We start from the raw sequence: 72089 nt of genomic DNA on the forward strand, positions 1-72089 counted from the left end.
CAAAGCAGAACATGTCAACAAGACGGCGATTCCCGATAGCGGAATTGCAGCCACGTGCGCGAAAACAAGACATGCCATCAACCGAACCAATGCCACGGTTTGTTCGAAGTCGGCCCCCAAAGAAACGAAAAGGGAGTAAGAAAGAAATGGAAGGACGCTCGCCTCAAAGGTAAGACTCGAAGGTAGTGAAGCTGTACTCTACATTCGAGACCATCATGATGGTTTAAATCCACAATTTCAGCCGATTCGCTTCTTTTCTTCTTTGTGGACGCATCGACCTTTTCTCATTCCTTGTTGCTATGAGAGTGAGCTTCTAACATTCTTTTGGAAGTAATAATCATTCTACATCACCCTGGTGGGGCGTACGCTCTGACGTGTCTTTCTTGTTCCGAACTAGTGCCGCCACGGTTACGCCGAACGCTGAAGTTTTTTTTTTCGTAAATCTTGGCCGATCTCCTGAAGTATGTATGCTTGACTTGATTAACCTGCGCCGGGGACGCTCTGCTGTCACCGAGACGAACTCACACATGCGCACTCGGCATTTGTGGGCTTTTAGGGGCAAAGCACCTTGCTGCCGAGGCTGTCTGGCGTCTGTCCGGCATCCGCGCTCGCAGCACAGCCCCATGTAAATAGAAACATCTCTGAACACAAGGATCACAAAAGGTTAACAAGAACAAATTAAAGGTTCACGAGAGAGAGAGAGAGAGAGAGAGGGAGGGAGAGAAGGGGAGACGCACAGCACTGTGTAAATCAAAACATCTGCGAACAAAAGATTCACAAATGGTTAAGGACAACAAAATAAAAGGTTCACAAAAGGTTTGAGAAAGAGGGAGAGAGAGGGTAAAAGAGATAGCTCCTGTAGAGCGGTGCTGCGCATGCGTGTGGAGCGTTGGATTGGATTGGATTGGATTGGCTTCGTGAAGCTGCGTGAATTTTTTAAACTGCCTGGCGGTTGCCACATGATTGGCCTATCTCTCTAAGTGGGTATGCTTGGTCTGAAAAACGTGCTCCCGATACGCCGGGCGGTCGTCGAGAGGAACGCACACAAGAACGCTCGCCATTGTCTCGGTTTTGTTAGTGCCCGGCGGTGGCCGCGAGGCACGCGCTCACGTGCGTGCGATAGTCATTTTTTTGTATTTTAATTGCGGCAGGAAAAATGGTAATTTGCTTAACAGCATCGCTGTCCGAAGATTTTTTATGTTCATTGGCTGTCGCATGTCATCAAAGGGGTGTGTTTTGGATAGACCTTTGCACGTGCCCGGGCTGGCCCGGAAACCCGGACCCGGCCCAGCCTGCGGGCCGGGCTGGACAACCCAAAGTGGTTTCGCCGCTCCGAGCCATCCTCGGGCTAGGATTGGTCGGCCCGGGCCGAGTTCGGGCTCGACTGTACGGGCCTGGCCATTAGTATTTCCGGCATGAAGAGTAGAGAAGAGCATTGAAATGAATATTGTGGGTCTTTTTTCCAAGGCTCTGGCTGTTCTTTCTATAAATTGTTTTATTTGAAGCCGTGTTTCGCTAGGTCTGATACTCACTGTATTGTACGTTTAATGGTATTTCATGTACCGCATCAACATTTTTAATTTGGGTAATGACATACCAATGATACGATTACAGGGAATGCCGTAGAAGGGAAGGGATTACTTTTGGCAACCTGGAACTCTGAACCTATGTCTATGTTCACGTGTGCTTTACATGTGGCACCCACCAAAATACAGCTGCCTTGGCCGTAATCGAGCTCGTGTGGTAGGAAACAAAACCACTAAGCAACATTGACGTTAAAAAATTTAAGTACATGTACCGCCCTAAAAAAAGGAAGTAGGAAGAGAAGATTATGCGCCAAAACATGCAACACCAAGGAATATGGATAGTGGAGTTAAAATAACGGCTCGCTAGGGCTATATTTAAAAAAACACAATCGCAATCTTTGTTCCTGTAATAAACTACGCGACAATGTCACTTGGTCGAAAAGAAATCGCAGTTTTTTGTGTTATAGTTGGTATTGTTGCAGATCTGGTAGCGTGACCGGTGGTGGCGTACGTTGATCCGGAGTTGGGGCAAACATTGGGGCTTGTAGGGCGACGAAAGAAACTTTATGTACAGATATCTACATGGCGTTTGACTGAGTGAACAGGGTTCTGCGCTCCTGCGCGCACGAGATTAAATAACCAGGTTGGGTCCGCCCCGTTTCCCCCTTTCCTCGACTGACGTCAGTATGGTCCAATCAGGGGCGCCTCGGCTGACGTCCACACACTCACAAAGAGATGGCACTTTGCACAGGTTAATGTTCAGTTGACTCCTGATGATGCAATGGTTGAAGCGCCGGGAGGACGCCCGGACCCGGTCGATAATCCGGCGTGGAGTACTCGTTGAATAGCAGCGTATCGGACCACAATAAAGCAGTCCCCCGCTGACGATTGCCGCCGGAAAAGCAATCCTGCACGTCTTTGTAAATCCCTCCCTGCCTCACTGGCGGGAAGCAGCGGAAAGCGCCTTGTGTCCAGCAGAAGCGTCCCTCTCCGCCGCGTCATCGCATACAAAGCCGGGTCGCTCCCCATCGATGAGGGTAGGGGAGAGGAAAACTTGCGATAATTGGCCGACGGAAGCGTTGGGTGACTGAACCCGATAGCATTGCAGACGGGCGTCGTAATGTCAATACGCCGATCGTAACAGCGTCTCCGGCCGGCGGGAAGCTCCCGACGACATTGGTTTCCAGCCCGTGTAGGAGGGAGTCTTGTCCCAGGTAGAGACTTCGGGACGGCACACAAACACCTCAATCCGTCCTCCCAGAGGGTAACCCATTGTCTTAACACGACGAAACGGTCAGAATCACGGCACAGACACTTGCGGGAAGACTCCTGGCTTTCACTGTCGCGAAGGCTTCATGGCTCTCTCACGTGCCCTCGCAGGTTCCGAGAAACACAAAAAACACAGCTACAAAGCAAGCGGGTGCAAGGACAATTCCCTGAAAGACCACCAGGCTGCTTCTAAATTCAAACAAAAATACTGACTAAAACCCATCTAATGTGGCAACACTCAACACGAGAATATGAACTGAATAAAAATAAATCTGGTATGACAAACGCATCAACAAAGGAACTCACAATGACACTAACCGCAGAATTCAATATTGGTAATAAAAACATAGTTCAGGAAAAAAATATGAAACCATATTCCTCGAGGCCATCTCTACACTAAGGGCAGCGGCTTAGGCCGTCAGCGTTGCCATTGAGCTGCCCCTTTTTGTAACTGACCTCAAATGAGTACTGCTGCAAAGCGAGGCTCCAGCGCAGGAGGCGGCTGTTCTTAGCGGACATTGTCTGCAACCATATGAGGGGACAGTGGTCAGTTTCAATACCAAAATGCAAGCCGGCGATGTAGCAAGCTAGCTTTTGAACTGCCCACACGAGGCACGCGCATTCCTTTTCAGAGGCGCTGTATGCCTCCTCGCGTACTGTCAGCTTACGGCTGGCGTAAAGCACGGGGTGCTCGTCACCCGTCTCCCCTTTATGACACAATACCACCCCCATGCCTCGATCACTAGCGTCGCACTGAATGACGAAAGGTTTGTCGTAGTCAGGGGCTGTAAGCACCGGCTGGCTCGTCAGCGCTTTTTTCAAATGATTGAAAGCCTGCTCCATCTTCTCATCCCATTTTATCGTAAGGGGCTCAGTTTTCCGAAGGGCGTCAGTGAAGGGGCTGGCTAACTCCGAGTACCTGCGTATGTATCACTGGTAGTAGCCTGCTACGCCCAAGAAGGAGCGGATATCGGTCTTAGTACGGGGCTGCGGAATATCGCGAATCGCGGCTACCTTGACCTCGGAAGGCCGTCGGTGCCCCTGACCAATCACGTGGCCTAGGTAGGTCACCTCTGCCTGGACTAATTGGCACTTCGAAGCCTTGACCGTGAGGCCTGCTTCCCTCAGCCTATTAAGGACGGCGCGAAGATGTTCTACGTGTTCAGCCCACGAACGAGGGAATATCGCTACGTCGTCGAGATAGGGTAGCGCAAAGCTCTCCATTCCCTTAAGCACCTTGTCCATGAGGCCAGAAAAACAATACGGTGCATTCTTCAACCCGAAGCTCAAGACTTTCGGTCGGAACGTTCCGAGAGGAGATATGAATGCGGCATACCTGCTAGCCTGCTCCGTCAAAGCCACCTGCCAATAGCCCCTAAGTCTAAGGTTGAAATGAACCGGGCCCCGCTCACCCTCCCTATCCGTTCCTCAATGTTAGGTATCGGGTACGTTTGATCCCTGGTGATTAGGTTAAGTTTCGGGTAGTCTATACAAGGTCGGGGGTCCTTGCCGGGAACTTACACCAAGATCAATGGTGAAGCGTAATCGCTCTCGCATGCCTCGATTACGTCAAGCTCAATCATGCGCTTTATTTCTGCTTCCATGATGCTCTGCTGACGCGGTGACACACGGTAAGGCTTAGAGCGAACGGGTTGGGCCGAGGTCAGCTCTATATCGTGAACCACGAAGGAGGTTCTACCTGGTTTATTGGAAAACCGGTCCTCAAATTCCCGAAAAAGTTGTCTCAAGTCACACTTCTGGTTAGGCTCTAGGTCTGCCTTCTCGACCATTTCCTCGATGACCCGGGAGGGGTCCTCTTCGCTCGACACGGGCCCTAGTTCGGGAAAATCGAGTGGCATTTCCTCCGGGAAGTTAAGAGCCATGCTTACGGTTGCTTCCCGCTGCCTGTATGGCTTCAGCAAATTGCTGTGGTACACATGCTGCTGTTTCCGCTTGCCTGGAATTCTCACGACATAATTTGTGTCCGACAGCTTTTGAATGACTTGTGCGGGGCCTTCGCATTGGAGTTCGAGTTTGTTCTTCTGGCATGGCTTTAGCAGCATCACTTCATCCCCAACTTCAAACTTGCGAGCCCTGGCATTGCGATCGTAATACCGTTTAGCCTTTTGCTGGGCTTCAGCCATTGCGCCCTCGGCCAACTCCTGAGAATGGTGTAACCGATCAAGCAAGGCAAGAACGTACTCGACGCCCGTGGGGTCCTCGCCGCGGCCTTCCCACGACTCGCGTAGAATGCGTAGCGGTGATCTCAACGACCGGCCGTAAACTAGCTCGGCGGGCGCAAATCCCGTCGCCTCGTGAGGCACTGTCCTCAGTGCGAACATTGTTGCAGGCAAGCACCTATCCCAGTCGGTCTTTCTCTCCCAACACAACGCCCGTAGGAGGCGCTTCATCACGGAATAAAGTTTCTCCACAGAATTAGATTGTGGTTGGTAGACCGAACTTTGAAGCCACTTGATCCCGCATTTCTCTAGAAAGGTGGTGGTTAGTGCGCTGGTAAACACTGTACCTTGGTCACACTGTATTTCGGCGGGGAACCCCACTCGCGTGAAGGTGGCCAGCAACGCGTTTACAATTTCCGCCGAGCTCAGCTCTTTGAGCGGAACTGCCTCAGGGAACTTCGTAGCGGGGCAAAGGACGGTCAGGATGTGACGACGGCCGGAATCCGTTGCTAGAAGAGGGCCTACCGTGTAAATAACGAGGCGTCTAAATGGCTCGGAGATTATGGGCACCAGTTTCATAGGAGCCCGCGCCTTATCGCCCGGCTTACCCAGCCGTTGGCACATGTCACACGTTCGAACAAACTCCTCAGCGTCGCGGAAGCACCCTGGCCAGTAGTATTCCTGTAGTAGCCGGTACTTAGTTTTTTTTACACCTAAGTGCCCGGACCACGCGCTGCCATGAGCCAGGTGCAAGAGGTTCTTGCGATAAGCCTCTGGCACAACCAACTGATCAAACTGCACTCCCTTCCTATCCTTGTACCTGCGGCACAGTATACTACCCCTTTCCTGATAAAGAACATTTTTCTTTGCAACTCCTTCCCTTCCGCCCAACTTAATGTTCTGAAGTGTTGCGTCACGTTTTTGTTCAGCTATCAGGGCAGATCTGTTTACTCCTAGCAGCTCTTGCAAACTCTCGGAAGTGGGTGGGACAAACACCTTACCTAAGAAGTCGGAAAATTCATCCTCGTCTCTAGGTTGTTCCTCGAGTTTAGAGCCTTGCGATGTCACCTCAACTACCGTGGCCGGCAGGGGCGCCTTTACGCTTAGAGTGCTGGTCTCACCCATGCACTGACTGCTGGGTGCCACCCCGTTTGAACTGGGCGCTATCGCCGCCAACTCCCGAGCTTTTGAGCGGGTCAGCACTTGGACAACTACCCCGAAGTTCAAACCCTTTTGCCGCAACAATTCCTAAGACTGGTTGGAAAACAGGTACGGATATTCGGGCGGCAAACTAGGCGACACCGCGGCCTCGGTGTCAAGTATCCCGAAGGGGCCCTCGATACAAATTCGCGCGATTGGAAGACACACGCTGTTTGCCTCAACCGCCTGCTTGATCCAGGCGCACTCGCCTGAGAACTGCTTTGGGGTCACTTAAGATAGATGTACTACATCCATCGTCGCCGCGGAATCTCGGAGTACCCGGCAGCATTTGCAGTTCACCGTCATCTCCCGAATGTACTGTTCCAGCAGCTTCATATTCACATCGCCTTCACCTGCCGACAGAAAAGCTACCCTGGGATTCCTACACCCGGCGGCCACGTGGCCCGGCTGGCGACAGTTGAAGCAAAGCAGTGGTTGTCGCTTTTCGAAAACCTTTTTCTGATGCTTCGCCTGGTCGTCTTTTGTCTCCGCTTTCTCATCGTCACGGTCCTTCACATCTTTCTCTCTAGCGCCCTCGGCATCTCGGAAACGCTGCCTTTTTGCCATTTGGGTTTGAACTCCCGCTTCGGACCCTCCCTTATTTCTCCAGCATGACGCGACAAGAACTCGTCAGCGAGCTCGGCGGCTCGTGTCACCGTTGTGACATCTGATTTGTCCATTACCCAGCTACGCATGCTTGCGGGGATCTGGCGGTAGAGCTGCTCCAAACCTAGGCGTTGTACAACTTTATCGTGGTCGCCAAACGCGCCCTCCTCCTTTAGCCACTCCTCGAAATTCGCCATCAATTTATACGCGAACTCCGAGTATGACTCATTTCTCCCTCTTTCACCTTCCCGAAACGGCTGTCTGTAGGCCTCCGCTAACAACGCGTGCTTCTTTAGAAGACCCGCTTTTACTTTGCTGTAATCTTCTGCCTCTTGTCTAGTCAAGCGGGCTACCACATCGGCGGCTTCACACGGCAACAAAGTCAGTAGGCGTTGCGGCCAAGTGTCTCTAGGGAAATCCACTTTCTCGCATGTGCGTTCAAAATTAACCAAAAATAAACCCATGTCCTCTCTCACCTTAAACGGTTGCATGAGGTCCTTCATTTTGAACAACAGCTTTACTAATCCCCCCTATGGCCTCGCTAACACCATTACCGCTTCTGGCTGTCAGTATTTCAAGTTCGAGCCGCTTCATCTCTAGCTCATCTGCACGACGCTGTGCTTCCGCTTCTGCTTTCTTTCTCTCATCTTGCTCCCGTTCTTTCATAAGCTCCAGGCCCTCTGAGAGCTCATCGTCGTCTGCCCCCCCCTGCTTCGATAGCCTCGATGAATTCTGGCTTTCTTTTCTCGTAGCCTAAGCTTAACCCCAACATTTTTGCCAACTCTAGGAGTTGCGGCTTTCGTAGCGACTTCAGGTTCATGTCTGTATCGAGTGCTGCCAACTGTTACTGCAAAAAATCCTTTACCCCGACGCACCAAAGAAACCTCGCGCCAAAAGAGTAATACACTTTACCTCCCTCGCTACACTTTGTAAGCAGAGCCTGGTAATCCCTCAAACAGAATGGCCTCGCACTCACCAAACTTTGCAGTCATGCCTCCGTGAAGTCGGTTCCAATGTTTGGAGTCGACCCCTGCCTCATGGAGACGATCCCGTCCGCAGTGGAGATGATCTCGCCGTGGTGGAGACGATCCCACTTGCTGCCAACCAGTGTTGCGGATCTGGTAGCGTGACCGGTGGTGGCGTACGTTGATCCGGAGTTGGGGCAAACATTGGGGCTTGTAGGTCGACGAAAGAAACTTTATGTACAGATATCTACATGGCGTTTGACTGAGTGAACAGGGTTCTGCGCTCCTGCGCGCACGAGATTAAATAACCAGGTTGGGTCCGCCCCGTTTCCCCCTTTCCTCGACTGACTTCAGTATGGTCCAATCAGGGGCGCCTCGGCTGACGTCCACACACTCACAAAGAGATGGCACTTTGCACAGGTTAATGTTCAGTTGACTCCTGATGATGCAATGGTTGAAGCGCCGGGAGGACGCCCGGACCCGGTCGATAATCCGGCGTGGAGTACTCGTTGAATAGCAGCGTCTGGGACCACAACAAAGCAATCCCCCGCTGACGATTGCCGCCGGAAAAGCAACGCTGCACGTCTTTGTAAATCCCTCCCTGCCTCCCTGCCTCGCCGGCGGGAAGCCGGGGAAAGCGCCTTCCCTCTCCGCCGCGTCATCGCATACAAAGCCGGGTCGCTCCCCATCGATGAGGGTACGGGAGTACAAAACTTGCGATAATTGGCCGACGGAAGCGTTGGGTGACTGAACCCGATAGCATTGCAGACGGGCGTCGTAATGTCAATACGCCGATCGTAACAATATTTATGAATTCGCGCTTCATTTGTCCATGACTGTACATACTCGTGGATTGGAATGCCGCACCATACTCTTAGCATACCATCTTGTGGCCGATACAACCAGGTGATGTTGGCAAGAATCTCGTCATCAAACGTAATGACGTCTTAAACCTTGATGCAATAAACCTACATGTAACGACTCCTGGACATACCGAAGTTTTTCAATTCCTCATTCCCACCACAATTGATGCCCGTGTGTTCACGACCACTATGTAACGAAACATCACGGCGGGTAACCTTGATGTAATAAAGTCGGCGAGCTGATCAGTCATTGTTTGAAGTGCGAATGCACTTCTTAAGCGAGCCTGAATCGTCCGCCGCCGTCGTCCGCATAGCAACAGCTGCGGGTGCGCGAGCTCCTCGTCTTCCCTAGCAACGGGGGGAGATGGGCGCGCGCTACTCTCCTCCTCCTCTCTCCGCTCAGTGACTGCGGGTGTTGGGCGCCTCCTCTCCACTTCGGGCGGGAGAGCTCTCGCTCGCGTAGCGGGCGCTCCGCATTCCGAAGCGTGAGGGCGCTCGTGTAGCGGCCGCGTGGCGCGGGAGGGTATTAGTCGAGCGCGCGCCGTCGTCGAGAGCGGTCGCTGGTACTGCATCTCGATAACGATGATGGCGTACCGGGCAACGGTACCAGCAATAACGAGTGAAATATCTTTCTTTGTAGTTCTGTGCGTGTGTGTAATCTCTCGACTACTCATTAAGATCACGATATCCACCGGAATCGCGCAATCAACAACCGTGCATTCGCACTTACACACTCTCCCCCTCGGAGAAGTGTGAGGGAATTTTTTTTTCCTGAAACATCGACCGGAGAAATCAACAAATTTCGCGAATAGTCGCCGTACGGTAAGCAGCCAGCAGCAGAGACAACGTCTGGAATAGTCTAAACACAAAAATCTTCATGATTATGATGATGATAGGAACGGAGGGGCTAGCACCATCCCGTGGCTAACGTAGCAGTCACTTCTGGTTTTGCTTCCGTAGCGTGACACTACTCGAGCTGGCAAGAGTAACTACCCTTCACTTTTTTTTTTCGCACTCGCCGTAAGCTACCGTGCGTTTCCAAGTCTGAAAAAGGTTTCGGTTCGAGACAAAAGTTTTTAGGTGCTAGGACATCCTGCCGGCGTCTAGTCGCGCGTGTCCACGTCTATCTGTGGTATCGGTTCGTCGGTGATGAGTGCTGCTGCTGGAAAACGAAAAGTTGTGTCTTTTCAATAAAAGCGCATAATTTTGAATGTCGCCTTCCTTGGCCAGAAAGGAGAGTGTTGCCGCCCGGTATAGTATCCCGGCTAGCACCCTCTCAACAATTTTGATTGTGGTAAAGAGCACCAAGTTCCCAAAAAAGGGCCCTTTCAGCATAACTTTGGTCATTGTAACGCCTTAAGGGAGACGCGGGTCTTGGAATCCCGAAATTTGGCCAAAAAAATCAATTTTTAGAAATCGCCATTTTCGAAAGTAGAGCTGTTTTTCTACCGGTTAGCAAAATATCTAGAACCAGGAGAACGTATTTGAGCCATAATATCAATGTATAGCACCGACAACCGCAAAAATCGGCCAAGATTCGACGCGAAAATAGCATTTTTTCGACGACTCGCCCTCCGGGTTTTACATGTGCCACGGCGTCCATCTTGGTCTCATTCGAACGCGCGTCTTTTCGTTTTCAATTCCCCGCCAGAACCACTCCGTTTCGTCTGTTGGTTGCGAGTAAAACTGGGGTAGAAAAGAGACGGAACGCGCCGCCTAATTGGCTACTGACTGCAACCTCATTGGCTGGGCGCCGTGGATCGTCTGCTCGGCACTTCCATCGCAGTGCAACCGCTCATGTATTCGTCTATGCCAGGACCCGCAAAAGCCATGTCTATCGATAAGCGAAAGGAAGAACAAGCATTGATAAAAGCGCCTGAAATACGATTTTCTGCTTGTGTGACGACGACTATCGCGAAAACGGCGCCGAGACGGAAGTAGTCTTAGCGCCCGCGCGGGCTGCCGAGACGATAGCGTAGCGATATGATTACGCCTGCGGGGGCACTAAGGTGCGTCTATCTTTCGATCAGCAGCAAATAGAAAGAAAACAAAGGATAATGCCGCATGCCGACGTCGCAAGGGAAGTGTGTTCATTCTGTTATCAACGATGCCGCGGCGGGTCGGCCCGCACTCCGGCGCGCGCTTCCTCGTCGGCAGGTTTCCATATAGATTAGCAATTTGAGAATTATAAATGTTCGCACTGTGCACAATGTGCGTTGGTGACGTGATATACGAGTAGACTAAACCGAAAACGTGGTTAACCCACCTAGCCAAGCGCATGCACGTCACAGAACAGTGGCAGGCATTCCGTTACCAGCCCTTTCGCTGCAACTCGTTTCGCGCGATGCAAATCCGATTTGATAGCTACAAATGAAGCAGTAACATAACAAAATAAACGTTTACAACTGTGGTGCACGATCGGGACCTCAGCCCTAGTCGCCAAAGAGTGACGGCGCGCTGACAACAGCATAAAAATTGAAGCAACGTTCTGGCTTTGCTTTGTTCAGTTTTTCTGCCAAGCGCCATCTGTAGCCACAGGATTTCATAATTTTCCCATTAACTGATTTCAGCAAACTTGGTATGCTCGTGTTGAGCGAAAAGCGAGCTACATTCTAGAACCTTTCTTTTTTTCATATGCTCAATAGATAAATCTGTCACTTGTAGGAAAACTTCAACTGCGATTTTCTCAGCTTCCCTTTTTTTGCATATATGCCTAGCCTTACAGGGGTTTTGAGGTAGTTTTTATCAAAGGATTTCTACAAGTGTTATACCGTTGAATTTGAGATAAAATGAACTGCATCCTCATGCTATTTTAATTGGCTCATGTTGCCCCAAATAAATGTTATGAGTAATAATATGAGTTCATTAAGTTTTCTGAAAACTGTACTTGGCATAATTAGACTAATTCTATCCAATCAACTCTCTTTACAGGAATATAAATAGCTTCAGCATGCATGGAAGGTCTTAAGCTACACATACATACCATTTATTTAAAACAAATTGAATAAAAAGTTCTTTAAAGGCCAGTAAGAAATTACTTATTTAGGCGCCAGTGTTTTCTTTATAACTCAAAAAATAATTTTACCACTTGAAACCTAATTACATATTTGAAATTAGGAAGTCAAAACACATATGCACAGTGATTTTCATTATCACAGACCAATTAATAAAAAAGTTCATTTCAAGACCCACGTCTCCCCTTAAGGTGCCGAGAAGTGTCAAAAGGCAAAATTGACACCTTAGTTACGCTTGTTAATACGGGGGTAAGTGACCTTGCTTCTTCGGATCGCCGTGTAGTGCGTAAGCTCTTGCCAAAGCAGGAAGCGCAACTCACAAAGTTTTTCACTCTGAAATAAATGAAGGGTGAGTTCGCCTTCACTGAGTTCTAGCATTTTGGCTTCATTTCTGCTCAATCACCGCGATCCTTAACTCGAAACCTGCATGTAATAAAAGCCTGGATGCTGCGAAAAATTGCCACCTTTTGCCAACTTCCTTACATCCAGGTTTAACTGTATTATTACACAGACATGATGTCAACTGAAGATGGTGGAAGCTAAACTACGTTAACCCTGAAGTTTTGTATTTTCATGCCTGACATGCTGTACAGACTAGATGCTCCGCCTGAGTGCCCGCTACGAAGTCACTCAACCAATTATAATAAGCAATATTCCTTCAGCCTCCAAGCCCGGGCCTGGTCATGCATACTCGGGCTCTCCTTAGTCCTAAAAATAAATGGCCGGGCAGGGAACGGGCCTTGGCTTCACACGACGGCTCTCGCCCGCGCCCGGGTCAGGCTCTGTTATGAACGCCCTTGCCCGGGCATGGCCCGGGCTGAGCGCTACGGGCTTGGTCGGGCGTGGGCTTCATAAAGCTGGCTCGGGCTTTGCTCAGGCCTAAAAAGGAACCCGTACATGACTCTACTTTTGAATATGGCATACAAGCAGTGTTTTGCGCTGAGAGGAAGGTAGGCCAAATTCGGTTGGCAACCGAATAGATACGCTGGTGCGGCGAGATAAATGCGGCAAAGCAAATCACGAAGAGCAGTTCGTGCCTTGCTGTTAAGCAGTTGTGTGTCGCCTGCCGCTCTCATGCGACAAAATCTAAATTGTGCAAACCGAAAGATGCCTGAACATATGGTTGCGGAACATCATAGTTCGTTATTGGGCAGGTCATATATGCACGTGCCCTCAGACTACAAGGAGTGTAGGGTGCAAGGTTGCACACCAGTTTTGAAAAACAAAAACAAAAAAACAACCGTGGTGTTTAGGCACAGGGCACAACGCAAAAAGAAGATTGTAGAATCTTGGGAAATGAGCCGGAAGTGGTCGAAATGCATTAGAAACGCTTCGCTCAGTCTACGGGACTCTGTGTTGGCGTTTCTGGGGCAACACCTGCTCACATTGAAACCTGTGCACCTGATACTTAATTGTTTTGTATATCTGTGTACATTTTTTAACATTTCTTTGTGTGGGTAAATCAGGTTGTTTTATCGAGGTCTGTCGCACATAAGATTTCTGCTACTTAACAAAATTTTCAGTTGCTAGTAGCGCGTCGTCCGGTGGAACTTCTATTCGGCGTCACTGTCTTTCTTTGCGTCTTCTTTCCAATGTATCAAAACCAACTCGCCCAATTTCCATCTTGCTGAACTTAGTCTGGGAACTAGATAGTCCGTATGCGGTTATTTTTAAGCAAATTCTTTTCCGTGCGTGAGAGCTGTTTCACTGTTGTTCGGAGCTAATTGTACTTCTATTGTGCCGTAGTGGTATGTAGATCCCCTGTCTAGGTCCTGCTGTGCAAGTAGCGCTCCCCGGGTTTCATGTCTAGTTGCCTTTATGTGTGGTTTTCTAGCGTCTCAGCGTAAAAGAAAAAGCGTTTAAGCGCCTCAGCGTCTAAATATTTCAGAGAAAAATAAAGCACCAAGTTTAAACAAACATTTATTAAAGATACTCGCTTGTAGGTACTTTCTTGCAGGCCCACCAAAGACATGTTCGTGGTTTATTCTAGCATCCCAAGACGTAGTCTTCGTCTTCATTTCGGCAGGCAGTTATATTGCCGAATCTTTGGCACGTTGCGTTGTAGTAGTGCGTTAGATTCAGCTTATGCTAGAAAAAAACGTAAATAGAATTACGAACTAGATGTAACCTTCAAAGCGAAAAGCCAGCTTTAAATAGAAGTTTTTGCTCTCCACAGAATGAAGGTGAACATTAAATTTGAAATACTTGAACCGAGCAGGAAAACAAAAAAATCCTGGGCCATCTCCAGTAACGAGAAACCTGGTGAGGGGAGAAGCATGCAGGGCATGGCTATTCAAACATTTTAAGTCCCTCTTGCCTTATGGTACGCGCTGATTTCGCGCCGGAGAAGCACCGGTTGGAGGAGCAATTGTGCGCTTGCTGAGCAGCTGGCGCATCCTTTTGCGTCAAACCAAGTTTATGCCAGTTGCATGCCACTTGCCCCAGTTTGGGTATTGGCAGGGGTCAACGCGAGCGCAGTTGAATGCCCGCGCATCGCCATGGGGTCTGGTCCTCTTCAAGAAAATTTATTAATCGCCGATACAAAGACCCGCTGTGCTAAATACTACACGGGTTGCCTAAACCATACACACTGCATGTATCACTTCACTCACTACACCACTCACTACACACACAGTTCACTCCACAGTTCTCCATAGTTCAGTTGTACACACACACACTGGTACACACAGCAGACCTCCTGAACGATGGCGGAGAAATTGTACTTGAAAAACTGGCAAACCTGTATACGCAATGCCTAATGACCGCAATGGTACCGGAATCTTGAAAGAACGCGAACATTATCCTAATCCATAGGAAAGGCGACATGAAGGACTTGAAAAATCACAGGCCGATCAGCTTACTGTCAGTCTTCTACAAGGTATTTACCAAGGTAATCGCTAACCGAATCTCTGCAACCTTAGATTTCAGTCAACCTAAAGAACAAGCAGGGTTCCGTAAAGGTTATTCAACAATGGACCATATTCACACGATCAATCAGGTGATAGAGAAGTGCGCTGAGTATACTGAACCCCTATATATAGCCTTCATAGATTATAAGAAAGCATTTGACTCTGTCGAAACCCTAGCAGTCATTCAGGCATTACGGAACCAGGGGGTAGATGAGCATTATGTAAGAATACTAGAGGATATCTATAATGGGTCTACAGCTACCATCATCCTCCATAGGGAGAGCAGTAAAATACCTATAAGGAAGGGTGTCAGACAAGGAGACACAATCTCTCCAATGTTATTCACAGCATGCTTACAAGAAGTATTCAGAACGTTGGATTGGGAACAGGTGGGAGTAAGGGTTAATGGAGAATACCTCAGTAACCTCAGATTCGCTGATGACGTTGCCTTGCTAAGTAACTCGGGGGATGAATTGCAAAGCATGCTTTCCGCACTGGGCGAACCGAGTAGAACCGTGGGCCTGAAAATTAATATGCAGAAAACTAAAGTAATGATCAATAACCTCGGGACAGCACAGCAGTTTGAGATAGATGGCGAGGCAGGGGAAGTGGTAAGCGAATATATATACTTAGGCCAAGTTGTGACCCCCGATCCCAACCATGAGGCAGAGATAATTAGAAGGATCAGAATGGGGTGGGGTGCATATGGGAGACATTCTCAGATAATGAATAGCAGCCTACCATTGTCGTTGAAGAAGAAAGTGTATGACAGTTGCATCTTACCGGTACTCACCTACGGGGCAGAAACCTGGAGGCTCACAAAGAGGGTTCAACTTAAATTGAGAACGACTCAGCGGGCAATGGAGCGGAAAATGATAGGTGTAACATTAAGGGACAAGAAGAGAGCGGAGTGGGTCAGGGAGCAAACTGGTGTTAAAGACATATTAGTAGAAATTAAGAAGAAGAAATGGACATGGGCAGGGCATGTAATGCGAAGGCAAGATAACCGCTGGTCATTAAGGGTAACAGAGTGGATCCTTAGAGAAGGCAAGCGCTGTAGGGGGCGGCAGAAAGTTAGATGGGCAGATGAGATCAAGAAGTTTGCGGGGATAAATTGGTCACAGTTGGCACAGGACCGAGGTAATTGGAGAATAATGGGAGAGGCCTTTGCCCTGCAGTGGGCGTAGATAGGCTGGTGATGATGATGATGATGATGACACACACTATTAGAAGCACAATTACTCTGAAAGATCACTGTAGATCACATCCTCGAAAGTTCACGACAATACGTCAAGATCAATACAACAGTCAATAAGGTCTGGTCCTCGGTGATCAATGAGGACCCGGCAACAAGGATGTATGCCTTTTCTTGCTTCGCCCGACCACACGAACCGATCAGGCCTACGGTCGAGTGCCAGTGGGTATTGGAGTGTAACACAAATTATTAACCATTTTCAAACAGCTTCTGCTTGTGTCTTACCATTGCTCAAACGGAATGTGACCGTTCCATAAACTTTAAATCATATTAGTTTATTGGGAACCAGTTTCGTTTACATTACACTTTTCTTTTATTACGCATTTCGTTCTAGCGAGAGGCGTTTGAAAACGCCTCTGTGTTTTAGAAGTGTGACTACAGGAGACAACGACGCCAGGTAACGCCGCAAGGGCGAGCCTCTGAGGGCCTTTGCTTGTAAAAGCATTAGTCGTAGTGACTATACAAACTTAATGTTCGTTAATTGTTGCCTTCAAAACACCTTCTGAGTTTAATGCTTCGGCCAACCCCTGGACACCGAAGAGTGTATTCAAGGAACCTGGTCAACTTTTGCGGCTGTTTGTCGCCACAAGCGCTGGCGCTCTTCTTATTCAAAAGAACTAGTAGAAATAATTAAGTATTCATACCTACATGAATCTACGGGAAAAAGACTGTAGATTCACGATGGTGGAGCTACATATGTGTGTTCGAGAGCATGCGGCTGCAGGGTGTTGCATTGTTTGAGTGGAAGTAGGAAATTTCTATGTTTCTAAATTTATATTCTGTGGGCTGGGGGCGGGTGGGGGGGGGGGCGCTGTACTGCTTTGCTGCCTTACCCCATTCATTCCTTTGCAGGGAGAGCTTGCGGCATTTGAAAGCTTCTAGAAATGGTAAAAATTCATAAACTCTTCTTTATAAACACCTTTTCCCCGCCATGATTGCTTAGTATATACAATATATCTCCCTTCGGTTTAAAAGTCATTGCCTTATTGAATATAGAGAGACAGACATATATTTTGCTTCATTTTGTGGATGCATGACGGGGTAATCGCGGTGGCATGAGTTCCGAACGGAGAGACCTTCGGTTGTCTGGCGTAACTTCCGGGAACTGCCTGCGGCCGACATAGCTTAGCAACGATCGAGGATAAACGCCGGCAGAAGGAACTTCGCTGCGCGGGCAGGGCGCTTGCCGAAGTCATATTTCTTTTCTTTTTTAGTCATTGAGTATACTCGCATATCCCTCTTTCGTTCACTGCAGTAGCGGGTGTATTTCGTTCCAGCTTTATGCGCCCTCTCGCGTCAGGCTGCTGCTTCGGATTTCTCGGTTGACAGCCACAACGCCCTTCTGTAGGCAGAGGATGAGCATGGCTGGTAACCACGGTTGCTGCGTACAACTAAGTCTCCAAGGAGAAACGAACCACAACCATCTTTACTGGCGCAGCCGACAGGATTTGGCCGAATAAATCACCAGGCCACAACTAGGGGCAGCAAGCGGACGCAAGCGGACACAAGCCCGCCTTCATCGGCAGCTGCCGGGCTCTGCGCGGAGTCGAGCGCCAGAGCCAAGCCAGCGCACGGGGCCAACGACGGGGCGGCCGACCACCGAAGGTGCGGGTGAGTGGGATTTCTTGCGCTTCGTTGTGGCGGTATAGGCTGAGTCTGGGGTTGCATGGTAGTCACGCGGAGCATGGCAGTGAAAATGGCGGAAGGAGACGGAAATGGTCAGACACATGAGGCGCTACTCAAGAAGGAACGGCGGCAGGAGGGGTGGCCCAAGCGGAGTCTATAACAATAATTCTTAGACGAATGAAGTTGGAGTTTCAAGAACGGGAGAGAAAAGCAGCGCGCGAAGCGGAGGAGCGAAAGAGAAAAGCAGCGCGCGAAGCCCAAGCACGGGAGAGAAAAGAAGCGCGCCAAGCGGAGGAACGAGAGAGAAGAGAGGCGCGAGAATCGAAAGAGCGCATGCAAAAGCTGAAGCTCGAATCTGAAGAGAGGTTGCGAAGGTATGAGTTGGAGCTGGAGCGGAAAAGGCAGACGCCCTTACGCTCGGACACCCGCGAGCAGAAGCAACGGGGCACAGACCCCGCAGGTCGTATAGCGACAGCGAAGTTGAATGGTTCCGGCCCGTGTTTGGAAGTTGAACACTGCGATGACAAAGTAAGCAGCCGTGACTGCCTACACAAGGCTAGCATTTCCGCCAGTGTCAAACGCGTGGAGACGGACATTGGGATAAGTAGCGACGAGGTAAGCGCGTCCGGTGATGACACCGTAGAGCGTTGTAATGAAGCGATGCTCGAACATGACGAGCAGCCTCGCGGGCGAAATTTGGGGATGGAGCTGCAGCGCATAAGGCAGAACCCTTCGAGCAGGCCCATTTATGCACGGACAGCAAAGTTGAATGGGGGAAGCCTGTTTTTCATCTGGAAGCCGCGCGAGAACGAGATAAGCGGCCGTGGCTGCGCACTGGTGGCGAGCGGATCAGCCGAGAACAGCTGCATGGAAAGGAAGGCGAGCACGCGGTGTGTTCTCGCGACCGCGTCCGGTATAAGAGCAGAGTCAAGGGGTAGCCCCGTGGTCACGAGTGTAGGGCTCCCAGTTACTTTTGCACCACCAGACACTGAGCTAATGCATGCTGAACATGCTAGCACGGGCAGTGCCCAAGCTCTAATCGGTGGACCGGAGGAGATTGGCGTCGCACAGGAAAGTATTTGGGCCCGCCGCGCTCCAAATTCCTCTGGAAAGTTGCACGAGAAGGTGAACTCCATGTCGGGCGTTCAGGCACTCACCCTGAAGAGAAGGGAAAGAGAAGACGAGAAAGCATGTGACGAGATGGAGCGAAAAAGAGACGGAGTTGACGATCAGGCTTAGGAAAAGCAGGAATTAAGGGCAGATAAGGGAGCTTGGAAGGTATACTGTGTTGAACATGCAGAAAAAAGAAGAGAAAGTGAGGGAGAGTGCGAGAAGGCGGAGGAGAATGAGCTGAGAGCATTTGACGAGGGTAGGAACGATACGGAGATGTCGCGTGGGCTAGGTAGTCTTGATGGTGAGATTGTAACCGCGGAGGCTGATGGAGAACACCAAATCGCATGCGTGGAGTCTGCGAAACCAAGAATAAGAGCTTCCGAGGAGGTTACGAAGGAGAGGAAAAAGCCGTGTGAGGAGGTAGCTACAGTTGAAACAGAGGAACGGGACGCAACCGGCGATCTCGCGATACCGGTGTCTGAGATAGAGCTTGGTAGCTTTACTACCGGTTGCGATTTAGTCGGGAGCCGCGCTGGAAGGGTTGACGCGCTAAGTTCGGTTACCTGGCAGTGTGTCACAGGCCCTATTTCTGAGTTGTACTTTTGAGTTCTATCAGGATAAGTGCGTGCTGGGACAGCTGAAAAACTGTCTTTGTCAGGCCGTGCTCAGAATGCCCCTAGCGTGCACGAGCGGTTTTTGGTAATGACAGGTGCTTGTGAGGTTGTTGTTGTGGGGCAGTCTGTGCGTAAGGGAAAGAATGATCCCGAGAAGGTCGTCGTGTTCGCGGGCCGCCATTCCGCTCCAGCATCACCCCTGCGCTCACGCTGCCAGCGCGCAGCATTGCCTTACGTTGGGGCATTGGAGAGGCATGGCCACTTGGCCTATGGGACAGGAAGCGAAGTCGCATTGTGCGTTACCACTCCGTTTTCCCCGAAGCTGTGTTCGCCCCATGGGGCTAAATTGTCGAGACTTGCGTTGACATTGCAGCGCTACACGGTCCGGATCATCTGCAGAGGGGTTGGAAATACTCAAATACCCTGTTTTCAGGGTGTTGCTTGGGAGACCATTATTGAATTGCCTCGCAGCCTTAATACCGCACGGCGAATGTGAACGTTCCCGTTCACCCGCCCTTTTTCGTCGGTGGTGTGTGTGTGGGTGTGCCGTGGTTGTGCGCGACGAGATGCCTTGGGTGCTCGATCCGTGCACCGAATTGATCGATCCGCGCACCGAACTGAACCTTGTATGCACCGCAAGTGAGCGAAAGCACAGCCGAACATTAATAAAGGAACGCTATCATGCTACGCCGTGAAGAAGGAGCTTTGCATCCGTGCGCATAGTGGCAAAGGAAACTTTCTTAACGTTTTATTTCTGTTGACTGCAAAATTGCCCGTGTTTTTTGCCAGTCCCTAATCCTTTTGTTCTTGTTGTCGAGTGCGGGAATGTTTGTGCATAGTTGCTGTTATAGCGCGCATCAGTGTTATAGGTTGAGTTGTCTCGTTGTTCGTGGCGTTTACGCGCCCCGGAGACACGACCCAATTTCTTTTAAATGCAGAGCATTTCTTTCACTCACGATATCAACCGTTCTAGTTGTCCATCGTAGTCCGCACCCCTCCCCCTACACTATATAAAAAAATAATACCGGCGCCTGGTTTCGATCCCACGACCCTGCGGGCGGAACGCAAGGTACATGGTGCTCTACCCACTGCGCCACAAAGCCGACACAGAATGGAGGGCTACGAACGCGCCTTATATCCTTGACTAATTGAAACTACGTCAAGAAGCTGCTGATACAATGCATTCACTACCTGCGGGCGGAACGCGAGGTACATGGTGCTCTTCCTACTGCGCCAGAATAATCATACGCACCTGCTAATAAATGATGTCACGTGAACACGTAATTACGTCTCCTCATTTAATTACAATACAACAACCAACACCAACAAGTGCAACAACATTAACGTCGTGCGCCCCAGGAAATGCTCTGCATTTGATCGTGCCCCTCGCGAGGGGGACGTTTAGTTTCCTGCCGCAGCAAGAACCTGGCGGCCTCCTGCGCAGTATGTGGCGCATACCCACTTGGGCGATTGTCCAGGATCGTTTCACTTACTACATGCCGGTTACGGCAGGGTTTGACTTTTTACTTGCACTTAGTGTTTTCAGCATTTTTTGTGTTTTCGGTTTGCTAGAGTCATCCGTCTTTGTTGAACGGCTAGTGAATAGGTGTTGTTTGTAGTTTAGGTGAGAGAGGGTTCGGAGCACCTGCAGAAATGGAAGTGGGCTCATTTGTGGTTATACCTAGCTCCTTCCACGTGTTTTTTTGTTTGTTTCTTCCGCTGTTATTGCTGAAGGTGAGATGAAACGAGTGGCCCTTCTAAATTCTTTTCGGATTGACTGAACCAAGAGGTCCAGTAACCGTCCTAAAGGGGGGAGTTGTAAGGTCCACTTAGGAGATCAGCGGCCAGGCACCCGGGCTGCGCGTGAGAACCCGCCACTCTGTCTGGGGGCTCAACACTGTGGACTCAACATTCGTCACGGCGCGCACGGGAGACGGATTGTCTGGCCCACCGAATACCAGGAACCAGTTGGGAACCAGTTTCGTTTACATTAGACTTTTCTTTTATTACGCATTTCGTTCTAGCGAGAGGCGTTTGAAAACGCCTCTGTGTTTTAGAAGCGTGACTACAGGAGACAACGACGCCAGGTAACGCCGCAAGGGCGAGCCTCTGAGGGCCTTTGCTTGTAAAAGCATTAGTCGTAGTGACTATACAAACTTAATGTTCGTTAATTGTTGCCTTCAAAACACCTTCTGAGTTTAATGCTTCGGCCAACCCCTGGACACCGAAGAGTGTATTCAAGGAACCTGGTCAACTTTTGCGGCTGTTTGTCGCCACAAGCGCTGGCGCTCTTCTTATTCAAAAGAACTAGTAGAAATAATTAAGTATTCATACCTACATGAATCTACGGGAAAAAGACTGTAGATTCACGATGGTGGAGCTACATATGTGTGTTCGAGAGCATGCGGCTGCAGGGTGTTGCATTGTTTGAGTGGAAGTAGAAAATTTCTATGTTTTTAAATTTATATTCTTTGGGCTGGGGGCGGGGGGGGGGGGGGGGGGCGCTGTACTGCTTTGCTGCCTTACCCCATTCATTCCTTTGCAGGGAGAGCTTGCGGCATTTGAAAGCGTCTAGAAATGGTAAAAATTCATAAACTCTTCTTTATAAACACCTTTTCCCCGCCATGATTGCTTAGTATATACAATATATCTCCCTTCGGTTTAAAAGTCATTGCCTTATTGAATTTAGAGAGACAGACATATATTTTGCCTCATTTTGTGGATGCATGACGGGGTAATCGCGGTGGCATGAGTTCCGAACGGAGAGACCTTCGGTTGTCTGGCGTAACTTCCGGGAACTGCCTGCGGCCGACATAGCTTAGCAACGATCGAGGATAAACGCCGGCAGAAGAAACTTCGCTGCGCGGGCAGGGCGCTTGCCGAAGTCATATTTCTTTTCTTTTTTAGTCATTGAGTATACTCGCATATCCCTCTTTCGTTCACTGCAGTAGCGGGTGTATTTCGTTCCAGCTTTATGCACCCTCTCGCGTCAGGCTGCTGCTTCGGATTTCTCGGTTGACAGCCACAACGCCCTTCTGTAGGCAGAGGATGAGCATGGCTGGTAACCACGGTTGCTGCGTACAACTAAGTCTCCAAGGAGAAACGAACCACAACCACCTTTACTGGCGCAGCCGACAGGATTTGGCCGAATAAATCACCAGGCCACAACTAGGGGCAGCAAGCGGACGCAAGCGGACACAAGCCCGCCTTCATCGGCAGCTGCCGGGCTCTGCGCGGAGTCGAGCGCCAGAGCCAAGCCAGCGCACGGGGCCAACGACGGGGCGGCCGACCACCGAAGGTGCGGGTGAGTGGGATTTCTTGCGCTTCGTTGTGGCGGTATAGGCTGAGTCTGGGGTTGCATGGTAGTCACGCGGAGCATGGCAGTGAAAATGGCGGAAGGAGACGGAAATGGTCAGACACATGAGGCGCTACTCAAGAAGGAACGGCGGCAGGAGGGGTGGCCCAAGCGGAGTCTATAACAATAATTCTTAGACGAATGAAGTTGGAGTTTCAAGAACGGGAGAGAAAAGCAGCGCGCGAAGCGGAGGAGCGAAAGAGAAAAGCAGCGCGCGAAGCCCAAGCACGGGAGAGAAAAGAAGCGCGCCAAGCGGAGGAGCGAGAGAGAAGAGAGGCGCGAGAATCGAAAGAGCGCATGCAAAAGCTGAAGCTCGAATCTGAAGAGAGGTTGCGAAGGTATGAGTTGGAGCTGGAGCGGAAAAGGCAGACGCCCTTACGCTCGGACACCCGCGAGCAGAAGCAACGGGGCACAGACCCCGCAGGTCGTATAGCGACAGCGAAGTTGAATGGTTCCGGCCCGTGTTTGGAAGTTGAACACTGCGATGACAAAGTAAGCAGCCGTGACTGCCTACACAAGGCTAGCATTTCCGCCAGTGTCAAACGCGTGGAGACGGACATTGGGATAAGTAGCGACGAGGTAAGCGCGTCCGGTGATGACACCGTAGAGCGTTGTAATGAAGCGATGCTCGAACATGACGAGCAGCCTCGCGGGCGAAATTTGGGGATGGAGCTGCAGCGCATAAGGCAGAACCCTTCGAGCAGGCCCAGTTATGCACGGACAGCAAAGTTGAATGGGGGAAGCCTGTTTTTCATCTGGAAGCCGCGCGAGAACGAGATAAGCGGCCGTGGCTGCGCACAGGTGGCGAGCGGATCAGCCGAGAACAGCTGCATGGAAAGGGAGGCGAGCACGCGGTGTGTTCTCGCGACCGCGTCCGGTATAAGAGCAGAGTCAAGGGGTAGCCCCGTGGTCACGAGTGTAGGGCTCCCAGTTACTTTTGCACCACCAGACACTGAGCTAATGCATGCTGAACATGCTAGCACGGGCAGTGCCCAAGCTCTAATCGGTGGACCGGAGGAGATTGGCGTCGCACAGGAAAGTATTTGGGCCCGCCGCGCTCCAAATTCCTCTGGAAAGTTGCACGAGAAGGTGAACTCCATGTCGGGCGTTCAGGCACTCACCCTGAAGAGAAGGGAAAGAGAAGACGAGAAAGCATGTGACGAGATGGAGCGAAAAAGAGACGTAGTTGACGATCAGGCTTAGGAAAAGCAGGGATTAAGGGCAGATAAGGGAGCTTGGAAGGTATACTGTGTTGAACATGCAGAAAAAAGAAGAGAAAGTGAGGGAGAGCGCGAGAAGGCGGAGGAGAATGAGCTGAGAGCATTTGACGAGGGTAGGAACGATACGGAGATGTCGCGTGGGCTAGGTAGTCTTGATGGTGAGATTGTAACCGCGGAGGCTGATGGAGAACACCAAATCGCATGCGTGGAGTCTGCGAAACCAAGAATAAGAGCTTCCGAGGAGGTTACGAAGGAGAGGAAAAAGCCGTGTGAGGAGGTAGCTACAGTTGAAACAGAGGAACGGGACGCAACCGGCGATCTCGCGGTACCGGTGTCTGAGATAGAGCTTGGTAGCTTTACTACCGGTTATGATTTAGTCGGGAGCCGCGCTGGAAGGGTTGACGCACTAAGTTCGGTTACCTGGCAGTGTGTCACAGGCCTATTTCTGAGTTGTATTTTTGAGTTCTATCAGGATAAGTGCGTGCTGGGACAGCTGAAAAACTGTCTTTGTCAGGCCGTGCTCAGAATGCCCCTAGCGTGCACGAGCGGTTTTTGGTAATGACAGGTGCTTGTGAGGTTGTTGTTGTGGGGCAGTCTGTGCGTAAGGGAAAGAATGATCCCGAGAAGGTCGTCGCGTTCGCGGGCCGCCATTCCGCTCCAGCATCACCCCTGCGCTCACGCTGCCAGCGCGCAGCATTGCCTTACGTTGAGGCATTGGAGAGGCATGGCCACTTGGCCTATGGGACAGGAAGCGAAGTCGCATTGTGCGTTACCACTCCGTTTTCCCCGAAGCTGTGTTCGCCCCATGGGGCTAAATTGTCGAGACTTGCGTTGACATTGCAGCGCTACACGGTCCGGATCATCTGCGGAGGGGTTGGAAATACTCAAATACCCTGTTTTCAGAGTGTTGCTTGGGAGGCCATTATTGAATTGCCTCGCAGCCTTAATACCGCACGGCGAATGTGAACGTTCCCGTTCACCCGCCCTTTTTCGTCGGTGGTGTGTATGTGGGTGTGCCGCGGTTGTGCGCGACGAGATGCCTTGGGTGCTCGATCCGTGCACCGAATTGATCGATCCGCGCACCGAACTGAACCTTCTATGCACCGCAAGTGAGCGAAAGCACAGCCGAATATTATTAAAGGAACGCTATCATGCTACGCCGTGAAGAAGGACCTTTGCGTCCGTGCACATAGTGGCAAAGGAAACTTTCTTAACGTTTTATTTCTGTTGACTGCAAAATTGCCCGTGTTTTTTGCCAGTCCTTATTCCTTTTGTTCTTGTTGTCGAGTGCGGGAATGTTTGTGCATAGTTGCTGTTATAGCGCGCATCAGTGTTATAGGTTGAGTTGTCTCGTTGTTCGTGGCGTTTACGCGCCCCGGAGACACGACCCAATTTCTTTTAAATGCAGAGCATTTCTTTCACTCACGATATCAACCGTTCTAGTTGTCCATCGTAGTCCGCACCCCTCCCCCTACACTATATAAAAAAATACCGGCGCCTTGTTTCGATCCCACGACCCTGCGGGCGGAACGCAAGGTACATGGTGCTCTACCCACTGCGCCACAAAGCCGACACAGAATGGAGGGCTACGAACGCGCCTTATATCCTTGACTAATTGAAACTACGTCAAGAAGCTGCTGATACAATGCATTCACTACCTGCGGGCGGAACGCGAGGTACATGGTGCTCTTCCGACTGCGCCAGAATAATCATACGCACCTGCTAATAAATGATGTCACGTGAACACGTAATTACGTCTCCTCATTTAATTACAATACAACAACCAACACCAACAAGTGCAACAACATTAACGTCGTGCGCCCCAGGAAATGCTCTGCATTTTATCGTGCCCCTCGCGAGGGGGACGTTTAGTTTCCTGCCGCAGCAAGAACCTGGCGGCCTCCTGCGCAGTTTGTGGCGCATACCCACTTGGGCGATTGTCCAGGATCGTTTCACTTACTACATGCCGGTTACGGCAGGGTTTGACTTTTTACTTGCACTTAGTGTTTTCAGCATTTTTTGTGTTTTCGGTTTGCTAGAGTAATCCGTCCTTGTTGAACGGCTAGTGAATAGGTGTTGTTTGTAGTTTAGGTGAGAGAGGGTTCGGAGCACCTGCAGAAATGGAAGTGGGCTCATTTGTGGTTATACCTAGCTCCTTCCACGTGTTTTTTTGTTTGTTTCTTCCGCTGTTATTGCTGAAGGTGAGATGAAACGAGTGGCCCTTCTAAATTCTTTTCGGATTGACTGAACCAAGAGGTCCAGTAACCGTCCTAAAGGGGGGAGTTGTAAGGTCCACTTAGGAGATCAGCGGCCAGGCACCCGGGCGGCGCGTGAGAACCCGCCACTCTGTCTGGGGGCTCAACACTGTGGACTCAACATTCGTCACGGCGCGCACGGGAGACGGATTGTCTGGCCCACCGAATACCAGGGGGATAATCCCCCATTGAGAATGCAGACGGCGCTGCCGGGTTCCGAGAATCGTCGACGTAACACGCGGAGGAGGTGGAATTACCGGCGTCGAAGCGCGCGCCGCGTGAGACACCATTGTTAACGCGCCCCGATCGGCACGGTGCACTGTCGCCACCTTTCGCTCTCACCCCGCGGGGTCGCGCGCCCTTGCTCGTCCGCGAGCGTGCCGTTGACCCAAGGATGGCGGCGCCTCATTGAATATTTCGTAGCGCACTGAGTGACAGCTGTCTACGTGAATTTGGGAACTCCCTTACGGGTGTACGAACGCTACAGGGTCGTACCCGAGAGAGTGTGATCTTAAGGTGTTATAAGGCCGAACTTGGACGTTAGAAATCGTTCTTGTCTGAGCGCTGAGCTGGGCAGTTCCCGGCGGTACAAGGAGCCTCGACCGTTAAAGCTAGGTTGAGATTTGTGAGCCCCCTAGGCTAGAGGTTAAGATCGCCTCGGAAGTTTAGGGTACAGCGCCGTACCGGGCAACTAGACGGATCTTGTGGCGAGACAGTCTCGGCCGTCGTTTCTCGAGCGGTTTTTTGTACGCTCCGAGGGTAGGAGAGTTAGACGAAGTTGAGAAGCTCAAGTGATTTGTGCGCACTAGGAGCTAGCGTCTAGCTGAAGTTTGAAGTTTTTCTTTTCATTACTCATGTACCCAGTCGTCCTACTGTAAATAGCTATATATAAACTCGTCGTTTCACTTAATCAACCACAACGCCTCGAGTTCGTCAATTCGACCGCCGTCTCCAAGAACTTCAACACCATCGCCCTGCCAGCCTCCTGCCAAATCAACCGGAGCCCGGGCGATGGGGTTCCTGATCGACACCGAACTTCGGGGAAACGAACCACAACCATCTTTACTGCAAGCAACCCGATGGAGGGACGAACATATGGAAATTCGGGGGTCAGATAATGGACTCGAGGAAGGCATGACAGGAGAAGTTGGAGGTCAATGGGAGGAGACTTCGTCCTCAAGTGGAACGAAGTAGGCAATTTTTGTATTTGATACTGACATTTAAGAGAACTGAATACTGCTATTGCGAAATAAAAAAAATATCCACCTTATACATCGTCTCGAAAAACCGGAGCGTGAATAAGATACCCACAAAAGAACGTTAGAAATACGAATAAAAAATAACAGAAATGTCTGACGCCCAACATTTCGACAAAAATGCATGTCCTTGTAATAGCGTTAAATGACACAGTTGGTTGATTATTATTTTTGAAAACAAAACATACATCAACAAATAAAAACGAAAAAACTAACACAGAAATCCAAATATGTATCCCATACATCTCATCCTAAATCCGAAGAATAAATAACAAAATCCGCAAAAGAGCATTGCAAATACTGGTCGCAAATAACGAAAGCGAACCAGCCCTGGACTACGCCTTTCATCGGCGGAAAAATACATAAGTGGGGAAGCAATGGCACTTCGTTGCTGTAATGGTATCAATTTACCCCATTGTGGAAAAGAAACCAAAGAAAACTTTAAATCAGTGAAATACCCAAACCTGTTTGGCTACAGCCAAATCTTGCTGTAAAAAAGTCACCCTCTAGACAAGAGACATGCAATTGCTACCCATTACTAGACAATTGTCTGAATTTCTGCATTTTTATACAGTGACAGTTCGTATTGCAGTAGGTTTCAGTTTCATTGCTTTGCTTTGTCATGTGTGTTTCCTGTGCCGGGCTTTGTCTTTTGTCTGACGACAAATCGCCTCGCTTCCTACCTCTGGGTCGACAGTAACCTCGTCACCCAAAAAACAACCTTCTTTACAGACGCTATATACTGCAGAAATCCTAAATTATTACCTTGCAGGGTGTGCCCTCTTCAAAATATCCGTACTCCTGGTTTTGGGTTGTCTTATTTATACATAGGAATGCACAGCCAACCTGCCGCATGCCTGGCGTCAGATATGAACTCTGTAAAGCATAGGTAAAATATTTGTTGATCAAGCTGTTATCCCAATGCTTGTACTAACAATGACCTATCATGCAGTAATATTGGTAATAAGTACACGCTTTAGTTCAAGATGGTTGGGCTGGGATCTTTAATGTTTACTCTCTTATATGAGTGTGTAGAACGAAGATTTTATTTTTCACCTTACACAAATGTGCATAAACGTTTGGTTTGAGTTCTCCAGGTTGAGTGCTATTGAGCGCACATTGCCAGGGAATCACGTTTCAGAGAATCGCGTAGGACAGAAGTGCCCTGTACACACCACAAACAAAATAAAGCATATTTAAACCACTCGCGTATGAATCTGTTTCATACACCGTGATTCCTATTCGAGAAAAATTAAGTATTTAAATGTTGTTGAAATATCTCTAACTTCTAGCGTGCTTGATGTCTATTGTATTTATTTCTTTCTTCATTATGTCTTGTATTTCTGTGTCAACAGTGACCACCTGAAAATCAAAATATTGTCGCTCCTGAGGCGAAGCTATAATTATGTGGTCTGCTCCAGTAAAATACGTATGTAGCCATAGTAGGATTATCGTCTTTCAAAACAAAATCTTGCTGTGTCGGCATCCTAAAGCCTGCAACAGTTTTTGTTGTCGCAGCACCAGACGCATGTTCGGGCTGCATTCGGCAACTACAACATTATTCGGGATTGATGAGACGGCTAAACTTTGGTCGCTTACTGAAGACTGCACGCTAAATATTACATCGCCTTCACCTGCAAAAACCCTAATTCTCGTGGATTTAAAGAAGATAATCCACAGTGTTATTTAGAGCTGCTTCATCAACAGCTATCAAGTTCGCCATTCATTCTACCTCTTACCCTATACGAAAAGTGTACGTCTGATAGGAACAACGTGAATTTAATGAAGTAACTTTACTCACCTTATTAGCATGAGCACACCCAAATGGAATCGGATCCAGTTGGCACTTGCCGCTGTAGCACCTTCCTGATTTTAAGGTAGGCTCGTAATTATACCCGTTATCCCTAGACTGAAAATATGCCAAATAAATATATTTCCGCTTCTAAGCACCCAGAATAAAGTGAGGATAAAACTAGGGCTTTATTGAAACAAACGGTTAATGTCAGCCTGAATTAAAATGGTTTATTAGTTCGAACACTGCCTATAAATATTGTATGCTTTAAAATAAGTTCATGTGTTAAAAATGCAGCCAGCAAGCCTAGGTCAAAATATTACTATACAAATACCTTCTATGACTCTAAACCTTCTTGAATTGACTGTACTGTAGCTTCCTTGAAATTAATAGTCTGTGAGAAAAGCGTTGTCAAAGAACACTGGTTTCAAAGATGGGAAATTAGGACAACTGGGGGGGGGGGGGGGGGGTCATAACAATTTAATATCATAGCGCAATGCTGACCTGTAAGGGGTTTTTATTTTTGCAAATAAAAGCCCCATCGGTCACCTGATTTCAAGATGAGTCCAGACACAAAGTTCGAATCTTTAGCCCCAAAAGTTGCAAGCTGGTTGCTAAAAGATAATTGACAGCTTGCTTCGGCCAATAGGGAATATTTTCTATGCTTTTTGTAAGTTCTGCGTTTCTGTTCCCATTTTTGCCCCCGTTGCAAATGCACGAGTCACTCGCCCTGTTCCGAGACCTACCTTCCGGACGCCTATAAGAAATTTTGGTTTCATTGTCGACGTTCACGTATGGGCAAAATTTATAATCAAGAAGGAAGAGGTGGACCATGTTCTCACCCGTTAAATTGAGTTAAAAAAGTGCGCACAACAGTTGGAGGATACAAGCCATTGTTTCAATCAGGAAATAAATTTTTGTTAACTATTCCGTCTCAGAGTGACTCTGAATATCTACCACTAACATTTGCGCACGAATGAGGGGTCGTGATTACCTTAAAAGATTTAGGAAATTTTAAAATTTAATGGAGTAGGGACCCAATTCAGGCATTCGGTATGCCCTAAAAAGGCTCAAAAATCAAATAGGTAACAAACGAAATTCGAACCTGTTTAAAGAGGAATTTGTGGATAGGATTATTAAAGTGTTAAGCTTTATTTGACGACGAAGGTGAGGAAATCATAATCCCAAACTCGTATCTTCAATCTCCTAGGAAAACTGGGTCCAGCCTGAAAGGCTTTCTGGGAAACAAGAAATCATACGATACATCGAACTACTATAAAGCTTTTAATGCTAAGGATCGATTGTTTGAATCAAACAAAAACGCACTAATCTTGAGTCTGTCCAAAAAAACTTCCATGTATTGCTACTATTGCAATTACTACATCCGTTCAGTAATTTTAGCTCTGAAGAGGAACCACAAAATAGTGTTCTTCAAACGCAAGGTAACTTTACTAGCAAAAAGCTAGGGGACGCCAGCGGCATTACGCATACTAGGCGTTTCCGAGACATGACTGTGCAATTGGCGCAAACGAAGGGTCATTATTCCTCAGCAAAGATAGGTTCGAGAACGTAGACTGCCCTCAGCAGAATTTATAATGACACGGGTAAAGAACCAATGACCGAATCAAATATAAACTTATAAAAGTGGAGGCGCTTGAAATAGCAAATCTTTTAATGTGCCCCACTCCAGTTAAATAAAAATGCTAGCTGGATCAGCAAGAACATGAAGCACTAGGTACTTTGCTGCCGCTGTTGCGTGCGTCAAATAAAATGCCTTCGTCCAGGTACGTGGTGTCATGTCTTTTATATCTGCGCGGTAGAATCAGCGCCGATTTACCTTTTCGAATTCCCGAGGTAAACGTAAGTGCACGTTACAATAGGGGAGCGTTAGAATTGGGCTCATAGAATTTTTTTGCGTGAGCAATTCATTGTGGATTCTGGCAAAGGTTTTCCGGTGCTCTGTTGGTCTTGGCACCGCTGCGTCAACACAATGAAGGATTGCAGAGCTCAGAACGACCGCGTGGAGTCAGCGTCTCAAGAGAGGTGCCACCGACAGTGGATCGAGTTGCTTTCGGAATACTGGAAACGATGCGCTGGAGACGACAAGCCCAATCGCGGATCGCAGCTTCCTTTGCTTTGTCGGATTTTTTATTCCCGCCCTTACTTCTACGCTTTGTAAAAGAGTGTTTGCCACTAGCGGGGAACAAATGAGGAAAACATGGGATTGGCAGCGAAAAAATTATATAGCATGAAATGGCCAAAAAAAGGGCAAAAGCTGGCCAATGCTGCCGCTAAAACAATAAAATGGAATTACCAAACAGGTTTTAACACTACGGCCGGTGTCACGATGTATGAGTCTTCCTGTAAGAAACACCGTGTAAAAAAAAGGCTAAAGGAGTAAACCAGGGAGTAGACGCTTCTCAGTATGACGGCCTCCTGTCTCTTTTGTCTTCTCCCTAGAGTGTTTACATTCCGTGGAAAAGAGGTAGTAATGGCGTGAAACGTCAGGCCCTGAGCGTCACGTATGAAGATCTAGATGGAATGGTACAATGACAAAGCGTCTAAAGACCAAGCTTTCAAAAGTACCCGCAGAAGAAGACAGCTAGATGAGAATCGGTGCGTGCACGAGGACGTAAATACCACAAACAAACACTGCGGTGAGCATTATTCGATATTTGCTGGCAACGCCGAGATCGCGAAACTCAGCGGTGAGTTCACACAACTTTTTACGGCGAATGTTACAAAGTTCGAAGTTGTAGCCGAGTACAACGACAGCCATCAAGATGCCCACCGAAATTCATTCTAAGATCTTTCCTCTAGAACCACCCTGGTAAGCTTTCTGGAAGCGCCACCGTGGTCATAACCTTCAGCCGAGAACGCATTCCAACGACCAGTGGACCGGGGATATTCCCCTTCCAGTCGGCGCCAACAAAGGTTTCAAGCGGTGCTGGACAGTGGGGAGGAATTAGAAACACGAAATATACAACAGGGCTTAGGTCACCCCACAGGGTCATGGAATAAAGAATAATGGAAGTAACACAGGACAGTAAGCAAGAATTTTGGATCCGGGAAGAATCTCGAGTAGATATCAAAGCTGAAATGAAAAAAATGGGGCTTGGGCTGGCCATTTAGTTAGACAAAATGACAACCGGTGAGAGAGAGAACGGAAGGACGGAAAGGCAGGGAGGTTAACCAGGTGTAGAGCCCGGTTTGCTACCCTGCACTGGGGGAATGAGGTTCAGGGGATAACAGCGAGGGCGGGAGAAGAGGAAGAAATAGGAGTTGGAAGGCGCAATCTCTAGTCCCGTTTGTGCATTACAGTCTTTCCTGCAAATTATTTTTGCTCAGAAAACGTAGATGGGCTTTCGCCGCTTTCTGTGAACTCGATGGTGGAGACCGATGACCTAGGATAGTCTCTACTTTAAGTGTTTGACTGTCCAATCTTCTGAGCGCGGTGGAAAGCACGCTCCTCTCCGAAGAGTATTCGGGGCAGCGACACAGCACATGCTCTATCGTCTCTTCCGCCCCACAGGCGTCACATCGGGCGCTGGTGGCCATCCCGATGAGGAAGGAGTAGGCTTTCGTGAAGGCCACTCCCAACCACAGTCTACAAATTAAAGTCGACTGGGGTCGAGACAACCCATACAAAAGACGGCGCCAAAAAAGGGGGTCTCCCACATAGAGACGGTCATTCGAAAAGTCCGGTGTGAACGGCCAGAGCAACAGAGTTGGTACCAAGAGACAGGACTAGAAGAAGGAAAAGGCCAATAACTTGATGAACGGAATGAAAATGAAATTAGCTGGTAAAGAATGGACTCGAGCAGTGGAGGACAGTAACTCATATTTTAGAACCACTCATATTTAAAAAAAAATAACAATGTAAACACCACTGTGCATCACACGACACTTGAAGTGACCAGGCGCGGCCACATGGGGGCGCGTTTGGCGCCTTTTTTAAATGACTTCTAGTGCACATCTCAGGATGGCACTTCGTGAGGACGTTCTCGAGGAGTGTTGGAATATTTTTGTAATATAACAAAAACATCCAATTTTTAGTCTATTTTGCTATCAATCCCTCCTTAAGGTTGGAAGTTGAGGAAAAGAGACTTCTGTGCGGGCCCTTTTTAGGGACAGATCTGGTTTAGGGGTGGGATGGAATTTTCCATACAGCATAGAAAAAATCAGGGAAGGGGGTACTTTCTCCTCAAACCTTACGCTAGTAGCTCCCAGGTAGCACAGAAAACGTGGCCACCCTTTGGCTTATCTTTGGCCGATGCTTGGCCTGTTTGGCCATTGGAAAAGTTTGGGCTGCCAGAGAACTTAGGTTCTTCGGCATGCATTTGGTCGCGGAATACTTGTTGTTTGTTTGGCCAGCCGAGGTCCGAAGACGAACGACAAAAATCTGGCCGTGGAATACTTGTTGTTTGTTTGGCCAGCCGAGGTCCGAAGACGAACGACAAAAATCTGGCCGTGGAATACTTGTGGTTTGTTTGGCCAGCCGAGGTCCGAAGACGAACGGCAAAACTGTGGCCGCGGAATACTTGTTGTTTGTTTGGCCAGCCGAGGTCCGAAGACGAACGACACAAATCTGGCCGCGGAATACTTGTTGTTTGTTTGGCCAGCCGACGTCTGAAGACGAACGACACAAATCTGGCCGCGGAATACTTGTTGTTTGTTTGGCCAGCCGAGGTCCGAAGACGAACGACAAAAATCTGGCCACGGAATACTCGTTTTCTGTGCGGCCACCCATCTAGAAAAGATCTCCGGCCAGAGAATTGCACGTGTGTACGTGACCACCTGTAGAAGGAGGGGTCGCGGTGGCCGGGAAACACAATGGTGCGGGGGAACGAGCCGCTTATCCGCGGGGACTATGTGGCATGCAGTAGCATGGTATGTAGCTTCGCGAGTGCCAGGCGGTGGCAGTGACCTCTTCAGCGAATACCCCTTTCTTTGAGTCAGCTAATGATGGCCAAAGATCTCTCCTTTAGTTAATAAGCTCTGATAAAGCAGGTACGGCTACTGACATCAGACTTGCTTTAACTGAAATATTAGTGTGTAGGATGCTAACTTAAATTTTAAATATTTTTTGCGCCGAAGCTTGCTTAAACAAAAAGTTACCCCTAAATGCTACATTTTCACCAATACGAGGATATTAAGTTAGCGCCGCAAAGGCGACGTAAGGGCATTCTTTTTAAAAAACGAAAAAAAAACGGCAGCTGTTGCAACGGATCTAACTAGCATTCGTGTTGTGTTTGGAAGCACCGCACCGCTCTGGTTACTTTAGGCGTGATACCCATGAATAAAAGCAAAAACAGGCAATGAGCATGTAGACCAGTCATTTCATTTTTATTCTCCCAGCCTACCACGCACATGCATATGCTCCTAGCATACAGCTAAGTGCCCGTGAGACACGTGGCGCTACTGATTCACATCAGCCTTTCATTTGAGACATGTGCTGTGTTAATAAATGTTATTAAATTTGCGGCGTAATAACAACATACCCCTTAGCCCTGCTATGCATGACTGCATACTTCGCTGTGCCAAAATGTCTTGCGACCCCGCTGCTTCACCGAAAACACGTTTCGTCACTGGTGAGTGGAACATCCTTGACGTTTCATTTCGGTTATATTTCCTATATAATTGAGTACATGGACAAAAAAAAGAACCCTTCGGGTATTCGAAATAAGTATTTTACGATAGCTGCATGCCATGCTAATGTTTTACGCTCTAATGTATATTTGTATGAACCACGAACGCTCTGAAACGACGTGAGTTATTCATAAAAAAAGGTGGGAACCACGGAAGTTGCGAAACACTATATTTCTGGCATCCATGCAACAAGAACTGTCCTGACATGCACAAAGGATAATACATGCGTTACGAGGTTGCACGTAGGTTGTTGAATACAAGCTATACATACGATTGTGAATACCCTCATACTACGAACGCACCTGCTGGGAGCGTCCTGAATTAGGAAATAATGTATTCCGTGGTTGTGATGAAACGCGTATGCGTGTTATAACATGGAGATTTAAAGGAACATTACGCGGTGTTTCCCTGCAACGTCATAGCATGCTTTCAATTATCGCTTTAATAACCTTGTGCATGTCGTTACCACAAACATACTGTCACCCAGGCAACGTGTATCACGGCTTTTTTTTTTCAAAGTAGCGAATATAGCCCATTTGAATTGTTCCTTCACGATTTTGTCTGTCGCCATTTTTACGCAGCCGAGGTGATCAATCTGTCTCCAAAATGAATTATTACAGCAGCATTACGAATAGTTACATCCTTACAATTTCCTTGTGAGGATATCAGTTGGCCAAGTACTTGAATAGTATATTTTATATCGCCAGTAACAAGCCATCTATATAGTGAACGACACACCAATGGAGGTTACGGGTGACACTGCTCAAGGAGGATCCGGCATGAGGTCGCCTCTCGCCTAAACAAAAATGTTTGCCCCTACGCCGCCGTCACTCCCATCCCGTTTCTCCCACATGCGCTCTACTCTTGCACCGGTCGCTTCCAATCTGTTCACGAACATTTCCGGCCTAGCGGACATTTGTGGTTTCTAAAACGCTTTTCAGCTACTTCTATAGATTGTTTTTCTCTCGAAAGATAGAAATAATTAGCATCGCTTCTGTGCGGGACGATATGCTTGTTTTAAAACTTGAGGCAGGAAGTAAAAGTCTACTGTCTCCCGCCGCGGTGGCTCAGTGGCTAAGGCGTTCGCTGCTGAGCACGAGGTCGCGGGTTCGATTCCCTGCCGTGGCGGCCACTTTTTTAATGGGGGCGAAAAGCAAAAACACCCGTGTGTACGAGATTGCACGTCAAAGATCCCCAGGTGGTCAAAATTAATCCGGAGCCCTCCACTACGGCGGGCCTCATCGCCTGCGTTGCGTCGGCGCGTTAAACCCTACAATCAATCAATCGAAGGTCTACTGTCGGCTCAAACGTCGAGCTGAATGTAACTGAGGGAAGAGGAGGGGTAGGAGAGGGGGGATAAGGGGATAGGTGCATTTTGAAGTTTGAAGTTTATTGAAGGGTAAGCATACATATAAAGGAATAGATAAGCGGAGTACATGAGGAGGTTCCAGAGTACGAACTGTCGGGGGGACCTCCTAACACATTGTTGATAAGATAATGCATAATATGCAGCAGACAATGGCCGTTATGACAAAGTTTTAAATACAATGTGTAGCGTTAACGCTACACGCTACAATGTGTAACGGGAACTTTTTATCCCTATAAATATCATTAGGCATTCCACTCTGTGGAGGTGGATTGTCAGTGACACTTTTTAGCTCTGACATAGGGGTGGCAGAATTCAGGGGAAAGGTATGACAAAAATTTATTTATTTTACTTGCTCGGCAATCTTTCCACCGAGCAAAGAAAATAAACGTCGGCATGCGGACGTCCATCCCTGTTTTTCTGATGGGGAAAAAAAGAAAACCTCTAGCTGTGTTCGCCACTCATTTTACGACGCAGCGGTGAGTCGCAGTTCCAACTCTAACTGAAACCCCTTGTTTACGATGTTGCTGGTGGTCTAATAAAATTCGGAATTTTCCTCATAGGCTACCCCCCCCTCCACTCCTGTAACTGAAGGCAGCCACACGCCCGTTTCGCGCGCTCTATATAAATACAAAACTTGTGACCCTTACGTACAAACAGGAGCCACGCCATCAGTGTTTGAGATATCACCTATTCTAATTTTGCTGGCTTTAGCCTTCCCCCTCTCCCTCCAGCCACTTTTTTTGACTTTCCGGTTTTGTTATTTTTTTGTAAGTTGCTGCTTCGCGTACTGCACCCGCCTGTTTGCAATGTTGCACCTTTCACATTGCTTTTAATTGTTACAGCTAAACTTCCTTAATCCGCGCGTGAAACGTCTGAAAGCTCTTATTAACAAAAATGTCACTGCCTAAAGTATGCGAAAACATCTTTAAAAGTTGTTTTTGGTTAGGTGGCTAAACAACCCTAATATATCTGTTGTAATTACATATAGGCGTACTGACCACTTAAGCAACGGCCTCATGCTAGAAAGAAGCCAATATTTAACTTCAATCTCGTTTTAAAGCAGCTGACAAGCTCAAGGTAGCGCATAAAAAATTTACGTTTCTCTTCAACTTGTGAAGTTCACTTGACATCTTTTAATGAGGTCATTAGTTATTCAAGCAGCGACTGCGCTCAGCAGTGGGGTGAGGTTTTGCAAGAACGGGTGAAACCAAAATAGATCTAGCAAATGTACGTTGACGTACTATCGGCGTCAAATGAAACGCGAACCCAGAAATATGAACCTGAACCCACAAATAGCGCCATTTCTTTCTATGCAAGCCAAAATGAAGCGTGCATTAGTTACAAAAACAACATTTGGAAAAGTGGATTTCCAAACATACCAACATATGAACTCTGCGAACAGTATTTTTCAGTTTTGCACGTTCTAGGTTCATATTTTTGTGTTCGCGTTTCATTTGACGCCGATATTACTGTATTAGTCTATGACATAAAGTTGCTCAAGAGTTTCGAGAAATTCTATGGTGTATGACTATGGGATCTCCTACAGTTATTTATTTTGTAAAGCACCTCCGCAGCAACAAAAAACAAACTGAAACCGAAACTGAACATTAGCCACAGCCAGCAGCAAGACGACAGTAGCTGAAGCCAAAGCAAAGCCAGTAAGCAATGGCCGGCAAAAAAGTTGGGCGGCTAGGCACGTTGGGGTAATTTGCGATCGCTTCCACGCGTAATTTCAGTTTATTTAACTTGTTCGATGCTTTTCAATCTAAACTACCGTTCTCAACTTTAGAGCAGCATCCGTCACGTGTATTATACGCGGCAGGAAGCCAGGACTCGCCTATTTCTACCGTACTATGTGCTCGGTCTTTTTTTGAGGGGACGATTGTGTGTGTGTACTGGAATTTCGGTGCAACGAGGGACATCAACGAAGCGGCGTCCTGCGATTCGTCGTGAGTGCCCTCTAGGGCAGTGCATGGTGACGGCGTTTGAAGGTATGTTGGTCTTCCTTTACTCAATTTCATGTATTTGCAAGCGTGTTTAGCCCTGTTGTGCTATGCATGTATTGACAGGGGTGTAGGAAAAAATGGTCCCGAAGCCAAGGCAGGAAAAAAGTGTGGGCGGGGGTGGCCGTACCTTTCGTACGAAATTTCAAGGCATATCAACAGAAAATTTCGCCTTCACATTCTCAGAGTCGTAAGCACCCCCTGAAATTTTTTGCGTTTTTCTTTCTTAACTTTTTCGTACACTCTTTGTTGCTGTTTGTTGCTCCAGAATGCTTTTTTTCCTTTGTTCGTTCATACTTCGGCGTTAAATATTGTATGTTTGAACTGTACTTACATTTACATTTCGGTGCACGCACATGTTGGTGCAGGATGTCTCGGTGTGGCAGTTTCGGTGCACGGGATGTTTTTTGTCGGATGACATGACTTTACGTTCCAGGGTTGGGTTTGGGCCACACTGCGCGGAAACTAATGCTAAATAGAGGCGCAACATCAGCATTTAAAGCCCCATTTCGATAGTAGATGTGAAAAATTAACGTTGCTAATTTACTTCCGTTCCACCTTTTTATTTTAACATTCATGTGAAGAACCCTAATAAGTGTTACCGAAGCGCAGTGATTTTACTTCACCAAACGCTGCGAGACGTTGCTGCCTTTAGGTCATTCCTATATCTCCTGCCTCCCCCCCTACCCACAGCAAAACTGCCGCGAGAGAAAGAAAGGAAACAAGGTAGCTTAAGCGCGTGTGCATTTACTCATCCTTACTTTCTGTATTAATGTCGTCTTCGTTGCGTTCGGTGTCAGTTCTTTTTATAAGCTTATCAACAAACGTGTTTACAGGGGCATCGTTAAAGGTATGGTGTTGCAGGGGGGGGGGGGGGGGGGGGGCTGAGAATCGCGGGTACCAGCCCCCTTGGTAGAGAGAGGGGGGGGTGTCACTTGTGCTTCTCCAAAGTACGCAAACACGACTGTCGCGGCCCTCGCCAAACCAGCCTATTCAAAATTTTCCCCTCTTACAATGGAAGAAAGGGAGGAATGTCTGGCCTGTCTGTGGCGTGCGAAACTTGAAGAGGTAATTGCGGAAGGGTCGACCGAAAGCAAAGAAGGAGCTATCCTGGAGAGGGGCGCCTTCGGTGGGACCGCGACGCGCAGAAGAGTGCGGCCAGCAAGCTTGTTCCTCCATGGAGGCGACAGGCGCCACCGATCCTGGTCATTGTGTCCCCAGCGGCTTTTCGGGTTGCTTTTTGTTGTGCACTAGAGAGGTTGTGAGCTCATGCTGAATGTATCGCTTTTCTTGCATCAATGCGGTGACGCTTCGGAGACCGCGACCTCCTCTATGCCTGCAAGATTTTCACCGGAAAGTGAACATACCTAATAAGACTGAAAACGAAATCTGGGGATGATTAAAACTTAAAGAGGGGGGGGGGGTCCTTTGGTAACTATGGCATAAGGAATGCACGGGATGGTTCGGAGGAAGGTAGCCTGCATGGTTTACTGTCAGGGCATGAGACTGGGGCGGACTTCAAGCGGAATTCTGCGAATGTTTTTTTGAAACTGACTCGGCGAAACTGTCTCGATGGTTTTGAAAGCGATGACTAACATTGGTGAAATGTAAGGTGCATTTGCTTCCTGTATTTTTTTTCTTGGTGAGGGATCGTTGCTGCCATCTTGAATTTTGGTGTTTCGGGATAGTGCTCCCTCCCAAATTTGCCGTTGATCTCGAGTTGCGTGCAGGAGAACAGTTGCTCCAACGTTTACGGTAGCAATTGCGGGCTTCGCATGCTTTCAAAACTGCTCAGAATGCATGTGCTCACGACATTGTCTGGTTGAGTGACTCTTCACCATAAGTAAAGCACACATTTACGCACACACGCCCGCCTCAATCTGCACTGCCATTATAGCGCATGTTTGCCCACACTCCCCACCGAACTTGAATCAGTGCTTCCTGCCGATAATATGCGTTCAACGATAGCTACAACAGATAGACCCAGCCGTTGTTGTACATATTTTAACACTTTTAGGGAGTACTGTGGTGAGCGCGTCCCCTGGGAAGCTTTTCTAAGCCATAAACACCATTCGAGCAGCACCTAGTTGCACTTAGTGGTACTCTACATTATAGTTAAAATGTTCTATAAGTACGGCGGTGAGTGCTCATTCGCAGCACCGCAACTGTCGCAGCAACAAAAACTAACGTGCACGCGTGATTAAAAAAAACAAGCTCTGTTCTGTGGTGGCCATTTTTTTTCAAAACAACGTGCACGCGTCATTAAAAGAAAAACATCTGTGCTGTGGCGGCCACTTTTCGGGAAATTCGAGATACCATTCGTACAATGGTGATGGGGTTGAAATTCAAGGGTCCCCGCGCACAGTCAGAGAAAGTAGGAAGGTCTGCTTATTGCTTTGATTTCATTTGTTTGTTTCATAATTATTTAATTTTTCATTTCCAGGACCAGCAAAGCCAGACCAAGAAGCCGAAAAGGAAATTGGGGCAGCCATTATGAAGAATTCATGGGAAAACATTGCAAGGAAAGACGAAGACACAGACAGAAAGGCAATATAAATAAGCACGACGCTGGACGATGCTGATTATGAAGAAATTGATAAATATACTCTGCGAATGCCATCCAAGTGCTCTAAAAGACAACAAAAGGAAATTGCATGCATTGCGTAAGGACAAATAAAGACATAAAACTGACTGGTTTGTGTTTCATTTACATAACACCTGTGTGCCATTAACACGGCCAAGGTTAACGGCCTGCCCCAGGGCATGCATGGCAGCAGCCTTGGGCGGGCTTCCTCTGGCCTGCATAGAATAACCAGAATCTGGCCAATGGAAGGCCATACATTATTGACCAATGGTAGGCCATACATGCTTGGCCAATGGTAGGCCATACATGCCTGGCCAATAGTAGGCCATACGTCTTTGGCCAATTGTAGGCCATACGTATTCGGCCAATGCTCGGTGACCCAATGGTATCAGCGGCCAAAGCAGATTGGCCAATGAATGACAGCCAAGCTCCAGCCTTACACGGCCAAGGACCATTTTGGATTAAGTGCCGAACACTTTGGCCGAAGATTGGCCGGGGGGAAAAGGGCTGGCCAATGTTCTTTGGGCAAAGATTGGCCGCACATGCTCGTGCTGCCTGGGAGCTTCAAAGGTCCCGGAGCACCCTGCCTGGTAAATAGACAGGAAGCCCATCCGCCGGAGGTTCACCTGGGAGGCTCCGACAGCCACCGATTGTGGTTTCTAACCCTCCACCTATCAACACATAGTTACGGTTGGTTACAACTTATGTTTGGGGGCTCGGGGCCGTGGTGTCGGGAATACCGTCACCAAGATTACTGAAGGTGCCCCGTGCGGCGAAGCTTGAGTCCTGTCGTTGGATCAGTAAATGTATTACAGCGAAGCCTTATTGTCCTTACTGAGGCCGTTGCACGCCCGTACGCTCTTCAGCAAAGCCAACTTCTTCATGAAAGAAAAAATCGCTTTGCGTGGCCGGAATCAAACTTGGGTCCCTCTCAATATGAAGCCACCGTCTATTCTATTGCTCCATTTTGACATGGTATGGTCGAAGAGAGCGCCAAGCAGCAGGTGCGTATTCGCGCCGTACAGACCAAACTGTCACGTTAGGCCTAAAGGTTGTACACCTGAGAGTTTCTGTGGGTGTTCTAAAAAATGGGTGTATTCGATTGAGTAATGGAGGTCCTCAGCGCGAACTGACGAAGCAGCCTACGCCTCCATAACCAGGACGCTCTACTCCAACGCCATCTCCCGTGCGGGCTGTTTCGACCACAGTCTACTTTACTTTGTAGACTGTGGTTGGAAGTGGCTTTCACAAAACCCTACTCCTTCCTCATCGGAATGGCCAGTAGTGCCCAGTGCGACGCCTGAGAGGTTGAAGAGACAATCGAACATGTGCTTTGTCGTTGCCCGCAGTATTCATCAGAAAGACGTGTTTTGGCCGCCGAGCTCAATCGATTGGACAATCAACCATTCACACTATAGACTATTCTAGGACACCGACCCCCTAGAGTCGACTTCGCAGAAGGCAACAAAAGCCCTTTTGCAGTTTATGAAGCCAACAGGCTCAGCCGAAAGACTATACGCCTCGAGCGCGGCCTGTAGGGGCGCCACGGAAATCCCCCTACCGGCCCGTTTCGAAAGCAGGCGTGGAAGTCTCCGTCCCGCTCCCCACTGTCGCCGCTGCTTTTGCGGCATGTTCACGACTAAAATTTATTGTTTGCGGGCGTTGGAAATCCATGTTTTTGTGGAGCAGCCACTCTGTTCGCAAATGGGGTGTGTTCACGAGAGTATAAATGTTTCTGACGCGAACTTAGTGCGGTATATTCGGTCTGTATAAGTGCCAGGTGTGTGTCACAGGCCAGCGCCGCGGAACCGGCGTATGCATGGACCTGATTGTAGACACACTACCCTAAATTTACTAGCAGCGTCTCCGTAACCACCGGTTCCTCAGATGTTCATGCTACGGGTATACACTGCGAAGCACATCAATTTTGTGCGCTTACATATTCATCGGAACATTGATACCTGACGGCACGCCAGTTACGTTTGCCAATATCATACCTCATGAATTGATCACCCCCATTTACAATCCAGTGTGTGTTAATTTCGGGAATAATGAACGTAAGTACGACGGATAATGCATAATTATACTCGGGGATCAGCACACGACAAAGAGTCGTCTTATCGGGAGGTGAGGGCCCGCAAACATCCATCTGCTACGTATACCCTCTGCGAGCAGCGCGTAGACGGGCTTATAATATAATCGGCGTCCGCGACTAAACTCTTCTTCGAAATATCGTCACATGGCACAGGGAGCCTGCAGAACAAAGGAGAAACTGAAATCAGAGGGCCTTATCACATACCACACTCTTCAAACGACACCTTTCATCGCTTGTGAACTGCCTACCCTGTATACTTCCAAAAATGCGTCCGCCGAACGATCAGCAGTTCACTGAAGTCGAAAAACAAAGCGACAGTGAACGCGAGATTTGTGTGTGTGATTACTAAAACGTTCATTGCTTGATTCCGCTCTGCATTTGTACACAGCGTCCCCGTTCCCTCCCCCCCCCCCTATGTCTCGCGAAATAGCAGTGCATTTCGCGTATAGTTGGTCTGGTGAGCTCTACCTGGCTTTAGTTTTGACGAACGTGTTTAGCATGTCAGAAGCTGCAGTGTGTTTTTTTTTTCCTTTCGGTTAGAGCTATTGTGTTTCTTCCGCACTTGCGCAGCATGTATTTTTCCGTGCTTTCATATTAGAGTGCCTTGATTCTTGCTATAAGGCGTGTGTGGGCACATATTTAACAACGTACAGCCTTGGAACATACTTAAAATTTTCGCATGGTTTATATTCTTATAAAAGGCATACGTTATTGTCCGGGATTGGTTAATCACGTCCCCGAAACATATTTTTCTGCGACGTATGTATTCGAAACGAAGCCGCATTCTTTGTCCACGCTTAAAAATGAAGCCAACCTCTCCCTGTGCCAGTATCAGGTCTAAACGAGGCGACAGTAGAATTCATCTGCGGCTGACGTATTTGGAGGGGACAGGGGTCATATGCTGTTTCCGACTTCCGGAAGAGCGGCGACGATGCGCGCAGAACCGCGTCTCCGCGTGTGGGTCTTGCAGGCGATCGCGTTATCCGCGAACACGCAGCTGCTTTTTCAGTGACCTAAACGTACTCTTTGCTTATAGACGTCATCATAACGAGGTTTTTTAGGGCGCGGAAAGGCGAAAAGAAGCGAAACAGAACCAAAACACTGCACGAGCCCCTACAAGCCACGCGGCGCACTTTCCGTCAACGCCGCGGAGAAGCGGCGGCAGGCGGCGCAGCGATCGCGAAGCTCGAGGCGTATAGTGCCCGCAAAGGGACTAAAGTGTGTGCCCGGCCCTACTCCTTTCCCCTCTTTCTTGCCTGCCTTCTCTTTCATCCCCTGCACACCCCTTCCCTAGTGTCGAGTAGCAATCCGGGCTCTAAGCCTGGATAACCTCTCTGCCTTTCCGTTTGCTTTTCTCTCTTTCTCTCTATCTCTAAAAAATGGGCGCTTATCTCCAGAGTAGCACATAGTAGCCGTGTGGGATTCGCCATCCAAAGAATCCGTCACGAGAAAGTTTCGTGTTCAACCATCGTTGTCGTTAGACGGACGGGCGCGTGTTTTTTAATTACAGTGCGATTTTGAGCACGCAATCACATGCGATGCCGCAGATCACCACTCAGCTCCTTTGTTACCTTTCTCTCTTTAAGACGCATTTTAAGGATTTTTCTTCGCCAGTTCAGTAACTGGTGATATTCCCTACAGTTGTAATGACAACAGCCCGTTCATAATTACAGAGTAATATTTCATTCGCAGCCTAATACTCATGGTCATGTCAGTTTTGTTCAATATAGCACTCACCCGGTGCATATATGCACATATTTGTAAGTAGTGGTGGAAATGGAATGGCCGATATTGCCTTTCGGCTTAATAGAGAATATTTTTGGGGAAAATAGGCAGTGGCGAAGAGATGCAGGCTCAACTCGCCTTGCGTAGGCCATAGGTCCAGAACTACGATGAGAAGTAACTCTGTTAGCTTTTATATTTATTGTCTCTCCCCGTGATTCATTTCTGAAAGTAAGGCTGTGGACGCACACTATGGATTTCCGCGTAATAGGGAATTTATTTTTTGTATTGAAGAGCCTTCCCACAGCAATTTGGACATGACCATTTATTGCTTATCCCAGAATCATCGAGGATAAACATAGATGCACAATAGCAATCATATTAAATTTCTTTAGCGCAGTTGTAGTTGCTCTGATCAATTTCCTGAGATAATTCAAGTTTCCCGTCAGTGGGTTTTGTATAGCGACAGAGGATGATTATAAACATGTGATTATAAGTAAGTTGGTTTGCCTGTCTTAAAAATAAAGCGGCACAATAATTTCTTTTTAATCGGCGTACAAGTGAACAGTATCGGACGCGGCACTCAATTTGCATTGCAATATGTTTGTATTTGTATTTAAGACTGTTAATATTCTTACCAGACATTTTGTTCCATTAGCGTGCATCCTCCTACCATTTTTGCAGGTGCAGTTATAAACAGCGATCGTTCCATTTCCCTTCAAAGAACAGAAAAAGATGAATGAATGTATTTACTAAAAAAGCATTTCCGAAAAATGCATATAGCAGCATCATTGTCAGGCAGTGAAAGAAAGCAAACATGCAGCTTTCGCCAAGGCACAAAGGCTTCAAAAAGCTCGTTACTGAAGTACGTTTTGTTTGGAAAATCTTAATTAACAGTGTTCACTTAAACACAGGTTAGGCACAGAGCTACCTCTTGAAGTGAAGTATCGAAGCGCAGCAAAGACGAGGACAGGAACTCAGAAGACGACACACAGAGCGCTAACGTAAGTTGACGCTAACTCACAGAGTCGCTATGTACGAACTCGCCCGAACCAATACTCTCTTTTGAAGTGAAATCTTTTTTCTCTCCCCATGCCCCTCAAAACAAACCTTACACTGATCACTCTCTTTTATCTATTATCTGGAATAATTCTTCTGTCACATGATTCAAGCGAATGTGGCAATACAGAGAACAACTAGGAAATTAGGGCTCACAATCGACTTTAGGTTGTGGGTAAATAGTTTATTTAGTCCATTTCATGGCTAATTCATAGGATAATCTCGGTCTTGTACTTGCGGTTTCACCTGTATTCGTGCTATCTCTAATGGTAGACAGCTTTTACACGGTGACCTACGAAGAATTCAATAAGACCAACGACCCCAGGCAACATGCATGGAAAAGCGATCATACTCAAGATGGGGATCTTGCTTTCTCTCATAAACAATTTACGTCTGGATATACTAAGCTCAAAATAAAGCTGGTGTAACTTGCGAAAGAGTAATGGGAGAGGGATAGAGTACTGCAGGATGGGGATGGTCCTGGAAAAATTCGGAAACAAATGAAAGGAAAGGGGTGGTGTGCAAATGAGTTTGGGGCATACAAAGTGTCGGGAAGAGCTGAGGGAAAGTTTGCGTTGGTCGCAGGAATAAGAGGGCAAAAAATTCCCGCCCAAATTCCGAAAAATCATCTGTAGTGTCAGCTCTCTTAATTAGAGCCAGAGGTGTATGCTCAACAAAAGAGGACCGGAATAAAGAAGTAAAGCCGTAATTGCTGGCCAGAAGACTAATGGATACACGAGCAACTTCAAACGACGCGTCAAACGCCGTCTTCCTCGATCGGGCTGCAACCAAGAAAATTCCTCTGAATTGACGCCGCCGGTCGACAACCCCTCTCTTGTGTCCGCCGTCTGCCCTCCCCACACCCCCCCCCCCCCCCAACTCTCTTTCTCCACGCGCCGGCCCGCCCGTATTTCCCTCCCCTATGTTAAAGGAACGAGTGAAACATTATCCCGCATTCTTCGCAAGGAAGGCCTTGTCATCTCCCACACGCCAATGTCACCTCTTGGACGGCTCATACCTCGACCTAAAGAGCGGCCGCCAAAAGGAAAAGCCCAAAGGGTCGTCTACAAAATTGCTGGCAACGCCCCGCTAGTTACGTTGGGGACCCCAGAAACTTTGCGGCACGCCCCCGTCAACACAAAAACGACGTTCGCAAGTTGGACACTCAGCGCAGTGCATTCGCCGAGCACTGAGAAAAAGCTGAGCACAGGATTAACTTTGACGGCGCGCCCGTGATTGGCATCGAAAACAATTACTCACAAAGATTACTCCTTGAGTTTTGGCACATACAAGGGATCCGGCAAGGCCTGAATAGATTCCTCGGAGCCCTTCCCGTCATCTACGCCCACGGCCTCTGACGCGCAAGGGCAAGATTCCAGTAAAAAGAAAAAAGAAAACGAAGACACCATATCTAACCGCTGCTTCTTTCCGTATGCACTCACCCCTGATGAAGGAGCCAAATAGACTCCGAAACGTTGGGTGCCCTTTGAATAAACGCCCTTGGTTGGTGTATTCGCCTTTTCCTCAAGGTTAACCCAACCAGACAGAGTTCTGTTGAAGATGTTCACATTCAAGGTAGGGGAAACTGTTATGAAAAGACGCGTGGAGGAGAAGAAGAAAAACAGGGGTTAAGAAAAACAAAAAACAAATCGCAGGGGAAGGGGCCAAAGGAGGATTGAGGCAGGGATTGTTAGGCTGAGAGGGAGGATAGCGAATGAGTAAATTTCAGATATGTAACAAAGGAGGAAGGGAAGATTGGCAGGATGGCGTAAAAAAACACCTAGAAGCTGGATACAAAAAACTCGCTTGAATATTGTCTTCACACCGCTTTTTCGCCTTAAAGGGACCCTGCAACACTTTTTGAACAGTGCAAGAAACCTGCGCGACGTTTCGCTTACACTGCCAGGAATACCTGAACCAAATATTAAACGTCCACGTGAAGCGGTGAGCGCGCAAATCGCTCTGAAAAACGCGGAAAAAGCTACCGCTCTCTCTTCAATTCTCCTCATTATGCAGCCCTGGTACGGCCTAAACGACGTCATTGAGGCCATGGCGGTTCGAATGGCGGTCACTGGTCAACTTTGCGGCATATTTCTCACATTTCCTGTGACGATCCTCCGTCGTGAGGACTGTGCACGAACCTCGTCTGTGCCGGAACCTGTACGCACAGTTTTGCCATTTATTTTATGTTTTGAGTGCGCGCGGAGTTTTAGTGATGAGTTGAATACTTTTCTTTAAATAAGACAACACGACAACAAACGCTTATTGCTTCAAAAACGCCCCACCAGTGCGAGCAGGCAGGTGTGCCTGCTTTTTTGAGGCACCATACCAGACGTAGACCCCTCTACGTTGATGAGAAAATGAGAAAACTTCCCGGCCTGTGACATATCGAAGGCCGCAGAAGAAAATGCTGCGAACTGCCCTCCTCTCCTGCAGAGAGCGCGAAGCTTTCGTCGCGTTCGTCGCGGTCGAGTTGAGAGAGAACGATTATGCGCGATTTCTGGAACAAACGCGTGTTAAGGGAAAAAACGCGTGTTAAGGGAACAAACGCGTGTTAAGGACGTATAAATAAAAATTAAGAAGAAGAAATTGTCCTAGGCAGGGCATGTATTGCGAAGGCAAGATAACCGTTGGGTAATTAAGGGTAACAGAGTGGATCCTTAGAGTAGGCAAGCGTTGCATGGGGTGGCACGAAGTTATATGGGCAGAGGAGATCAAGGACTTTTCGGGGATAAATTGGGGAAAAATGGGAGAGGCCTTTGCCCTGTAGTGGGCGTAGATAAGCTGTGGTGGTGATGATGATGATGATGATGATTTTAACAGTGCCTTGGAGCTCTTTCCTGTAGTAGGAAGTGGAACAGCGTTGCTTCAAGTTGAGCGGTTGCTTAGGGATGACATTTCTGAACTATGAACATGCCTGGTCAGCTTCGTAGCAACTACATGCACAGGAGCAAATACTTCTTCGAATGCTGACGTGTCTGAAGAACCACCGGTATGTTCCTTGAACGGCGGAACCTGCTCTTCCACACTAAATTCGTACCTCGGTAGTGGTGGTTTAATTAAGGGAGGCGGAGCTTTAACATGATAGTGCGCGGATCTCTCACGGTGCGCAAGTTCCTTTGTTATGCTCTTTTTTGCGTGTTTAAATCATCGTCGCGAAGCATGTGCTTCTTGCCATACTTTCCTTTGGCCGTAGGAAACCTTCTGACGAGCCTGAATAGCTGCACGCCATGATCATCCATAACCCCTTGGCTGCTTGGAAAGCTGTTTGAAGGTACCTCGTGTTATCTGTGAATGCGCCAATAATCACGGTCCTTTTTTGTTTCAACGCCAGCTTTCCGTTTTGCGGAGAAACAGAAAGATCATATCGGAGTGAAACGAACCAAGCAGACGAGCCGCCGCCATTCAATGCTTGTCGCTTTCCGCTGGAAGAAATGCAGAAAATCTCCCTGACGCTTGAATCTATACTGAACCATATTGAAAAGTGCAACCTGGCACGCACTCAAGAAGAAAAAAAACAGGAAGATGACAGCGCTGTTGTCGCCATATTCTTTCTTCATCCCATGTCAATTCCAGTACCTTCAAGAGCCACTTAGAACTAGTGCAACTGTCAATCATCTGAAGCTGGACTGCGTTGGCGCATATCCTGGACACCGCAGTCTCCTTCCGAGAGGCCTGAGGTAATCTTAAGATTTCTGTTAATGTGAGTGCGTCTACATAAGGAACACACAGCAACAGCTTGAAGTGCATTAAGAATTGAGAAAATGTGAGTGCGCTAGCTTCAGCAATACATTTGGAAAGCCTTTTTACTGTATGTTAAATTGCTGCATACTTTATTCACAGTTCATTTGAAGGAAGCAGAAGCATCGCTTTTTTACTTAAATCGTTTTTTCGCTGTACTGGCCATTTCTCGCAATATCTTGCAGTGAAAAGGTTTCTGCCGATCACTCTACTATATCTGCGCAATACAGGTACCAGCTCAAATTTGGTGCTCTATAGCTACAAAAGAACAAGAATTGGGCGACAAGTTTTTCAAGCTTGTGATAGAGCACAAATTTGCCTTCAATTCGTGAAACAATAAATAAAATATAAGATTGCCTTTCTTATATAGTTTTCAAATTATACCAAAATGCGCAACTGACCTGCAATGAAGCGTACTTTTTATACAGAACCATTATTGCAGCATAAACTAACATTGACAAAAATAATTGGAAAATAATGGAGGAATCATAGTAAAAAATGGAACTAGCTTGCTTCTGCAGATGCAGAGAAACAGGGCCCAATCATTTGGCAATTTTAAAATCTTGTCAAGTTTGTAATTTCCTTAAAAATACTTTTATTCCAAAAATAAAAAAAATGAGGAGGTGCACTCATTTGACAGCATACCAAGTCTCCGCATAAAACAAACCTGCGGCAATAGCTGCAATAGTTCGCGCTTTATAGGTGTAAGAGATACGAATTTCACCCGATTTATCGAATGCGCCTTCCACGAAAGCCAGGTTTGGGAATGTTTTAATATACAGAAATTTTTCTCTCCAAAAATTATGTCAAATATCTGTTTTGCTGGTGCAAAAGGGCCTATAAATAAATTTTGTGTCAAAATTCAGCATGATTACCGGACGCGCCTGTCCCAACTCTCGCGATAACTCCCATGTCTGGCTTACTGAGGGTCGATGAACGCCCCTAAAGCAATAAGTATGACTCCAGAAGAAATTCAGAAAATCCTGCAAGTGTTGCACACTTACTCCTCCAGTGACTTTCGACCTTATGGGCAATATTGAGTAGGATTCGCATTCTTCACATCTTTTGAGGCATCCGGCAAGTGAAGGCCTGGGAAAAAATGCGTGATTGTTGGTAATGCGGTAATATTCACAGCCGTAACATTAACTTAGTACTAGTGTTTTTAGTACTTTAACATTCAGGAAAATTGCACTAAACACTAATGAAAGAATCAAACCAACCCCCACAAGAAAGACTTTTAAAGACACTAAAACTAGCCAGCGTGTGTGAAAATTCAGAAAATAATAGACATATTGCGACGCAGCTAAGGCAAGTGTATAATCCCGACCGTTGGTTGACATTTAGGGCATAAGATGTAATTGCGCAAACCTGAAAAAAGCCGATGCATTTCCGTAGAACATGTTTTGTTTACCAATATCTGTATTGATCAAACAATCTTCCTTATTACCCCACCATGTGAGGTTTGCTTAAGTTCAACTTGAGCTTGATTTATAGCCTTGTTTTAATATTATTGTAACGGTTCAATTAGCATATGCATTGTCATTGCGAATGGGCGATCACTGCAATAGTGAAAGAGGAAGAAGCTCCCTCGGCTATGCTGGTCTTTCGAGAGCTGTGTGTTCTCGTGTAAGATTCTCCGTACTGTTCAGGAAATAAACTCCCCATTCTACGTAACAGTGTTGGCCTAGCTGCGGGGTACTTTTCACCAGACATTTAGTCGCAGGAACTTCACTGCAGCGGCCGCCTTGCGGTTTTTTCGCCGCTTCGAATGAGGGAGAGTCCGATAACCGGAGGCATTCAGCCACTTGACCGGCCCCATGTTATCAACACCGAGAGCCCCGTACCTTCGTGGGTAATGCCGGGGATGGCATGTAAAGAAGGCTCATCTACTCCTAACTGGTGAGCAAGTACAGCGGTTCGGGTGCGACAACGCGACTTCCAAACGTCGTGTTTTGTTTGAAGGAAGTCCAGTTGTGGTTTCGAAACCACGAGTTGAAGTTTTCTCCGTGTGATCGGCTTGTAGAGCTAAAGAAGGGATGTCTTGGTAATGCTCTAGCAAAGAAAAAACAGGTGGACAAGACGGTTCTGCAATAAAACGAGCTCTCAAGGGAAGGATGCACCACCTACAATAACGAAAGCGTCACGCTGTGTAGAGTGGCTACAGCCGCAATTGCTGAGGACGACCAGGTGGTGTACGGAAGGAAACTGCAGATGTGTACGCTTTTGTCATCAGCAAGAGCATTGAAACATTGCATTGGGCGTAATTCAGCGTTGCAGCCCGTTCGAAGCGCTACAATCACGTCGCATAACTGCAAAGTCTGACGCCTATCCAACGCAACTACTGTGGCAAGCGTAGCTAGAGCGCAGACTGTCGACCTAGCATCTACCATACGGTAACTTTGCCGTGAACAGCTGCGGCTGACTGTCTGACTGAAGACGCCGCGGTAAACGATGCTGCGTGCCGATGCCCTTGCGTCCGCACTGAATGCATGAACGCATCCAATAATGCTGCAAGCTTTCGTTCGCAACTTGCCCAAGGAAGTTTTAATGTTCCCTATAATATGGAGCACACTTTCGGCGTCCAGGCGGCTTTCGTTTTCACCACAGTGCCAACTATTATGAGCCACCTCTACAAGCGTACTACGCAAACCTACGAGGTTGGTCATCGTGCCTATCATGCAAATCTGCAAAATGCGGCTTTTGAGCGGCAAGATGTGACGTGAACGATATTACGTGACAAGGCACATCAAGCGACTCTGTAATGTGGAGTGGAGCCGCCAAAATACAAAGCCCCGGACATGTTTCCTCGACGTATTTCACACACGCCTGACCCACCTTCACCAAGAAGCGTATTTCCGACCCCGTAAGGACAATCTGCACAGCGAAGTAGTTATCCTGCATTGTATCGCAGCTTGAGGCCCCTCAAAATCCACCAGAAATTGTCGTCACCATCGCATCACCACCACCCGTTGTCACTGCCACCAGGAAATCAAACCGGTGTGGCAGATGGGGGTGAGGTCACTGGACAGTCCATTATAGAGAAGCTTATTCCTGTGCGTGTGGAGAAAATGTTGAAGTTTTATTTAGGACGTTTGAACAATGTATCAAGTGGGCACTGGAGCGACCGTTTCTTTAATGATAAATGTGCTTCAGAAACGACTTGGTCGCTGTCAGGATTGGCCACAAAAGTGGGAAAAGTGAACCACGCGCTGCTGCCTGAAGACGTGTATGAAGGCGAAACGGTCCAGGTTTAGAACACGGTTCGGGCGGCAGCGGAGACTGGTAGCTGACTAGCGAAGAGGACCGGGGGTGGACCCGCCACTCCGCTGGTCCAGTGAGAGTTGCAGTGGTTTGAGGTGAGTGAGTCGGGGCCCGCAAACGCGTGCGCGGCCCGCAGACGACCGGGGAGTGACCCTGCGTGACCGGGGAGTGACCCTGGGGGCAGGGCGGAACTACCCCTGCACCCGCCACGTAGAGCGTGGTGAAACTTCTCCTGTCTCGCTCTGTCAGAGCTGGCGACAGACGGCCAACGCTCGACTGCGACCGGGACTCGCGACGATCTGTCCTCGACTCCGCCAAACATCTACCTGCGCGGCGGTTGTGAGAACATTTGTTCCCTTACTTGAACTCTAGTTAAAGATATTGGGCTCGTGTATTTTGTTTTTGCTTTTGTGGTTCGCCATTGTATTGTTTTTACGCTTTCTCGCTTTCTCGCAACGCTGCCAATATATTTTCTTCTCTCTTGGCCTCTCGACTGCCATTCACACGCGTCACACACCTACAAGGCAAACGCGTCCATCACAGTCATAAAGCAATTTTAAGCTGGGGCCAAAAACTTTCATTCCGGGGAGGTAATGGCGAAGGGCTCCCTGCTATGGTTGCTGCAGCGTGTACGTCTTTGTGGCCGAGAAAACCTTTACAGTGGAATTCCCGGTGCTTCCTCTTTCTACACCCACGATCCTCGAGATCGACGTCCTGCGGAATTGCGGTGTAACCGTCGACAGTGGTGCACGTGAACGTTCAGTGAACAGCGTTCTCTTTCCCTGGCTTGACGAACGAACTCCAGATCATAAAAGTGGTGTGGTTGTCCGTGACGAGGTGGTTCGGCTGGCACACACAGCATATCCTGTCCCGGTGACGGCTTCGGGCATCAGTGACGCTTCCTTGGTGCTTTACTCGAGGCGACTGCCGGAAACTATACAGAAAATGATGTTTTGTTACCGCGATTTTTTAATCGCATAAATTGTGGCCACAGTTTTTTGTGGGCGTTGAACTGCGCCGCTTTCCTAGAGGCACAAACTTGAGGGTTTTGAGGCTGGTGTGAGCGCATCTATCACTTTTGTTTGCGTAAGTCAGCGCCAACTTGCCACTTGCGCGCCTGATTCAAAATTTCGGAGTATGATTGACGAAACACTCTCTTCAGCTGAGCGGGCTATGGTGGCAAACGTTTTATCCCGACAAGCCCCCTTATTTGACTTTTCCAAAGGCGCCACCAACACTCCAATTTCGTCTTCACGTGCGCGTCACATAGCCATGCCGAGTCGCCCCATATGAACGTAGCGTTATTGCAGACCAGGTCGAAAAAGGAAATGTGACAACAAGCTGTGATACAATAGTCATCTAGTTTGTGGGCTGCAGCGGTTATCCTTGTCAAGAAAAAAAGACTGTTCCTGGCGATTTTGCATGGACTATGGACGCCTAAATTCCATAACGAAGGAAGACGTATACCTGCTTTTAGCAGAAATGCATTATAGTCGGGGGTTGTCGTGCGTCCCTTGGCCGGCGTCCGCAGGCGTCTGATGATGATTGTGGCATGATGCCCCTAGGGATTGGCCTACCAAACAATCCATCACGAGATAGCTTCGCGTTCCACCACCATCGTCATCTTCCCGTAGGGGAACCGCTGAAGAAGAAGAAGGAGAAGATCTAACTTTCCTCGAATCATCCACCTAGGCAGCAACCTCATTCGAATTAGCAACTGATGTTTGGCCGATCCCCTGATTGGGTATGCGCTATTTTGTGAAGGAACAACAACAACAACAACTAAGCTGCGAAGTGGAGGTTCCAGGACACAGGGGTATCCACCTTAATGAAACCGCTGATTATCTGGCGGGTGTGACATTGAATGGACCGCTGGTTAATGCTGTGCCCCCCATAGCCGAAGTTGTTGCATCCCGGTTTCGCAGGTATAGCTCGTTGGACAGCCTGCACCCAGACAGTATCTCTGAATGCCCAGAAATTGAGCACCTCCGGTATGCGTGGAAGAGTGATGTTGTGCAGTCGCGATTGTGCGACGTCACATTGACCAGCTTTCGCTGCCGAGTGCCCAATTTGAATTTCTACCTTCACCGTGCACGCATAGCACCTTCGGCCCAATGTGAGTTTTGTCAAGAGGAGGAGACAATCGAACATTTCCTGCTGTCTTCCCGGCGGTTCTCCTCTATCCGAAATCGATTCCTGGAGGTTCCCCTCCGGCGCCTGGGTCTTTCCTTGTCGGTATCGAATTTACTGTCATTTGGGGCATCGGGTTTAGGTTTCTGCCACGGGGATGTTTGTCGCGCCCTTCACGCTTTTATTTCACAATCCGGTCGCCTACCCTGTTAAAAGAGACACTTCGTACTTTCTTTCTCTGGTACGTGTAGTATCTGTTTTTACTTCAGTATATTATAGTTTTTTTTCCCCTCAAAATTGCCAACATCACTTCCCTCACACTTCACAGCTCTATTTTACCCTTAGTTTGAATTCTTGACCAGTTTCCCCAATCTGACTTGGCCAATCTCCCAGAGTGGGTACGCGCCACTGATTTTTGGTTCCAACTAACCAACCAAGTGGAGGGCTGCGTGAGTTTTGGCTACCGTTATCCTCCTCGGCCGGCGCATCTTCCCGATATGAACCCGGTCGAAGAGCGGCTCATCGCGCCTCGACTCCCCTTCATGAGCATCAGGCGGCTGACTCGAGGCAACGGACAGTTTGGAATCAAGGGACAGGCGGTGAACGTGCCCATCGACGTATCGAAGGTTGTGCGGTGCCTTCCTGGCATGGTACCCGAGGACGTTGCGTTCGACGTTCACATCAAGCGGAGGCTGATGAGTCCGGCAACGTACAAGCGCGGGTTGGTGAAGCGCGGCAACATCCTGGCTTAGCTCAAGCACCTGGAACACACCCCGCGGTATCGCGCCATCAACGTTCGGGTCGATTGGAGTCGGCTCGATCACTTCGATGACGGCGGCAAACGAGAGGAACCGCAGGAACGAGAGGAACGAGAGGTGGCGAACGAGAGGAACGACGTCGATAATGCTGACGGCGAGTTCGAAACGATTCCCGACGACTTTGACGTGAACGATTCTCTGCAGTTGGCGGTTGCGCTCAACGCGGTCTCGAAGACGCTTCTCTATAACGAAGCGGAAATGACGGGTGTGGAAAAAGAAAAAAAATACATGATTACGCTCACACTCTCGCCTCTCTCTTCGCCATTAATCGCATCACACTCATCGGTGCACCCAATGCATTTCTGCATCCTCACAATCCCCCTCGGGGAGGTGCGGGGGAATTTTTTCGAATACACGACGTAATTGACTGTCTGCACTCGCGTCTTTTTATCCATGGACCTACGATCCAGATATTGGGAAATCTCGGTGGAACGTCCGCAGAAGAAAAAAAAAACGGCTTTCGTAACTCCTGACACTGTTTTAAATGCAGAGCATTTCTTTAACTCAAATGTAGCGTCCGCCGTCCGTCCGCAACAGCTCAGCGCGCAGGTGCGCCCTCTCCCCCACTGTTCCTCTCACCGCAGTACGCTTGCAGCACATGTGCAGCGCGCGAAGCTTCGTAGTTGACCGCGCTCCGCCGTTGCAAGCACCGTAGCAACAGCAGGTGCTGGCGTGACGGTGGCGTGATAGCGCTCTCTCTCTCCATCCCCTCTCCCTCTAACACACGCGCTAGGAATATAAAGCGGAATATAATATAATAAAATAATAAGAATCGCAGTGATGCCAATAAAATAATAACTTGACTTTACGTACTTACGATTCTCTCTTCACTCTCAACCCACACCACCACCACCACACCAACAACACCAACACCACGGAACCCCACTATGCTCTGCATTTGCACGTGTCCATCGCGCGGGGGCATGCGACGGAGGATTTTTTTATTTTACACTTATACTGTATGATTTATGCAATGGTCTGGGAACACTTGACATGTTCATGGACCTAATTCTGCGAGGGTTAGTTTGTCAGACTCGTCTACGTTGTCTTTGTGATGCGATTTCAGTACGATGGGCACAACGTCCAGGTGGATACTGTACTGGTCCGCGTGCAGGCATTATCCCAGCATACAAACGGTTTTTCGAGCTGCCAGTTACTCAAATGCTTCCGGCAGCTTTTTTATACGACACTAACTGCTTTGGGAATCGAACTAGATATCTTGGAGCGACCATTTTCTTCTTGGAGTGCCTACAAGTTTGCCTTCAGTCATTATGCGTACTATGCGAGATGATGTTATTACCGATCATCTGGGCTCGGCGCGACCCGTACATCCCACACAGGAACGCTTCTTTTGGCCTAGTATAGATCGCACCTTAGCATAATACGTTGCTGGTTGTCATGAGCGTAGAGATGCAAACGCCCTACCAACACTTCATTTAGGATTTTATCTCGTACGCAAACAACAGAGCGACGCACGAACCCACAGGCTAGAAGTGCGATCTTCTTGCTATATATTCGTATCCGTCGTAACACTCCGGACAGCATCTTGCTTGTTTGCGTGCTCAATTGTACGCTTACTTCATTCGTGGCGCCCCCATACAGTAGTTTAATTTTGAAATTCGCTTCCGCATTACCAGAAGAAAATGGAAATGCCTTTGTTACAACACCTTTGTACTTGCGAAGATCTCGGCAAAATAGCATAGAGTTTGTACTGATTGTGTCTACAGCAGATAGAGGAGTTTGTTTGGGTTCTTATTACTTTTCTCAAGCTACTAAAGCCCCGCGCTGCTTTATTTGCTTAATAACGGGATTTAACTTTCCATGCACGTGCATTTGCAGTCAATTTTTATAACACCGCTGGTACCCACGACTGTTTTCTTTGCAGCATTATAGCCAATACCGATTCGTTTGGCGCGCGTTCCACGTGATATGATGCAAAGTACTGTCTTTGTTACAACTGTACTCACTTGCTGCAAACAGTAAACCAAGAAAAGCAGTGGTCCTAGTTAATGTCATTTAACCTGAAATCAAGTAAACAAAGGTTGTGTTAGATAATACTCTTTTTAACAAAAATAAAGTGGAAAACTGGAAATATGAGCAGCTCTATTTTGAAAATGGCGTGAAATGAATTAGTTCAAGGTATTCTTCAAAAACCAGTTTAGCTTGTTTATTCGGTCTAATATAGACCACTGCTTTGTATTTAACCTGTTTAAGAATACTGCGATTTTCTAATATAAAATAAGTAAGACAGGCAGAAGGCACAATGCGAATTAATTTTGAAACATATCAACTATTTACGGCCTATGCTATGCAAGGTTCAGGAATCCGGAAGCTCTTGGTTTCAATGCTTCTATTATGAAACTATTTTTAGGGGCGAAGCCCCTCGGTCATTGCTAACTCAAAAACTCTGACACATTCACTTACTTACGCATAAATGTTCCCTACTTTTTGAAGTAATTTTACCTAGCCGCCACCGTCATAAATTCTGCATTCTTGTACTTCGGCAGCATGCTGGAGTAGGAGTCAAACAATTTCGAAGCACAATCAAACTGTCTGGCTACTTACTCGCTGCGTATAATCCCAGAAAAGACACCGTTCTGTCCGGTACATATTATATATACTGCCTTTACCTACTATGCGAACAGAAAATCCAGCAAATACTACACCCCAAGACCTTACGCTTGTTATAAAGAACACAAGTAGAATGGCTATCTCTTTCTGCGTTCAAAGCCGAGAACCATTCTTGGAAATTTGATACAGTCACATGTTTTCACTGTTCTTCTATTTACGTAGTTCACTTCTCAGTCCAAAGGGGACATTTGGTAAAATTTTCACCCACCAAAATTTTCGCAATGAAATGTCGAGCGAAGACAATGCCACATGGTGAAGCATCCGTCTTCACGTCAGAGCCAGGAGCACTGGTATGAAGAGGTCATTACTTGCAGTCATTGTTCGTCTCTATTCTTGTGGGACGGTCACATCAGCCCTTTTAAAGCAGCAAGGAGAACCCCGCTCCCCCCAGTTTGATTACAATTGAATATCGCACTAACATAGATGCTTCCATCTGTTCCCTTTCCATTTTTTGTACTTTTCTTACCTATACTGTTTGTCCAAGCTGACGCAAACCATCAGCAGCAGAGTATCTTTCCAAGGCGTAATTCTATTATGCATGTTCTCAAGGCTTGCCTCTCCGATCAAACAGTGCACAGTGGATGGCCTTCATCAACTTTTTGAACAAGATGGCGCACCAGTGAACTATGAACCAGAGGTTTCATCAACCTGTTACATAGAAGCTACGTCACTTGCCGTTGCTTCACAAAAGCGATTTTGCGAACACAAGCAGTCCCTAGCACTTTAAGCTTCAACAAAGGCTCAACAACACCAGTATCAAGTATTAAGGGGTCCACAACGCCTACGCCAACACCTTCACCGGTCCTTGCTAGTCCTTTTAGACGGGTGCTTGCTTATTCAAGCCTCGCTCGGATGACGGTCGCTTCCTGTAGGGGCCCAGGCGGTTGGAACAGCCAACATTAAAGCTTCAATCTTGTGTGCTTGGGCTCTGCTGCGTTACTTCATTTGTGCGCAGAAATAAAACTACAGTCCTTCATAGTTTGATTACGTAATAACAAAGCCATATTTAAACGTTACCAAATATAGAGAAACAATTTTACATGTGAATTCTCTAGCCATTGTGAACCCGCCGCGGTGGCTCAGTGGCTAAGGCGTTGCGCTGCTGAGCACGAGGTCGCGGGTTCGATTCCCGGCCGCGGCGGCCGCTTTTCTGATGGAGGCAAAAAGCAAAAACGCCCGTGTGTGCGAGATTTCGGCGCACGTTAAAGATCCCCAGGTGGTCAAAATTAATCCGGAGCCCTCCACTACGGCGCGCCTCATCGCCTTCGTTGCGTCGGCGCGTTAAACCCTACAATTAATTAATAATTAATTAAATCTAGCCATTGTGTGATGCGTATCACACGAAAATGCTCTGGTCATCCGCCTCCGCTGAGTGAAATAATATTTAATTTTCAAATCGCGTCTCTACAATAAATTAAGGCAAGGTTTGTATGGCTATGGTTTCGTTAATTGTTCCCGTGCGCAAGCAATAGCGCCTGGACGCAAAGCTAACTTTACCGTGGATGCTCAGCGCAACACGCCTAAACACCTCTATGATAAATATCTATGGACGAACACTTATGTGATAATTTTCTGACAATACGAATATGATATTCGCCTCAGTTACATTTACATGCTTAATTATTTAGTTCACACTGAAGTGATAAAGATGAGATGATCTCGTCTGCTGTGAATACACGGATAATTAGGGGAAGAGTATGGTAATCGAAAACTGGTGTAACTTGTTTCATCAAAATTTTGCCAACAGAAATTAACAAACAATTAGCTGATAAAAAATATAAATCGCCACGCCGAAGTTCATTGACTTGTCCCAATTACTTAACTCACGGTTAACATGCCAATGTCACCAATAGCCATCTGCGAAATGTGCATAGGCAGCCATGGCAGGCGTATGGCTGCTGAAAATGTTACCGTAACCATCGCATGCAGAAAGTATTCTGCAACAATGAGAGTCGCCAAGAAAACCGTAACATTACTCCGAATTTCTATTGCATGTAATAATTTGATCACAGTGAAGTTTGGAGTTGTAGATTTGACATCTGCTATTATTTGCATATGCAACTACGGGAGGCGAACTGACACGACAATGTTTTGTTTTCATAAGCTGAAAGTAGTCTTTTCAAGTTTTCAGGCCTGGCCGCGAGATACTTGCTATTGGGGTTGTGGCTTTAACCACTGGTGCCGAACCGAGCCTGCGCGTAAATTTCGAAAATAAAACGGTCATTTGCCTCATCATTACGGCAAATGCCGACGACGACAATGACGACGACAATGATGATGATGATCGTGATCATGATGACGACTACCCGGCTACTGTGACGGCCTCCACCGGCATTTCTTCCCAAAAGCCATGTGGTCCTTCTTTTTGCCAATATCACTCGTTGGGAGTTAATTGATTGATTGTACGGTTTAAGGCACCGACACAACGCAGGCGATGGGGCGCGCCGTATGGACTGCTACGGATTAATTTTGACCACCCGGGTATCTTTAACGTGCGCCGAAATCTTGTTGGGGAATAAGCCATAACGAGCAACGTACTACAGGATTGAGAAAAATTCGCTCAGAAGAAACCAATGAAAGACAAACAGATTCTACCTCGCCACAACTGGTGCTCGTCGGTACAGCACGCTGCACTCTACCACATACACGGTGCAACAAGAAAATCTGCCCCAATACCGCCTAAATAAAAGAAAGCGCATCTAGACAATAAATGACTAAAACACTATAAACGACACATCGAAATGCAAGAGGAACTGATCATTTCAAGACGCTACATGCCCCTGCTGTGTAAATGCCTGAGTTTTTAAATCAAGGGAAATCGCAAAAACTAAGTTTTAGCCACTGTATCAATCACGACAGTGAACAATATAAAATAGAGGCAGCAATATGTACAGATTCAGAAAGTACACTTTTTTTCGCTAAATCCCTTAGATGACCCTACTGCTAAGAGAGGCGCTTGCTTCCTCAGGCAACAAACGCCAACCCAAACCGCAGCGAGCCTCACGTCGGCACCCGCAGGGACACCTCCAGGTAGGCTTGAAATTTCCCCATATCGGGGCGGCTGTTGGTTCGCTCCCTACAGCATGCCAAGGAATGATGACCACAGTGCTTACTCGCAATAATGTCTTGACAATCGACAATACCCGCCGACTACATCGTCGCCCCTCCCAGCGACACCCACAAACACGACTCAGCGGACCTGTTTCCAAGTCCACACATTGCACAATAAACACTCCGCTCTTCCCGTGTCCCCACACTACTGCGTCAGTACCTACAGAGAGCATTCTTCAGGGAATACTTGCGATTATTCTCGCGGAAGCCGCGGGAGGCCAGTCAGCCGAAGAAAGAGTTTGGGGGAGAACGATTGAACCACTCTCCACAGATGGCAACCCGGAAGCTACGTTGTATGAAATGTCAAATTTGTAGCGCCGTTTCGTGAGAAACATACCTAAAGGGACACTGAAGTGATGTGGAACGTTGCGAGATTACTTATGCAGATGGGTTGGCGCCCTTAAGCCATTTACGGCCACTGTGGGTGCGTTTATTACGCGAATTTATCTATAAGAAAAAAATTAGAAAGCGCTATTCCTTCTGCAATAACATTGCCGATTTGCCATGACATTTTCTATGGCGGGTACTCTTTTGGATTGTCCTAATTACGCCTTCTGAACGGCTCGTCGGCCTGCCCACCACAACGCCTACCATATCAGTCAGCCGGCCGCCGGTGGGTCATCAGAAATCAATGGCACAGTGAAACTGGAGCTGCGGCAGGATTTGTGTTCAATAAATAATGGCTTGATTTTGATAGTTTGTGGACTATAATAAAGGGACGCTGAAATGAATTTGTCAAACTACTCCTTCGGTTTGAATTGCAAAGACGCGCTTAAAGGCCAACTGCACTCAAATTTTTGCTTGTCCAAATTTGATCAAAATAAATAGTCTATGCTCTTAAAATCACCATGGCGAAATCCTTACCTTCGGTATCACAGAGCACGCCAGGTACCGTCGTTCAAAGCACCCCCAAGAAGGCGACGTATGCACCAGGCGGAGAGTCGCTGAAACCAGTTCCGAGCGGCCTGTGACGGAGGTTGGGGAACCTGTCCCGTGAAGCTCGCGCTTCTTCGGCGGCTTGCTTGGCGCTGCTCCGGCTGCAGGGATACGTTCGGCCGGGATTTCTCTGCTACTTCAGCGCTCTGTACCGCCGTCATCATCACATGTTTAAAACTAACGGCATAGGTAGCAATATACGCGAATTTTTTTTTTCAATTGAATAAAACAGATTAGAAGCTTACAAACTATCACGCGCTTGCGAATGTTTCGGAGTTCGCAAAACTTTTTTTCTTAAGAATAGTTTTACTCAAGAAAAAAATAGCGCGATACGAGCACTTACCCTACATTTTTCACTTCTGCACCTACCACAGAAAGATATTTCATAAATTCTTGACCAGTTGCACTTCCGCGTCCAATATTGGCCATATTTGGGCTGGCCCAACGCCACCTCCATCTTTTAGACCTTTCCAAAAGTTTCATGACCTAACTAGAGTTGCTGTACACGCAGGTATAAACATTTGTGCGTATTTTGCCTCCCTCGCTAAGTGAACCAAAATCAGCCTTTCTCGTAGTAACAAATACATCCGTACAAATATCGGCCGTCGTCTTCGCGAAGTGCGAAAGCTAACGAAGCTGCTCCTCTCCTAAACAATAAACTAGATTTTTTCTTCACTTCTCAAGTGAAGTATTTACTAGTGGAAGAGCGTTAGATTTAGTTCACTTGAAATTAAAGTGTTTTCAACAGCACATGCCTCTGGTGAAAGTAGAAAACAGCGTTACATATATGAAATTTTTCGTGTTTTAGTGCATCATTTAGGAAGCTGGCTTATAGTTTCAGACCACCTTTTTAATTCGATTCTCTATGTGCAGCAAGGTGAAAAATACTGGGCCGATATTCACGAAGCTGTTTGTACCTAATGTATTGTAGAAATAGTGATTGATCTCCGCCCGCTTGCAGTTTGTTCCCTTCAAACTGATCGATGTGATTTCCGAGGCGCCGGCTAACGAAAGCTACTTTTAGATATCGTAGGAGCAAGTAGGTTTGTAAATCAGGGTCCACTGTTTTACTCGCAATTTACCAGAATCGCCACTCCCGCATTTATTCTGATGGAAAAAAATTACTGTTGGACGGTCTACTTCATCTCGATTGATAGCAACGCGATGCCGGAATTGGGCATAACTCCATTATCATGGGCAAACGTTGCTGGAAGTTCTTCTGTGGAAATAACAGTGCCAAACGCGACGCTACCACGTGCATTTGAAGGCGGCTCTGAGCGGCCGCCGGTGCTAGCGCGGCCGCTTCCGTTCCCTCACGTACGTCACGTCCGGCCACCGGTAATGGCCGCCTTTTCTATTCAGTTTCGGTTCCGAAAACGCCAATTTCGTGAGCTGTTTGCGTCGCGCGCGTTGATCTTTGAAACGCAGTATTTTGAATTTCGCACCCTTTTTATGTGTACTTTTAGGTGACATTATTTTTACCTTGTCGAAAATTTGAGTTCAGTTGGCCTTCAAATAAATAGATTTTACGTCGTTTATTCGGTCAATTAAGCCGCATTTATTTCCCAAAGCCGCAGCAACCACATCAGTTACCCGGAATGGCACGTATTCGTCTTCCAAGTTGATCGGACAATCTCCACGATGATCATGTTTAATCATGGCCACGTTCATGTGTGTTATTTTTATTTTTTTAGGAAAACTGTAGGTACTAGCGTAGGCGTCGGAACGTAGCTGTTGTTTATTTCTGGAGAGCTGTTGAAACAAGTTTTCGTTTCGGTTCCGCGAACCATGTCTATGGCTTCCAACGTTACCTGTGATCCCGCTTTCGCGATAGTTCAGGAATCGCCACTTCCTGCTCTTTCCATTCTGTGCTTCAGAAATGGGCCGAACACCTCCGAGCACCGCTTCTATGGAGCAAGCATTGAACCATACAGTGACGAAGGACGAGCCGAGGCACACGAAGTGCTGAATGCACTTCAAGCCACCGGAGATGCTTAACTGGGAGGCGTTGCTTTTGTACAATCGGAGGTCATCCCTTTCCTGTCTGTAGTGCCCACCGGGTCATAAAGGGGGCGTGTGCATATTGCTAACGCTGGGCCAAGTACAAAAAAAAACTGCTTCGAATTCATACTCTCAAAGCGCGACACTAAAGCAGGACTAAACACACGAAACTTGGAAGAAAAAAGTACACAGAGCAGCGACGCTGGCAGAATCCTTGGGCCCATTACTGCAGCTAACAACATGGTAATAAGCGGTCACGGCGATTCCTAAAGTAATGCGCTATCTCAAATGACACCGGAAGCCACTGGCCTGTCCAACGTAAGCGAAACCGACACTGGACAGAACAACTCTCCAAATTAAAACCAAAGGAATTACATTCCCCCACATATCATACGTGTTCCCTCAAGTGCACAGTTTTTCGTAAAGATGATAAATACCATTGACATAGACGCAAGTGCGTATGTACGAAATTTAAAGTCTTGGACATCGTTCAATCACAAGGCATGCAGAGTTATGAATTCGCGTCATTTCTCATTACTGATGTAGTTCCGGCCGTTACGATGTGACATGATGTTTTTCTTTCAGGCTTTATAAATTAAATTGTGCTTGAGCTCCTCGATAAACGATGCAATATAGTTTTCTTTGAGCCCGTCTACACAAACGAAAGTGAAGTTGGACTTGTATTCTTTTAACATCGCCCCTTGTGTCCCATTAGAAATGGCACTGTTGTAATGCGACTGTTGCAATGCAACGCAAACTTTTATCACCGACTATGCACGTGGATTGTGTTGTAAGAACGCCTTATGTTTTCTGTAAAACTCACGTCTTTGATTTTTTGGAGAATTATTTATACTGTAGTTCGAAACACTTTGTATCAGCCCGGTCAAAATATGGCGCACGAAATGGCGGACGGCGTACACAACCACAACATCTCGAAGATTGGGGAAACTTACAACAAATTTCTTAAAGGAGGTGCACGAGAAAGAGCGAACTAATTGAGTAAAAAAGGAAAACAAAAACTATGCGTGTAGGAGGGAAGTGATATCAGGAACATAATAAAAGCGATACGCAAACACACCCTCAACGATACGATGGCTATCGTCTCTAACTGAACTCAGGTGGTCCTGGAGAAATAGTTCAAACCTTAGATTTTTCGATGCAGCGATTATACTAGGATCAAAAAATTTCTTCAAAACGTCCTGTTGGCATGGCATGCAACACTAGCGCAATCAAGCGGCATCCGCTAAACTGGCGATTACACGGTGGGTTCGCAAGATCTTGTGCACGGACAGTCCGAACGTGGGTGTGTGCCCCACGAATCTTGCAGTTTGAGCTTTACGATAACCAACTCGACTGTCAGCTTGACGTCGGCTTGTTCCATCGCTAGGGTTATCGTTATAGATACGTGAATTTTGGCGCGGATACAGGCCGAACACGGTGGCTGGCCAAGGCGCTTCCAGTTATTGCCACTTTGGGTACGTTCTACTGATGTCGGCCGCGCAAGCAGCAGCAGCACCGTTTTCCATATCCAGGACGTTCAGGACGTGATTGCTGTTGTGAAAGACACCATGCTCATCAAGACCTGGGTTCCTAACGTCCAGTTTAAGTAAGCGTCGCCGCCCTGACCGAGATGCGAACAGACATGAATAGCACGAGCAGAGCCACGGGCGTCCTCACACCGAAGGCTTTTGTTAATGTCAACTGAGAGACGTATTTGGTCCCTGGAATTCTTCCAAACGTGCCTTTCGTGCCACAAAAGCTTTACTGGCCTATCTAAAAGCCACAAGCCTTGATCAGACTTTGTAGATAGTTCAAATCATGTGTTCCTCTTTATCATTATAATCATCATTGTCACAGCGTTCATCTGGCGCAGCAAGCCCGGCGGTTTAGCTCGGCTGACATCGCCACACTCATTAAAGATTGTTCTCTCTCTCTCTCATAACGAAAACCAAGACGAAGAAACTCTTGAAGCGCCGTTAGCGAAAATACGTCAGTCTCTTATATTCTAGCCATCCAGTCACGTAGTAGCAAATGAAGGAGTCAAGGAGGAATCTATGCATTCATCACGCTGTCTTTCTTTAAACCATGTCTCAGTGTCAGAACCGTAGACCGCTGGAACGGTGCGTGGTATCACGTGTAGACAAATACCCACACCTTTGTCGGTGCCTGGCGGGCGTTACAGGCAACTTTATTAGTAAAAGTGCTGCGCTCACAGCGGCCTTGTCTGGGGCATGGTGCCTATAACCCGAAGCAGCGTCGACGCACGCCAATCATAACATCACATTTTGTCAGCCATAGTACACCTTTTCTATAGTAGGGTGCGTCGGGATGGCTGATGAACTTGGCTGCACCCAGTGCGCCCTAGTTGCTGCTGTCGGAACGCGAAATGACGCCAGCGATGTGGCCAACTATACTTGGAGTCAGCGCCTCGGGGAAGAGCCTGCTGCAGGCTGCGGCTAGCTTGCAGTTTTGCGTAATTCAAGATGTATAATGCACTGTTTTGTGTAATGTTTTTGTGTAACTGTGTACGCAAGTCCAGCATACGCGAAGGATGGGCAGTACAACCCACCGCGTCGCATAGGTTGCAGAATAGTAACGGCGGTCTTCGCAACACCGGGGACGTAAAAAACATGGCGTCGCTGACGTCAGCCAAGGCTACCCGGAGCGCTTGGTACGCAACATAAAAAAGTACCCGTTAGAGAAATTACAACAAAAAAGAGATGCAAAATCAAAAAGCCGGTGCAAGTACGATGACACATATTTGTCAAAATAAAAGTAATGCTTTTGCAATCATGACATCACAATAATTGCATACGTATCCTTCAATATTTTCAATCACCGCTGTTCGATGTCAAATGCGAACGTAAACAAACTTGCTATAAATAGTGGCCATTCGAAAAACTTTATAATTCGTCAAAAGCAGAAAGAAGCGACTCCCTCTTTATTGGTCAAAAAGTTGTTCAGCTGTAACGCTCACTTTCAGACTGCTTTTTGTGGTAAATGTCAACTGGAATTTCCGACCTTGGGTATGACATTTATTCGCTTCGCGTTGACGTCATTACTCACTCGGTACGTTCAGAAGTTGCTTGAGCAATCTCCGATTTGTCCGAAAAGCTCGCCCTTTGATATAAAGGAGCCGAACGTTCACTTAGCTGCGACGGAAAATGCGGCAATTGTCGGATCTTACAAATGAACTGCGCCGTAAAAATAAATAAGAAAAATCCAGGGCCACATCCATAACGCAAAACATGGTAAGGAGCAAACCTTGCATCGTATAAGTGTATACTTGAAGCCTCGGCGTTTCTTATACAGCTTTGCTGTAAAAGTATCCTATCTTTTAAGCACAAAGTTTTCTTTTAAACACAAAGGGAGACTACTTCTATAGACAATAAATGGACCCATCTATGTGTCTTTGATACGGTAAAAGGTGCAAACTAAGTCGTTGCTACCACATACTGCTCTACCCCTCGGTATACAGACAATATTCGTTGCCCAGAAACGGAGGTCAGGGGGGTGGGGGGGTCGGGTGGGGGGGGGGGGCGCGGAGGCAAGTACAGGCATAATTATTTGTATGTGTTCCCTTTCCGAGCAGTGTATTTCATGGCGTATTTTGGCTCATCCGCAATTTCTACATAGCGGCGAAGGTGAAAACGGACGTCGAATCTTTCTGATGTATACATGTGCACACAAGGTAAAATAATCTACTGGCAAATTTGTTTGTTCTTCCAGAATTTTTTTCTACCGCCACCTCCGAAACTGAGCAATTGGTTTTGCACTTTGGGCTCAAGAAGCCTCTGGTCTCAAGAACATTTCACAAAGTTTTATGACCTTCACCGTTCACTGAAACTAAATGATGCTGTTTGTTCTTTTGCTGTTTTTTTAGAAATTTGTCCCCAGGGACCATAAAGCTATCCTGTATTGTGCAAAATATTCGAATAATTGCATAAACTAGCAACCTCTAGACAAAATCTTATATTTTTTGTGGAATCGACTGGTACCTTCAGCCTAACGCAACGAATTTCACTCTAAGGTTCACTCTCTTCTATGGTAATATTTATGTATCATGAAGGAATTGCAACATAATTTTACTAAAACATTTTCCAACACACCGAAATCCAAGCCGTTGAGGTACACCCCTTTCTCAACCGATAGGGCTACGATTTTGCCATGCAATATAATAATAGGAATTGAATTGTCAACAACGAGACAAGAGAGTGATCTTCCCAATGTTTGCGTATGGAGCAGGCAGTGGCCGCACGTTATTAGTGTGGGGGAAAACATTATTACTACCCTCGCTTAGCGTAGCTCTGTTTCAGTGTTTAACGTTACTCTTCATTGCTTGCCGTAGCTACAGGGTTTCTTCACGCCTATTCTCTTGTTTTCTTCTAAGTAACAATTTGTCAAAATTGCCATACTTCTTGAATTAAAATGTTTTGTCACTTGCGTTCTTTAGCGATTTGATGAGTGGCGGCTCTTCCTTTTTTTCTGTGCGTCCGGCTGCTATACTGAGAATTTTTGTATCTGCGGTTGTTTCATTTTTGGTTCGACTGATTGAGCTTTCACGTCTTTTCGATGTAGCGAGTCAGTTCTTTAGACTTGTTTTTGGAGCCTAGTGACCTGTGTTTTTTTTTGCGTACGTGTTCCTTTTTATGAAAAGATACACTTGGGTTCCCCTCTTTTTATTGGTTTTTTTACTGCATTTAGACTGGGCGAGACAGGCATCCAAGACCCAGGCCTTCCTGGACTAGGGAGGCCCCTGCCTGGGGGTCATCGTAACTACATTGACTGCTTGATTAACGTTTATTCCACCTCCTACTTCTACTGAATTTTAACCTAAACAGCCTACCTGGAGCTAGATTTGTTTCCCACCTTTTCTGTACTTTTTATAAAGAGAACATGGATTAATAAGGGAAAAGAATAATGGGTATCTGGATGTGTTATTGTTTTGTGGGAACACTCGAGGGCTAGCGTTTGAACAAGCGGCCAAGCCTCCTCACAGACATGTTCACGCTTTTCCTACATATGTAGAAAGTAATAATGCCAAACTTGTTTTCTGGGCACAATCTTCTGAACCTCCTAACTAGTACAACTGGATAAAAAGAAAACCACCTAATTAAATCTTCCGTATTGGTATTCAGTAGCATGGTGCGGTATTCGCACTTTGTTCTGCGTCAACTTGTAACAGCACTGTAAAGAAGAATAGTTCCAAAATACTGCAAATATATTTTCCAGTGCGTATGCGTTAACCGTGTTCAAAAGTACGTTTATATTGGTCCAGTTCTTGTTGCTAATGTCACCAGAACGAAAGTTTCGGTCGTTTTGGGGTAACGTTTTGAACTGAGAGCACTGTGCGACAAAATGAACTTCTAGAGATGCCTTTTGCCTTTGGCATTTTTGCCTTCTTGACGTTGCGCTGGTGATCTTTTATTTTTACCCCATTCTTACTAGCCCACCAGCTCTACAGATAGAAAGCAAGGTTTTCAGCGCGGCACCGCCTAAAGTTTTTCCTTGATGGCTGTCATAAATGCTGACGACTGAAACAAAGTTCACACACTCCGCGTTAGGTGCTCCGCCGAACGTTGGCTCCGAGTTTTCGGAATAGATGTTTTGTAAAATTTTAGCACCTATTTCTGAGGTTTTAGGCAGAAATATATGCGTTTATCCCAGTTGTTTCTAGTGAATGTAAAATCCTACATAATTCCATGTTTATTTTATTTTACTCTCAACACCCGAAAATATTAGATTGGGGGATATTGGAACTGAGCACAAAAGGCCACGGGAACCGCATATTCGATCTGGAAGGTATGAATGCACCCACACGTACACACACGCACAAATACTGGGATAAAAAAATGCAAGTTTCATCATCCGTATTCCTATATAGTAATCCTTGTTTATAAAGCTCCGTAGATTGTGTCCCACGCTCCTTCTAATTTATCCCCCTGAGAATTGAGAATGCCCATTCAACGATAGTGCTAAACAAAGCAGCGAGAGTCTCAGTGCGCACCGAGTAGTCAATCGCATCTAGACAATGTGAACACTACAAAAGGCCTGTGGTTTACCAATGTTGGTTCCGATTCCCCGCACAATAACTCATAAGCTGGATCACATCTGCAGTTTCAAGAACAGCTCAGTAGAAAATCGGTGTATGGGCTCCGAATGCATGGGAGAGTCCAAGCGGCATATCTGTATGCAAGAATTAATTTAACTCCCCACCAGAACGATGCACGCGTGATGGAATGTATCGTAAACGTTCGTCTAGGTGGCCTTAATCCGATTCTTAACCGCAACAGTGAAGCAACAACGAAGAGGTGGACTGGTCTGAGCTAACCTTCTTATTAAGGAGATCCGTAAGGGTTTTGCGGCATCTCTTGTAAATGTCCCTGATGGGCCACACGATTGACCGAAGTGCACGTGCACTGATGAAAACCTATAAAACTCAGTGCTCCGTGCCTTAACCTTTTTAACGATTTATAGCGCAGTACACAACTTCGTCTTAAAAAACCGAAGCCTAACAAACAATCTTCCACAATTCCAGGCTATAAAGCCGGTATTTTTTGCTTCTCACAATCATTTGCCTTGGCAGTGTTGCTTCGCACAGAAGACAAAATGGCACGCCACTAGCACTAAATAGCCCGTAACAAGACACCGCAATAATTGCTAACATTGACATCCTTAGACCGCACCTCTGTGACCGCTAGGTGCGTTTATTCTTGTTTCTAAACGCAAACACGCAAAAAAAACACTCCCCTTCTTTTTTCAAGTGTGCGTACATTTGAAGATCGTAAAGAAGCCTTCTAAGAAAGCACAGAGCGGGCGCACATCTCACTAGTATGCTTAAGCAGCCACCGGCCCCGATAAATTGCAAGGCACAACCAAGCCGGTACTTCCTCCGTATTTTTGTGTCACCGTAACCTCCAAAATTCGATATCATACGATAAATAAAAATTTGCAAAAGTTCTGCCATCCGGTGATTTTCAATTTTTTGGCGTTATCCAAAACACAAATGGCTGTATCATACATTGTAATGGTTGCTGTATACAGGGTGTTGCGACGACAATTTAACTATTTTTTCCCTGAGCGAAACGCCGCTCTGTTCGCGCTCAAACTTCATACGCAGGTGGCATTTTGTGTTCTATTTTGTTTGACACCGGGAACAACTACAGTGCTTACCTATTTATTCCGAAAATAAATAAAAATAATGTTTGCCTATGGGAAAATGGCGGCCCATTTGGACGTGTGAGCCAGTGCAAGCTGATTTTGGAACGACGGTGCCACCTGGGATATGCAGAGCGAAACGCACGTTTGGGATGCACGGTAGGAAAGAGCTAATTGATATAGCAGACGATCATAAACTCTCTTTTGTCCCTAGTTTACGATGATCACAAATACCTGCATAACAGCTGATAGTAAATATAATATGATATTCTCATGGTTAATCGTTCCCAATAAACGTTTCATTTGTTTCCTCACCTGCTTTCACGCTTTCTAATCGTCTGCTCCACCATTTGGCTCCTTGCTAGCGTGAATCCCGAACGTGCGTTTAGCTCTGCATACTCCAGGTGGCGCCGCCGTTCTCAGCTTGCGCTGGCTCGCACATCTAAATCGGCCGCCATTTTCCCATAGGAGAAAATCTTTTTTATTTATTTTCAGAATAAACCCGCAAGTACCGTCGTTGTTCCGGGCTTCAAACAAAATAAACCACAAAATGCGACCTCCGCGTGAAGCTTAAATGCGAACAGAGTGGCGGTTCGCTCAGGAAAACTTTTTATAGTGTTCTAATTATTTATTTATTCAAGATACCTTACAGTCCCATGGGGTGGGGCATAGAGTAAGGGGGAGCACATAATATCAACAGAGTTAGTTTACAAATTATATAACACCGGTAGGCAAGACTACCAACAAATATTAAGTCAACTGTATCAAGCAAATACACACGCATACACACACACACACAAAAT

At 47.3% G+C, this 72089-nt stretch overlaps 1 long non-coding RNA gene across 1 annotated transcript; it reads right to left on the reverse strand.

Annotated features, from left to right (window-relative positions):
• Positions 1–29027: 29027 nt before the first annotated feature.
• Positions 29028–57470, reverse strand: LOC144173464 (uncharacterized). Its single transcript, XR_013323282.1, has 4 exons — positions 57417–57470; positions 50245–50329; positions 45079–45156; positions 29028–29135 (listed from the first exon to the last, which is right to left on the reverse strand). It is a non-coding gene; the product is annotated as an uncharacterized LOC144173464 (long non-coding RNA).
• Positions 57471–72089: the final 14619 nt, after the last annotated feature.

This window comes from Haemaphysalis longicornis, unplaced genomic scaffold (genome assembly GCF_048455015.1).
Source record: "Haemaphysalis longicornis isolate Haplotype H1 unplaced genomic scaffold, Haemaphysalis longicornis Haplotype H1 scaffold_3, whole genome shotgun sequence".
In the NCBI taxonomy this organism is placed as follows: domain Eukaryota; kingdom Metazoa; phylum Arthropoda; class Arachnida; order Ixodida; family Ixodidae; genus Haemaphysalis; species Haemaphysalis longicornis.